This window comes from Peromyscus eremicus, chromosome 2 (assembly GCF_949786415.1).
Source record: "Peromyscus eremicus chromosome 2, PerEre_H2_v1, whole genome shotgun sequence".
Lineage (NCBI taxonomy): Eukaryota > Metazoa > Chordata > Mammalia > Rodentia > Cricetidae > Peromyscus > Peromyscus eremicus.
In genome coordinates this window covers 133,235,657-133,298,369 of record NC_081417.1, presented here as the reverse complement: position 1 = coordinate 133,298,369, position 62,713 = coordinate 133,235,657, and the positions used below count along the sequence as shown (strand labels likewise).

At 53.5% G+C, this 62,713-nt stretch overlaps 1 protein-coding gene across 1 annotated transcript; it reads left to right on the top strand.

Moving 5' to 3' along the window:
* Positions 1-8,388: 8,388 nt before the first annotated feature.
* Positions 8,389-58,848, top strand: Kcnq4 (potassium voltage-gated channel subfamily Q member 4). Its single transcript, XM_059254887.1, has 14 exons — positions 8,389-8,702; positions 36,737-36,827; positions 37,387-37,513; positions 37,712-37,887; positions 38,490-38,615; positions 39,027-39,137; positions 39,307-39,402; positions 41,671-41,759; positions 43,361-43,522; positions 50,255-50,475; positions 52,626-52,725; positions 54,919-55,050; positions 56,409-56,538; positions 56,910-58,848. The coding sequence occupies exons 1-14, from the start codon at positions 8,389-8,391 to the stop codon at positions 57,120-57,122; spliced, it is 2,088 nt and encodes a 695-aa protein (XP_059110870.1). The 3' UTR covers positions 57,123-58,848.
* Positions 58,849-62,713: the final 3,865 nt, after the last annotated feature.

Sequence of the window (62,713 nt, the reverse complement as noted above, 5' to 3'; positions counted from 1 at the left end):
CCTAAAGCTGTGGCTGACAGGAAGAGATGGATTAGCACTACCCCAGATCTAGCCTAGGTGAGGAGTCTACTGTAGCCCCTCATTCTGCTCATGTGTACCAGCTATATGGCTGTCCTCCTTAGAACAAAGAATCCTCTAAGGTACAGCTTCCACTCTTGTTCATAGGAAGGGGATGTCCTCTTACCTTTGCTCTTAAGGAATTCTCAATTTTGCTTTAATGCTTGGATAACTATTGTTAAAAAGAAATACCCCAGGACTCTATCTCTGAGAAGCTCATGCTCTAGGTTGTGTCTTTCTTCCCAACCGCCTTTCTCTTAACCTGTGCGCTGAAAATGTATATTTAAAATGTCTTTTAATACTCCCCTAAATTGATAATCCAAAGCTAGATGTAGTGGCTCCTAACTGTAATCCCAGCCCTTAGGAGGCAGAGGCAGGAGAATTTGTAGCAATTTGGAGGCTAGCCCAAATTATGGTGAATTTCAGACCAGCCATGGATACATAGCAAGGCCCTGTCTAAAATAAATAATAAATAAACAAAAATAAAAATCCAGCATTTGTCTCCCATATCTAATATTTCAAGAAAAGGCTTCTACTAATATCTGATGAGGTTTGAGGCCAGAGACAGGAAGGCTCCAGAAGCCTGAGATAGTTTAAGAGCAAGTCTGACCTGGAAGTACTGTTCTCTGTGCCTCTCAGCATTGCCACTGAGCCTCATGCTTCTTGTAAGACTCCCTGAACTCCCACCTCCCTTACCAAGTACTAACCATCTCCCTTCTGAATCCCTTCCCCTGCCACTCAAGGTCTTCAGTCCCACCTACTCTCAAAATCTACCTCCTAATATAAGTTTATTTTGTCAGGAGAGCTAGCTAGCTAGCCTGCTTGCTTGCTTGCTTGCTTTGCTTGTTTTATTTGTTTGTACTGGGGATTGAACTTAGGTCCTTGTACATGCTAGCAAGCACTCTCCCACTGAATACATCCTCAGTCCTGTTTTGCACTTTATTTGGAGACAAGGTCTCACAAAGTTGCCCAAGCTTGCTGTAGTGGTTTGAAAGAGAATAGCCCCCAAAGTGAGTGGCACTATTAGGAGGTGTGGTATTGTTGAAGTAGGTATGGCCTTGTTGGAGGAAGTGTGTCACTGTGGGGATAGGCTTTGAAGTCCCATATATGCTCAAGCCATACCCAGTGTCTCAGACCACTTCCTGTTGCCTGCATATCAATATGTAAAAATCTCAGCTCCTTCTCCAGCACCATGCCTTGCCTGCACGCCACCATGTTCCACCATGGTGATAACAAACTGAACCTCTAAAACTGTAAATCACCCCATTAAATGTTTTCCTTTATAAGAGTTGCCATGGTCACGGTATCTTTTCACAGCAATAGAAGCCCTAAGTAAGACAAGTTGGTACCAGAGACAGGGGTATTATTGTGATAGGCTAGACCATGTTTTTGTTTGAAGGAATATGGACCTTGGGATTGTGGATTAGAAAAGCAGTTAAAGGCTTTAAGTGCTGCTTAACCGGCCATCCTAGTAGAAACATGGAAGACATTGGGGCTGAGTGTGATTTGAACTGTGGGTACCTGGCTCAAGAAGTTTCAGAGGAGAAGAATGTTGCCTAGAGATCATTCTTGTGATATTTTGGTGAAGAATGTGATATTTTAGTGAAGAAAGACAATTTTGCCCTTGTCTTTGAAGAGTCTGCCTAAGGCTAAAGTGAAGAGTTTTGGATTAATTCTGTTGGCAGAGAAAAATCTCCAAACAGCCTACTATTGACTCTGTCATGTGGTTATTAGTGGTAATTCTAATGATGATGTATAATAAAAAGGAGCAAGCTGAGCAGGGTAAATTACAAAATGTAATAGTTAAGGAGAAAAGGAGCACCAGGAAGTGGAATGGAACTAAGTCCTGTGTTCAAGGAGATAAACAGATTAAGAAATGGAATAAAGGGAGTCATGACTTCAGGGCAAGATTGTACCCAGCTAAATTTCCAGCTTGAGAAAGGAATTAAAGAAAAGCTTAGAGCCAGTTGTGGTGGTGCATGCCTTTATTCCAACACTCCAGAGGCAGAGGCTGGCTGAAATCTAAGTTTGAGGCCACGTTGGTCTACAGGGCAAGTTCCAGAACAGCCAAGCTTAGGCAGTGAAGGAAACCATTGAAAACAGGAAGCTGGTGAAGATGTAATTGAATGAGGGGGTCATGTTCCAGCCCCAGCAAGCAGCAGAACTTGGCAGCTTTGGCCATGTGGTTATGGCTGTAGAGTCAAGGATAGAACAAAGGCATTATGGAACCTTCCTCTGAGACTAAGGAAAGCCACTGAGGCCAGGCATGTGTCAGAGGTGTCCCTGAATGGAGGCCCAAAGAATCCATTCTGTGAAGCTTGGATTGCCTTGGACACCCCAAAATGGTAGAGATGCCAGAGCCGTGGGATACCAGCCGAGGAGAGCTACTAACAGAGTGGAACCAGCCCAAGAGAAAGAAGTGTGTTGCAGTCAACAAAACTGATAGGAGTTGGAGATCTGAAGAGCGTTTTGACACTATACATGGAGATGCAGAGTTTGGAGTTTGCCCAGATGGTTTTCAGTCTTGCTTTGGTCATGTATTTCCTCACTATGCTCCCTTCCCTATGTTTTGGAATGGTAATGTATATTTCGTGCCATTATATGTTGGAACGATGTGATCTGCTTTTTGATTTTGATTTTACAGGGGATTACAATTAAGAAATTGCATGAAGCCGGGCAGCAGTGGCGCACGCCTTTAATTCCTTTTAATCGGGAAGTAGAGCCAAGCAGATCTCTGTGAGTTTGAGGCCAGCTTGGTCTACAGAATGAGATCCAGGATGGGCACCAAAACTACATGGAGAAACCCTGTCTCAAAAAATAACCAAACCAAACCAACCAAACAAACAAACAAAAAAAACAAAACAAAAACAAAACAAAACAAAAAAAAGATTGTATGAATCTCAGAAGAGACTTTGAACTTTAGAGTTTTAAATAAGTTTGAGACTGTTATAGACTATAGGGACTTTTGAAGTTGAACCGAGTGCATTTTTGCATTATGATATAAGTGTTTGGGTGCCAAGGAGTGGAATGTAGTGGTTTAAAAGAAAATGCCCCCCAAAGGGAGTGGCACTATTAGGAGGTGTAGCTTTGTTAGAGTAGTTATGGCCTTGTTGGAGAAAGTGTATTACGTGGAGGCCAGCTTTAGATCTCATATATGCTCAAGCCATACCCAGTGTCTCGGACCACTTCCTGTTGCCTGCATATCAAGATGTAAAATTCTCAGCTCCTTCTCCAGCACCATGTCTGCCTGCATACCACCATGTCCCACCGTGATGATAATGGACTGAACCTCTAAAACTGTAAATCACCCCATTAAATGTTTTTTTCTTTACAGGAGTTGCCATGGGGCAGATGGCTCAGAATTTAAGAGCACTGGCTGCTCTTCCAGAGGTCCTGAGTTCAATTCCCAGCAACTACATGGTAGCTCACAACCATCTGTAATGAGATCTGGTGCCCTCTCCTGGTGTGCAGGCAGACACTGTATACATACATAAATAAATAAATCTTTTTTTTTTTTTAAGAGTTGCTGTGGTCATGTTGTCTCTTCACAGCAACAGAAACCCTAACTAAGATACTTGCCTTGAACTCCAGTGCTTGTGATCTCTCTGCATCAGCCTCCTGAGCGGCTGGGATGACGGATCTGAGCCTTCAAACGACACTTGGTGACTCAACACAGCCCTTCCTCTGTACTCCAACAGTTCTACTGTTTTAGTGACTCTTGCTGAGACCAGGGACCTACCAGGAGACCCCAGGACCACACTCATTTGCATGGCCAGCCCTCCCCCACCTAGGGAAGGAGGAAGAGCCCCAAGGGTAGAGGAGTCGTGCACTGCACGTTAGGAATGAACTTGACTTTGTTTCCACACCCCCTACCCCTTCCTTGTCTTCTGCAGGTAACCCCACCACCCCAGGCCTTAAGATCAGTGGGCATTTACTTTTGCTGAGCTCAGAGATACTCTTCCCTCTCCACTTCTGTGGCTCTTAACTGTCTGGCCAGACAAGCTTGGTCCAGGGAAGGAGCAGGCAAGTGACACACTCAGGTCCAGGGGAATTGGCTCCCTAGCTAGTTCTTCTGACCCCTGGGTGGCTTAATCCTTCTGTCCATGCTTGGCTGTATAGGGAAAAGAGAGAAGGCTTCCACATGCCTCAGTGGCTCCCAAAGGCAATGATGTGACACTATCATCCTGTGAGCACCCTCTGCCACTTCTCACCTGCACAGTAAGATAAATACCTCTTACTTGTACAACCCCAGCTGACCTGTGGCTTCATGAATTATTGTGTCTAGCCCTCCTGAGTCCTCCGCTCTGTGCCTAACTCAGGCCCCCTGTCTGCTATCTGGACTCTTCAGTCTGGTGTTCAAAGCCTCTGCCCTGCTAGCCACACTCCTTCCTCCCCTGTGCCCTAGAACACCTCCCCCATCCCAGACCCTACCTACTCAAACACACTGTAGCCTGATGCTCCCCTGGGCCAGTCTTTGCCCAGCCTGAGGCTGCCTGACAGGTCTGAACCTCGTGAGCTCCCAGAGTGTTTGGGAGATGCCGAAAGAGGAGCCGAGCCGCAGAGGCCTTGCTCAGGCAAAGGTGACGAAGGCTACTTTCAAGCCCCCTCCACTCCTGTCCCCAAAGAAGGCTCCCTGTCATTGCCAGCTGCAGCTTCTCTGTCCTTGGGCCTCCAGCAATCCGGCAACCATAAGAAAACCCAGGGGAAAGCCAGATGAGGTGGCACACACTGATAATCCCAGCACCGGGTGATGGGCAGGTGGATTGCCATAAATTCAAGACAACCTGGACTATGTAGCCAGCTGTGCGGGGAGACCAACCAGAGATCAGGGAGAAATAGGTAGGTGGGCGGAGCCTGGAGCCCCTCACCCCAGTCATTCTTTACCACCTTATGATTCTGTCTGTTAAAAAAGGACTCCTGGTGCTGACAAGGGGCTGGAAACTGCTGAGTGAAGCTAACCCTCCCACTCCAGCAAGGAATCCGAGCTGTGAAATGACCTGAGGTCATGACAGGAGTCAATACCAGCCTTGAACCTAGCCTCAAGAACCAAGGTGCCAGCTACTTGATCCTTTCAGATCTGGGCATCCTACCCCCTGGCAGGAGCCAGTGCTAGAGACCCAGAATCAACTCTTACAATTCCTTCCCCGCCAGCACTCAGGGCCCAGCATGCAAGTGCTGGGAAAACTCAGGGCACTGGCTGTCTGAGGTCACCGCCTGGTTGTATATCCTTAGGTGTGTCTCCCTACCTCTCAGCCCATTTCCCACAAAGCACAGGACTGTACTCTTTGTAAAGGATAGGACCTGGCCCACAGCTAGTGCTCAGCAAATGGGAACACTCACCCTCCCCGCCCTTCCTCTCAATCAATATCTGCTCCATTGATGGATGATGGGGACAGTGATGGATTACAGCAGATCGGAGAGTTGGCCTGTTCTTATACAGCCATGGAAACTCAGAGCCAGGGAGAAACATGGGGCAGGGGATGAGTAAACAGAGCTGAGAAGAGGGGCAGGGCTGCCAAGGAGCTGGGGCGGTGGTGAGAAAGTTGCTGAGGATGGAGTGAAGGGGATAGATGGGGGAGCCAGAGGATGGGGTGTGGGAGACCACAGCATTCGTTACCCCATCTCCCTCAGTCAGGGAGGCCAGACCTGGGATCGAGAGACAGCTGTCTGCTCAGAAAAGTGTCTTAGTCACTAAAGGCTGCTGTGGGGAAAGTCCATTCTCTGTCATGTCCTGGGAATCCGGATGGGCACAGGAAGGCCACTAAGTGACTCTCAGAGTGGCCACCTGTCCTCTCTGGACTCTCTTTTCTGCCTCCTACACACACACACACCCCACACACCACACCAGCTCAACTTTGCCAGGCCCTCCTATTACCACCCCCCACACACACCTCAGGAAAAACTGCCCCCCTCACTCTCAGTGCATTTGACCCTCCATGAGGTGCCTACCTGCAGAGATGGCCTCTGGGATCCTGGAAGTGCTTCTGAAACCTGACTTCCACTCCTCCAGCAGGAACTACAGCCTCTTACCTCTCCGCAGCCATCGATGGGCAATCTACAGCATGAGTTGGAAAAGCTAATGAGACCCTCTCTCTGAAGAGAGCAGTCTACCCAAGGAGGAAAAAGAAGCTCAGCCGTCCCCCACATGCGAAGAGAAGCATGGGTTCATAGACGATGCTGAACTGGAGGATCAGATTTCCCAGAACAGACCCAATTTTAGATATTCCGAGTGCTGATAGGGACAACCTGAATTCAAGTTCCATTTCATCCGGGATCAAAACCTCAAAAGACTCCCAGCGACCACTTTCCATTGTGCAGTTTGAATCCCAGACTCGAGTCCCACCCCTGGGCCCCTGATGGAACACTGCCAGTTACAGTCAGGAGAGGCAATGCCATATATGGGAAGGGGGATATACTGGCTTCAGCTTATAGGGAGAGGATGGCTCCATCTAGCTCTGGCACTGCATCCATAGTGGGGCCCTGAGATCTAGAAACCTCCAGTCGTCAGTAGGTCAGACCATGACCTGCGCAGGAGCGCCAGGCCCCGTGCACTCGCAGCACCAGCAGCAGTGGGAGAGATCCAGGTCAGACCTCAGAATGCACCCCAGCCGGGCAGGAGGGGAAAGGGTCACTAGGGGTTGGGGGTACGGCTGGCTGCCAAGCCTAGCTTGGGGATCTCAGATCCTGCACGCCCTCCCTCCCGCCCTCCCCTACTGACGCTCAGCAGATCAATGCTGCCTTTGCTGACAGTTGAGAATCGAGCTTGCAGCCCGCCCCCTCCCCCGCCCCTCCGGCTAGCTGTGTCCCCCGAGATCCTCCCCGAGGGGGGAAGAGTTTGCTGCGGAAGCGTTTCACCCTGGGGCAGGGCCTGCGGAGAGAGCGGCTGGTTTGGCCACTGCTTTAGGCTGGGGAAGAGGGAAGGAGGGCCAAGCAAACCCGAATCACCACCTAGCACAGAGCGAAGGGAAGGGGCCAGCCAGCCCACACCTGGAGATGGAGGTCAGGCACCGAGAACTTTCTGCCGGAGAGGGTTGCTCCTAGAGAAAGTACGAATAGGATACTATGGGCTTTGGGGAGGGCTCTGTCCAGTCCTCTTAACATTTGCTCAATGCTTACTTCTCTACTTCCTATCTGCCCTAAACAAGGTTCCCTGGATAAATTGTAGAGAAGGGTGGGGGATGGGGGAATTCCCACGGAGGCGGGGACGAGATGGGAAGTTGAGGACAGGTCTGTGATCAGGGAGGGGAGCGCCCCTCTGCTCAGGGTGGTCAGCTGGGGTCTCCTCCTCCATCACCAAGAAGGGAAGCTTCGAGGAGAGACTCATTGGGCCCAGCTGTGAGCTACACCGCCCCACACTTCTCGGTAGCTGTAGAGCACCAGACCCTTCAGGTAGCGGCGGGAGGAGCAGCAGCTGCTGTCCCAACCTCACTCAGCGAACTTTAAACACCCTGCACAAGAAACCAAGGGCACAACCCGATGGGCACACCTCTCGCTTACACCACCCGTCGTGAGGCACTGCCCGGCTCTGCATACCCATCTTCCCATCCATCCATCCATCCATCCATCCATCCATCCATCCATCCATCCATCCACCCACCCACCCACTCACAGTGAACCCACACAGAACCACGGGTAGCCGGCCAGCGTGCACAAGTAGGCACTTCGCTGGATACACACACCTTCACTGTACAGTATGAGTAGTGTCCCTCGTGCAACCGCGGCCACAACTCCACACTCCACGCCCCACTTTCCACAACCACACACGAGGCGTCCCAATCAATCTCCCTCCCGAGGGCCAGCCGGCTACCAGGGACACCACTAGTACACGCCCGGCCTCGAGGGCCCTCTCGCTGCCCGCGCCACGCGCTCGGGGCCAGCACACACCGACTGGCCGGACCGCGCGCCCTGCCCCGCCGCGTCGGGCGCGGGTCCCCTCCCCGCGCTCGCCTCTCTCGCTCCCTCCCGATTTGGGAAGGCGGCCGCGGGGCGGGCGGGGGAGGGGCGGGGCGGGGCGGGGGAGGGTGACATGTGAGCGGCGCGCCGGCGGCAGGTGGAAAGGCGAGCGGCATGGAGCGCGTAATAAGAGAGTTGGAGTCGGAAAGAGCCGCCCCAGTCGCCGGGGAAGCGGGCGGTCAGTACGGGCTCCCGCGGCCCCGAAGCTCCGAGCGACCGCCCCCGGCCCCCGCACGGCCCCGGCCCGGCCCCTAGCCCCCGCCGACCGCGTGCGCGCCCAGGGTCGCCTCGCCGGCCCGGGGTTCGAGCCATGCGCCTCTGAGCCGCCCGAGTGCGCCCCCGCCCCGCAACGCCCCGGCCCCCCGCCCGGCGCCGCCCATGGCCGAGGCCCCCCCGCGCCGCCTCGGCCTGGGCCCCCCGCCCGGGGACGCCCCCCGCGCCGAGCTGGTGGCGCTCACGGCCGTGCAGAGCGAACAGGGCGAGGCGGGCGGGGGCGGCTCTCCGCGCCGTCTCGGCCTCCTGGGCAGCCCCCTGCCGCCGGGCGCGCCCCTCCCTGGGCCGGGCTCGGGCTCGGGCTCCGCCTGTGGCCAGCGCTCCTCCGCCGCGCACAAGCGCTACCGCCGCCTGCAGAACTGGGTCTACAACGTGCTGGAGCGGCCCCGCGGCTGGGCCTTCGTCTATCACGTCTTCATGTAAGTTGGGGACCCCGCGCCCCTTCGCGTGCCCCAGCGCTGACCCCGCGTGAGCCGGGCTCCTTGGGGACCGCCGCCCGGCGCTGGCTCCACCTCCTGCCCCCTGCCCCGCGGCAGTCCCTCAGCCCTCCCTCTAGGACCTGAGCCCCCTTTTCGGTCCCCCAGCTTGACCCTAAACCCTGATCTCCCAGCGCTGACCCCTGCTGCCCTCGCGTCTGACCTCTTCTGCCTCTTCTCCTTACTTCCATCCTGATCGCAGAGCCCCGCCGCTCTGTCCCAGCTACTCTTCTCGGCATTCAGCTTCTTGCCCTTCTCTGCTCTACCAAGTCCGAAGCCACTAAAGTGAGGCTCTCCTTTTCTTCACCTCTCCCGCACTGTGTCCCAGACACAGAAGACCCTGGCCCCCACATCTTCCTGCCATCTCCTCTCAGATTCAGTAGCTGTGTCGTGTGCTCCCACCTCGTCCCCTTGGAGATTTCCCTCTTCAGAAACAGGCTGTCCCCAGCTCAGGGCTGGCCTCTGATTGTAGGTGTCTAGGGTCCCTATGGCCCTGACAGGCCCGTGTGCTGTTTCCAACTTTATCTGTGTCTTCATTAGCCTTGCCCTGCACCCTCAACTTCGAAGCAGCGGAGGCAGCAGGCTGCCCTGGCTGCCCTGCCCCGTCTTGTCCTGCCTTGCCCTGCAGGCTGGGCCCAGCTCTCCTGCCCTGCTGGCCGCTGTACTAGGCCTGGCTCTGGGCATGGGGAAAAAGAAAGAAGAGAGGGGTATGTTTGGAAACAATGACGCTGTGGGGCCCCTCCTTCCCTCAGCAGGCTCCTACAACTTTCAAAACACTGACCCCTCTTGGATGTAAAGAGTGAATTTTGGCAGCTCAGAAGGCGGTCTTGGGGGACGGCCTGGCCCAGCCAGGAACATGAGAGGCCCAGGCCATATCGGTTAATGGGCTGGGCCTGGTGCTGGGATGCTTAGGAGTGCCCCGGAGGGACAGTATGCTGCTCTTAAGCATACTGCCAGTCTTAGGGTCTCCTGGGCGGCCCACTTTGTCCACCTGCTGGTCACTTTACAATCTGTCTGTCTGTCCCTCTGCTAGACTTGAGTTTCCCCGTGTGTGTGTGTGTGTGTGTGTGTGTGTGTGTGTGTGTGTGTGTGTTAGCCTGTCTGTTCATCTCTCCACCTGTCTGTCCCACAGCCTTTCTGTTGGTCTGTTTCCATGCTATGTGGGCCTGTCCAGTTATTTATTTGATGCCTGTGTGTGTGTCTGTCATCTGTCTGTCTACCTGTCCACCTTCCTGTCCACCCTTCTACCTGGCTTTTCTCACCTGTGTTTAGCCTGTCTTTCTGCTTGCTCCGCTGGTGTATGCTCACCTGCCTCTGCCCCACGGGAATAGGGGCCACAGAACCTCAGGGGGCGGGGAAGGTGGCACAAAGAAGAACAGAGAAAGGGAACTTTCTATCGATCATAAGCATGTAGAGGTGTCAACCATGACTTGTGCAGAGACCCCTCAGATTAAGATTCTGCAGGATGTAAGGTCAGGCTTTGGGTCCAGGTCAGTGATCAGGAGCAGCCCACATCTCAGTGCGTCCCAATAAGACCTGGATGAACGTCTGTCGGATGTAGAGGACCAGTGGAGTGGTACAGTTCAGTGCTGGTGGGCTAGGGTTCCGGTGCCCACTGAAAGTGAATGCACCAAACTCAAGGTAGAGCTTACTGATAGAGCCCTGGGTGCCACCATCAAAAGAAGAAGAAAAAAGAAGCACTGTGTGTGTGTGTGTGTGTGTGTGTGTGTGTGTGTGTGTGTGTGTAAAGCAGTTGCATGGCGGGCCCCTCATGTGCCCGTGGAGGCTAAGACACGGGACACAGCTGTGCCTTCCAAAGTTTCCTTCCTGAGGTGACTTTTCCAAGGCAGATCTGGCCTTGGAGACATCAGTTGGCTCCAAGCTGGGTTCCTCAGCCTGCAGGCCTGGCCTCTTAGTCCCCAGGACAGTCACTGGAGATGAGGGCAACCTAACCCAGACCAGCCACTACCATGGCTCCTTTGGAGGGGCCTCCCCTTCCTCCCAGGAGCTAAATCTGACGACACCTTTGCCCCACATCCGGCCCTTTCCGGATGCCAGGAATGCCCTGGCTAGAGGCACCTATGCCCTGAGCACTTGTCTCTAGGAGCTCAGTGAGAAGGCATTCCTTGGAGCTCTAGGGGAAGACACATGGTGTGACAGTGTCTGGATGTTTAGGGATCTCAGAGAACTGGCCATGGACCTTGGAGTTCAGGGAGACTGAGACGCCAGGAGCCTGTTGAGTGCTGTGTGACACTGTTAGCTTTGGACTCTCTCTGAGCTTTAGATATGTAGGTCATCAGAGCGAGTAGAGGACCCCCCCTCCAGTTTGGGCTGTCTTCATGGGTGGGCTAATGGGTGGGAAAGAGCCGGGCGAACAGCTAGGGGCTGTCTGCGTGGGAGGAATGGGTGTTAGTGGCAGGGGTCGGGGAAGGAGCCTACACAGAAGCATCTCCTGTCTCTATGGGTTCCGGACATGGAGTTTCTCAGCCTCTAACTGTAGGGTCTTGTGTGTTCTTGTCAAGAATTGCTTGTAGTTGTACTTCTAGCTTAACTCCCACACTCTCCAAGTTGAGGGGGGTTTGTGTTTCCACGCATAGCCTCAGTTAGGGCCTGTTGTCACAGACCCGGGCCAGCATGGGGGGGTTCCCACAGAAGAGCCTCGGAGAGAGGACTTGGAGAGAGGACTTGGGGAGGAGGGGGCTAAGACACCAGCCAGCTAGCCCACCAGGACCAGCACCGCCCCTAGCATCTAGGAGTGTAGTCGGCTTCTCCTGTCCTCAACTGTGCCCCCAGGGAATGAACATTGCCTGTCCTGTTTTCTCCTTGTAAAGACCAGAATGAAGGGTCACTGGACCCTTCTCAGTTCTTTCTGTCTCAAGGCCCTTCGATCTGCCACTTTGCCCTTTCACCCCGTGCCCTGGCCACTGGTGTGTATCCCCACCCTCCCCAGCCCCTGTCCTCATTGCTGAGTCCCTAGGGGCAGACTCCCTCCCTGTGGTACCCTCTCAGTTCACACTAGCACCTTCCGAGTCCCAGACCTGGAAGAGTCTACGACAGAGCGAGCGCCCCTTCCCCCAACCGCACTGTGCTTCCCCAGCCACGGGGACATTCTCACCACTCAACAATCCTTGCTCCCAGCCCCCAGCAAACTTCTCTAAGTGAAGGTTTAAGACTCTGTAAACATCCTCCCTCAGCCTTGTCCCTGGGGTCAGAAACTGTGGGAATGGGGAGGGCAGGGGGTGGTCACACAGCTTCTGGGGCCTGTTCACTCCTAACCCTGGAGTCCCCCAGCCCAACCTCCTACCCCAAGCCTGTGAGACACAACGTGGCCTAGGCTGGATGTCATCCCCACACAGGACACCCAGGCCAGGTCAGTTCTCACGTTCTGACTGCCCCATTCTGCCTCTGAGAAAACCACGGCTCTGGAGACCAAAATCACGTGACAAATCGGTAGCAGATGCAGAGGGCCAGACTTTTAAGTCCACACTCCCTGTCCAGAACCCATTCCCTCTGCTCTCTGAGGCCACCTGATGGGGCCCTTGGAGTTGGAACTGAGATTTCTGACTTTGTGCAGATGCACACCCTTCCCAGCCTGGTGAGGTGGGCCCTGTTATTCTCCCCAGTTGACAGATGAGGGACGTGAAACCCAGGAAAGGCCATGTCATTCACAAGGAGCAGCCTCAACCCAGAACTGTCACCCCTCAACCTCGGCTGGACCAGGCCCCAGACCCCTCCAGAGCAGCGCTTTGTGTCCCTAGCATCCTGCACACCTGCAGCCAGGGGGCAGTGATAAGATTTTATAGACTCAAGTGGAAAGGTCTCAGCTGCTCCCAGGGCAGTCAAGCTCACCACAGCCCACAGACGGCACAGATGCACATGCAGCCTCATCCAGAAGGAACTAATGCCCCACCTTCACACTGGCTTCAGAGACGGACATCCGGACCGGGACAGACCAGGGGTGACTCCCTTCATGCAGTTTCTGCCTTTCCTTTCCTAGGGCTTCAGATTACCCCCTGGTCAGCCTGGGGACTATGTGACTCAGTGGGGCTGGCTTGGGCTCCTCCCATAGGGCCCCCTTTGCCCAACCCTGCATTGTGTGGCTGTGTATACCCAGGCATAGAATGGGACACACTCCCATCCAAGGTCACACTTAGCCTCCAGACAGCACTGCAGAAACCTGATGCTCCAACACCTTCACGCTGTGACTGGGACTGACTTGGAGTGTGTGATCCGTGGCACACACTGTTTTTCCTTTGTGAGGAGTGGGAGAGTGACCATCTTGAATGGCTTCTCCCTTTCGCTTCCCCTGGCACCTGCTGCTCCCCACGCCTTCTGGAGTTCTTCCTCTGGGTTAGGTCACTGTCTGTCTGTCTCACTCCAGTTCCTAGCACATTTCTTCTTCCCATTGACGAGGCTCTGCAGGATGTGATGGCAAGCCCCGCTGCTGAAGAAGCCCACAGCCACACAATGTTGGAGCCAGGCGTGCTTGAGGAGACAGTTATTCTTTGGCTGGTGGCAGCACTTTGAGTGGGTGATTAATTTAAAGTTCTCTGAGCTATCAGAGTTACTGAAGTGGTCCAGGAGCAGGAGGAGAAGGCTCTGGGGCCTGCCCCAAAGGAGCCCTGTGGGAAACTTTCCCCATTCCGGGTCTTCCCAGTGCTAGACCTGGACAGCCCTGCTGTGGAGATGGAGGGTTGGAGGGGAATGGGGGGCTTTTCATGTCCCCAGAGCTAGCCCCACAGGGACATGAGAGTGTGAGCTCAGTCTGGCAGATGGGCTTTGTTTCTGCGGCTGCCCTTAGCTGTTCTGAAAGTTGCTTAGTCTCTGAGCCTCCTCCGGCTCTCCAGTCTGAACAGTGGGAGTCACAGCCGCCTCCTGGGTGGCCAGAGCTGAAGAGGGACAGCAGCCAGTGCCGCACCAGGCATGAGTTCTCTGTCGTCTTCGTCCTTGTGTATATGATGTTCTTACTGTCATCATTCTGTGCCTCCGATGGGAGGTCTGACCGAGGTCCTGGGCTCAGCAGGAGTGTGTGCACTGAGGAGGTAGTATGGGCGGTATTGCCTACATCACTCGTGTGTCTGCTGGGAACCTGAGACGATGTCTTTGTGGCTTTCTGTGGAGCACCCTCCAGGCCCATTTGAGCCTTGCCCCCCATCCCCAGGACGAATCTCCTTATATAGCCCAGGCTAGCCTCAAAATCCTAGGCTCATGTTCTCTTGCCTCAGGCGGAGTCAGTGCCTCTCCCTCCCAGCTTCTTCCTTGCATCATTCAGGCCTCACAGCCACTGTGTCAGGGGACAGTCATCCTCACTTCACACTGAGTAGGGGACGTCACCCAGCTAGTGACTGGAGCCACTAGCCTGAGTCTCTGGACTGCTTATGGATTTGTTTCTTCCTTTGTGTCACGAATGACATCAGCCAGCCCAGTGCTTTGCCAGGCTTGGGGAACCAGAGCCTTGCCTGCAGGGAAGCTGCTTGTCTTTAAGAACACTGGTCTCTAAGCCTCCTGGGGCCCAGAGTTCTCTCTCTCTCTCTCTCTCTCTCTCTCTCTCTCTCTCTCTCTCTCTCTCTCTCTCTCTCTCTCTCTCTCTGTGTGTGTGTGTGTGTGTGTGTGTGTGTTGTCTCTGCCCCAAAGTGCCAAGATTTGGGTGTCATGGTTCATATCTCTCCCTCCCCACCCCCAGCTAACTGACACAGTCAGAGAGGTGCCCAGTAGCAGTGGTCTCTGGAACAAACCCAGGGACCCATCATGGGATGCCCATCCCCATCCCCCTCTAATCCTCAGCCTCGTGTCCTCTTCTGCCAGATGGGCCTAGCAGGAAAGAGGACCCACTTAGTCAGGATTGCAGACACAGAGCTATGCTCATGGAGAGGTGCTGCTAACTTAAGAGCTGGGATGTGAGAGGGGCATCTCATAATATCTTCTGCTGGGGCCCCTCAGAAGACAGGGGAACATTTAGAGGGGTACCTAGGAGGTTGCCAGTCCCCTGGAGGCTCTGTGGGGATGGGAAGAAGGTGTGAACCCCCCAAGACTCTGGGCAGACTGGGCAACTCTGTCCCCAAGGCAGGATCTGTGTGCCCTGGAGCTTGGCACCTGGGGGGTGAAGAGCAGGGAGGGGGGCAGCCCCATTAGACTCATTGGGCTAAGAATCCGTGGGCTGTGCCTGAGGGAGGCAGGCAAAGAGAGCAGAGAACACAGTTATTCTTCTCTCTTCTTCTGTGGAGAATTGGGAATGGATGGTGGTCTGGGGTCTCTGGCCTGGGGGCTGGAGGGAAATCCTCTGACTCCTCACACCTCTGGTCCAGCTTATGGTACAGGAGCGAGCTTGCTGGAGATGATAGAACTTGGTTCTCACAGAAACCAGAGGGAGAGAAGCCAGATAACAAGGAGGACTGCCAGATGAGAGTCTGTGGGATACACTTTCCAAAATGTGGGAAACCCTGTCTAGCAGCGCCGAACGTGATTTATTCTAATCATCCTCATCGGGCAAAGGGACAGCACCCCTCCACAGCATGGAGGACAGACGGTAGATACCTGCTTCCTGTGAGCCCAATTTCAGAAAGGAAATAAGATCAGGACCGGAAGGCTCTGGAGTAAGGGAGGGGGTCTCTACTGCTCTCTCATCCTCCCTTCCTTGCAGCCCCTCCCTGGAGTGTCCAGGTCTCTCTGCCTTTGGGTTTATTTTTTGCTGGGCTTGGCTGTCTCTGGGAGTTGGGGGGGGGGGGGAGAAGAAGGGTAAGAAAGAATGGCTTTGTCAGCATATCCCAGGTGCTGCTCCTCCGGCCCATCTGGGCCCAACCGCCACCCTCTGCAGGAGGGACAGCCCCCACCCAGGTGCAGTCTGGAGCCCCGGGGAGCATCCTCCTTTGGTGGGGCAGGCAGGGCATGCACAGCTTCTCTCTGTAGTCTATCCTGGCTACAGAGCCTCAGAGCAGAGACCTCAGAGCTCCAGAGGCCCCGAACCTTGGGCAGACACATAGATAGCTTCATTTCACAGATGAGGAAATGGAGTCAGGAGACAGGACCTGATGGCCCAGGACACAGCTCAACAGATATTGTCATGGTGTGTGCCATATATCCCCAGGGAATGGAGCAGCCCCTGAATATACATTCACTCATCTCTTCTGCCAGCCTGTTTGAAGGCCATTTAGTAGGAGAGGTGGGATGGGGAGGAAAGGGGGACCCTTGGTCCAGCAGAAGGAGGAGGGAGGGTGCATAACCTAGGAATGGAGGGAGGCTGAGTGAACACATCAGCAGCTCCTTCAGGCTCTCTTTTATTTTTGGGGTGTGTGTGTGTGTGTGCACGCACACACACGTGCGCAAGTACATACAGGGTCTTTGTAACTGGCCTAGGCTGACCCTACTCTCCAGTTCCTCCTCCATCCTCGTCTCAAGTGCTGGGATCACCACATTTGGCACTTTTTTTTTTTTGTTGTTGTTGTTGTTTTTTGTTTTGTTTTGTTTTTTTTGTTTTTCGAAACAGGGTTTCTCTGTGTAGCTTTGCGCCTTTCCTGGAACTCACTTGGTAGCCCAGGCTGGCCTCGAACTCACAGAGATCCGCCTGGCTCTGCCTCCCGAGTGCTGGGATTAAAGGCGTGTGCCACCACCGCCCGGCAGCACTGTTTTTTTGTAGTGGGGCTAGAATGGCTAAAAAGTGGTAGACAAGCATTTGAACCCAGGACAAGACGCCTGGAACCATGTGCTTAGCTGTCTGTCTGCTGTTCTCTACCTTAGCAAGGGTGTGAGTTTAGGGGCCCCTGTTATCCACTTCCTGTCCACCCAGGATGCAGGATACTGGACTCAGGACCTTGTGCTGTGGGGCAAGCACTCTGCCACTAGTATCCTGTCCCGTCCCCCACCCCCACTCCTTGAGGCGGGGAGGGCAGGGATGGCTCATGCCTCATGCCTCTTCCCTCTGCCCCCTCTTCCTGTCCTTGAACTCTGGACTTTTGTCTTGGGCCCTTTCTTCCCCGTTTCATGGTGGGTTCAGAATCCTGCTACATGTTACCTTTTTGAGGACAGTTTCACCTTCAGGGTTTTAGCCCTTAGCTCCCAGATAGTACCCAGACAGTGAACACCTCAAAAAACGGTCTTCCTTCCTGGATCCAGTGGCTTTCACACCTCCAAACCCCAGGAAGTTCTTCCCAGAGACACCCTTTGTGCCTTCTCTTGGAAATGACCCACGATGCGCTGTTAGGTGCTCCTTGGGCTGGTCACTTACTCCTCTCTCACATCCACTGCTGTGATGCTGACTCCTATTCATCCTTCAAAGCCCAGTTGGAACATCATCTCTTCTTGGAAACACTCTCTGCCCACTCTACTTCAGATCTACTGGAGACCCTACAGTGTCCCCGGAGTTTAACTTCCGGCCCCATGCATTCTTGCTTGGTTCTTCCTCGATGGGCTGTAGGCCTGGGTAGGGAGGGGTGAGCACAGTGTGTGGCTCACATTTGGGAATGAGTTACTGTCCATGAATGAGAGAACAATGGCGGCCAGGTTTTAAAGAGGAGAGGGGTTTTGCCCACTAGAGAGAAGTGGAGAACGGACCTCTTGGTTCTCCAAGGGCTAGAAGCTCGCTCCTGCCGTTATCCTGAGTGCAGGGCTCCGTCAGACAGGAATAGCTAGGATGAAGGTTTTGAGGCAGGCTTTCTGGGTCCCTTTGCCACAGGTTCTGCAGGGCCCTTGGTCACTGAGCTATGAAGGGGCCCCTATCCTTTGGTCCACGGGAGCTGTAGGCAGGGCAGATGGGGGAAGGGCCCCGAGATGCTACCTGCGCCACTGCTCTGCAGACACAAGGCTTCCAGTCCCTGTGGCCAGCACGGCTGTTATCCCCATTCTGCTGCCAGAACGTGGAGGCACACCAAGTCATGCAGTTTGTCTGTGGGCAGAGCCAGAATTCAAACCCAACTACGTGACCCTCAAGCACCAAGCAGTTCTCAGATGTATAGGCAGACCCCAGGGTGGTTTTCAGTGGCCAAGGGAAAAACTGAGCACAATAAGGACAGCGTGGTGATTTTTCCATTAAGCTAAATGCAACCCATTTCAAAGACTGCCGTCTTGCCGGGCGGTGGTGGCGCTCACCTTTAATCCCAGCACTTGGGAGGCAGAGCCAGGCGGATCTCTGTGAGTTCGAGGCCAGCCTGGGCTACCAAGTGAGTCCCAGGAAAGGCACAAAGCTACACAGAGAAACCCTGTCTCAAAAAAACAAAACAAAACAAAACAAAAAAAAGACTGCCGTGGTCTGAGATTGTATGCTTTCTCCTGTGAGGTGATAGGGTGGGGATTTTAAAAATTTGCCCTTACTGGGCAAAATAAAAAGTTGACAGCCTTACATAGTCCCTAAAGTGTTTTTGGAAATTTGACCAAAACATAAAATCCCCAAGAGTTGAGGCCCTGTCCTGGCTCCCAGGCAATGGAGGCCAGAAGAGCTGGAAGAGATTAGGGGACAGAGGAGCCCCAGGTCCTGCCCTCAGGCACTGCCCCGGACTGTTTCCCAAGAGTGGACTGAGGGGTTGGACCTTAAACACTGGACCAGTAGTTCCCAGGCTGCGATTGGCTTCTGCTTCTGCGTCCTGTGTAACAGCAACTAGGTCCAACTTTACTGTGGTACTAGCCTCTTTCCACCCCAGGACTGCAGTCTCCTGCCCACCCATCAGGGCGGTCTGCTGATTGATTGAAGTTTGGTGAATTATTCAAGTGTTCTGAAGAACAGGGCAGTATGATGGTTTTCTTTTTTTCTTTATTTTTACATTTATCTATCTATCTATCTATCTATCTATCTATCTATCTATCTATCTATCTATCTATTTTTGGTTTTTCCAGACAGAGTTTCTCTGTGTAGCCCTAGCTGTCCTGGAACTCACTTTGTAGACCAGGGCTAACCTCAAACTCACAGAGACCCACCTGCCTCTGCCTCCCGAGTGCTGGGATTAAAGGCGTGCGCCACCACCGCCTGGCTGGTTTCCTCTTTTTTGTCTTCCCATCACAGGCTCCCACTTCCCTGGAGCCTTGAAGTCCTCATCCATCTCTTGCTGACTCTAGTTTGAGCCTTGAGAGACTGCCATGGAGGAGCAGATTGACCCTGTAAGAACAGGTTAGCCATGCTGGCAGTTCCTTTCTTGGGGAGCCCTGGATCACAGCTCAGAGATGCACCAGGCCGAGGTCCTCAGGGCCCATATTTAGTAACAAGGTCTTCGCCTGATGTGTAACAGGAATTGTGTTAACTGGTTTCCACATAGTCCTTCATGAGTCCCCACCAAGATCCCTATAAGGTAGCCATGTCACTGTGTCCATTGTTTAGAAAGGGAAGCTGCAGTTTGTGGGTTAAGGAGGAGCCCTTGTCACGACAAGAGAAAGTGGCAGGAAGGGGTGAGTGTCTGGAGGATGAGAATGTCCTAGGTTCACTCCAGACAGAGTGTCCGGAGAGTCTAAGTCTGCAGAAACCCTGTGCTATGTCTGGGTAGGAACCCTGTGCATGGCTGCTGCAGGTCAGGCTTGCAATGGGAAGACAAGAGACCCACGTCTGCTGGGCGGCAACCAGCAGCACCTCCCTTCCTGGGGCTCCTCCCCCTGCCCCAGCTCTCAGTAACAGTAAAGATAATAATAGCGAGTGTTTATTGAGTGTTTACCGAAGGCCAGACAGATGTTGCTCTGAGAACTTGCCTCTCAACCGCCCTGTGATTTGAGCCCTGCCATTGGGCCCATTTTCCAGGTGAGGGCTGAGGCCCAAAGACGTTAGCAGGGCCAGGACCCGAACCCTGAGGTCCAGCTTTGAAGACTGTGGCCTCGTGAACCTTCCTCATCCTCACAGTACCTGTTTCTCCAGGAGACTGTCCTAAATAGTACTTCATCCATCAAGTTCAAGATCCTGCTCCCACCCGCCTCTGCAGGGGACTCATTCCTTCCCCTTTGTTCCCCTGCTTTCATTGAGAAAGAGCCACTGGCAGTTTCTGGGACATGGTCCCTAAGCTGTAAGCTGAGGATAGAGCAGTGAATCGGGACCCACACCCTATTTCCTGAGGGACATGGATGGGCCTCTGCACTGGGTGATAAGTGCCCCTGGGATCCTGTGGGATCCCAGCATAGAGTGGTCCAGGGTAGCCCCAAACCAAGCCTTGGCAGGGGAGCCCTCCTGGAGGAGGCAGCTCACACTGCAACAGAAAAGGCCGATGACGACAGGAGCCAGGCAGAGGGTCTGATACAGGCCGGGGTCCAGAGGTGAGACCAGTGTGGCTTTCGCCTAAGAGAGCAGAACATCACAACACAGGGAACTTAACATGGTGTCCAGAGAAGAGGCTGGGACTTAAACTGTGCCTGGTTTGGTGGGGACAGTCCTGGCTGGGCAGCAGCTCCCTGGGGAAGAAGATGGAAGGGGCTGAGTGTGGGTGTAGGTGTGACAGGCAGAATTCTGTTAGAGATGCCTTTCTGCAACTGACCAGGACCCCAGTGGTGGAAGGACTCCGAAAGGGACCCCAGGAGGCCATCCCAATTGGCCTGTTCTTCCTCTGCTCGCCCCCAAGACCCATATCCCAGAGCACCCTTCCACAGCTGCCAATAACTCTGTCTTGGGCCTGGCTGTCCCAGCCTGGCCTGCAGCCCTGGGAACTTTGCCTGTAGGGAAAGCTCCAGGCATGTATGCAAACCCTGCCCTGGGAGAGGCTGCAGAGCTGGGGGTGTGCTCGAAGCAGGAAGAGTGAGAGCGGGTCCAAAGACTGCTTGGAAAGAGCCAAAGGGTTTAGGATTGAGGTCTGTGGGTATCCCCAGAGGAGTGGTCTAGAACAGTCCCGTGAGCACACGCAAAGACTGACTGAGCCAAGTGTGGCATAGTCTGGAGGAAGAGTCAGGGCCTAGCTCCTCTTCCTCCTCCGGCCCTATAACTTAACAGGGCGGTGTCTACCCCCCTACAGTACCCCACTCTGCCATTCTGCTACTAAAGAAACCAGGGCTCCAAACTGGACAAAGACTAAACGGAAATCAGCAGTTGGGCTCAGACCAGAACTGAGGCCCAACGTGAGTTTCAGTTATCCCTGGCAGTGGTAAGCCAGGACCACAGCCTTCCTCCAAAGCCTCCCCACCCTCTGAGCTTCCCATTGTGTTGGGAAGGAGGTCCCTCTCCCATGTGGACTCACCGAGCGCTTTGTGGTCAGCACCTAGCCTATTGTGGGCTTTAATTATTGTGTGTTCAACTAATCTCCCAGAATCTTGATGACAGAAATTCTCATGGTGGTATCTTCGGGAAGGAATGTTCCTACACCATTTCGTCCTCAGGCTGGGAAAGGAGTTTGTAGGAATGTAACTCAACGGTAGAATATTTGCATAGCATGCACAGGGTCCTGTGTTTAAGACTTCAAAAATGAATGTGTGTGTGTGTGTGTGTGTGTGTGTGTGTGTGTGTGTGTGTGTTAGACTGGGCTGACCTGCTGACTGGAACTCACTCATCAACCCCAGCCCAGGCCTGGTGCAGCTGCTGCCCACGGGGAAAGACCTTCCCGCTTGCCTGCCACATCAATGGTCTTTGCCTTGGTCTGTGTGGCTGCCAGTGCATGATCAAGAGGGCACCTGCCAGCCCTCCCCATGATGGGTTTGGCCATCTAATGCTCTCACATGACAGGCATGGGATGAAGTGTGGGCTAGGGAAAGGGATTTGCACTCTCCTAATCTGGGGGCTGCAGCCCTCCCTGTGCCTTGGCCAGGGCCGTGGGAGAGGTTTGTCTCTGCTCTATACCCAGTGGCCCCAGCTAGATGCTGGCACACACCCAGGTTTCTGCTCAAGGCCCTCCCTGCCCTTCTCATGATCCCCACCCTTTCAATCTTTGAGCAGAGTAGGTCTTGGTGGGGGAAGGCTGGAGCACTTGGAGTGGATAGAGATACAGTCCGCAGCATTTGGGGCTGGAGGAGGCCAGAAATGGCAGGGAGGTTTAGGGCCTATGTCAGGCAGATGATCCATCAGTTGGGGTGTAAAGTTGGAGTGTTTGGGGCTAATCCTGGGCCACCCCTTCCTGGAGAAATTTGGCTACAAGTCAGGGAGGCAAATGTGTGGGTTGCCCCCCCCTCGCTGGGCAGTAAACACAGCCGTCGCCTGGGAGATGGGCCCAAACATCCCGGCCCCCCACTGTTATTTATACCAGGGCTCCCTTCCTTCTCTGGAGCCTGGTCCTGGCTCTTCAATCTATCTCTGAGCTGGGCAACCAGAGTTGAAGTCCGAGTCAAGGTCCCAGGAGCAAGCTCACTCACGCCTCACAGACACTGCTGATGGCGACCTGGCGTTTGGGAGGGTCTCAGGTCTTACCCATCAGAAAAGGCTGGCTGGGAGGCAGGAGTGCTGGGACTGTGTGGTGAGTTTGTGCTTGCCTGTTGTTGCCTTGCTGTGGTCTCCCAGTTCTTATATCCTCCTGCCTTCAACAGGTGAGGGGCTAGAGTAGTGCTTTTCAGCCTGTTTGAAGCAGTAGACCCGGTTCTCTGATAAGATCCTGAATGGTGCACACACACACACACACACACACACACACACACACACACACACATATATATATCAGCTCAGAGTGGGGCTAGTTTGGGTGAACTCCAGGGTAAAGGCCTAGTATCCTGTCCATTCTGCCGATGTAGCCCTGCATGGGGACTTGTAACCTGTATGTGCTTCTCTCCCAGATAATCCAGGGGTGTGGGGGTGGGGTGGGGGGAGACGAGGGTCTGCTGATTCCCAGTGAGTACAGGCAGAGCCTGATGAGATAGATACGCTCAGTGGGGGAAGAGAATGGGGCTACACCATGGGCTGCCCGACCCTGCCGTATTCCAGCACAGGACTCAAAAGAATCCCGGAATTGGAATTCAAACTTGGTCGTCCAGATCATTATGAAGGCAGACATGCCAGGAAGAACAGAACACATTTTATTTAACAGCTTGTTAACTTGATTTAAACTTTCAAATATTTAGACTTGCCATATGTGGGTCTCTCTCCATTTGAACTCTTTCTCCGCCCTGCCAGCGTCAGAGGTATGCTCCCGTCCCGTCGGCTCTCCCTCTACCCAGACCTCTCTGCAGCAACTCCAAGACAACTTTCCCCAGAACCCTCAGGCTCCACAAGGCTGGCAAAGTCCCAAGTCACCAAGGTTGAAGCCCTTGGCATCCCCTTGGACCAGCCTGGTGGACAGGAAAGAACTGGGCTGCTTTAGAAAATCAGTGTCAGTGGGGTGGGACAGAGGAGCAGCTGTTGACACAGCACAGACCAGACAGAGAAGACAGAGGGTGACGGAGGGTCCTGAGGGTGCCCAGCCGAGGCAGGCTTGGAATCCTAAGGGTCTCGAGGGGTCCTTTTTCCCAAAGTTGAACAGGGATGCTTGGGAGTGGAGAGGGGGTTCCAAGGATGGCAGAGAGCGTAGAAGTCGCCAAGGTGGAAGTGTGGGGAGCAGATCAGGGCTGAGGGACTGACATGGGACAGGAACACTCACACTGGGTTCCAAACAGACTGGATGTGGGGCCAGGCCTGACTCCTAGGAGGTTGGGAAGAACCAGCTGGAGGGACCAGACTGAGTCCTAGTGGGTAGTGGGGGGCCAGGAGATAGACAATCTTAGTTCTGCCTCCTGAGAACGCATCTCTCTTCTCTGTCTCCCCATCTGTCTCTCCTCCTGTCATGCCACTTGCCCTGGGTTTCTGGGTGGGAGGGAACTCACCCTCACTCCCGGCTCCCTTGACACAGGGGCTGCGGTTGTACAAGAGGCTTTCCCAGGCTCACTGGGCCTGCTCATTCATTCATTGATTCAATCACTCACTCAATAATTATTCACCGGGAACCTCCATCCCACCAAGCTTGTTCTAGGTGTTGGAGAGAGACAGAGAGCAAGATGAAGTTTTTGCATTCACAGAGCTTGCACTACAGGGAAAAGAGGACCAAAAATTCTCTAGAGTGTTCATTGCCTGTGCCTAGGCGCCAGAGAACAGGAAGTCTCTCTATTACCGCTCATACACTGAGCATCAAGGAGATGCCCATGATGCAGGCCTAGCACCACTCCTCTCTGTAGGAGGAGCCCAGGCCTTCTCATTCAGCCAGTCTTTGAGCCCCTTACCAGGACCTTCCTGGTTTCGGGTTCTCCAAGGAGGCCCTGAGACCTTGGTCAGCACCCTTAGTCACGGTGAGAAGAAGAGGGTACCTAGGACTTAGTACTACCGCATCATTCATTGTCAACACAGGTAATAGTTGCTACCTAGAGGTTTCTCTGTGAGCCAGCCTCCTTTATCTGTTCCGCACGCGCTGCTTCTTTTCTCTCCATTTTCCAGATGAGGAAATCCAGTCTTGGCAAGGTGAAATGACTTGCTTGAGGTCACACGTGAAACTCCCTGACACTAGGAGCCTTTAAGGACGGTGCTATGAGGTGCTGCCTGGCACCTGCTGCTCGGGCTGGGCACTCAGCCTGTGAGTGGAAACCTAGCCCTAGCGCGCTCTCCCCTTTCCCCTCTTCGTCCTCACAGGGGCTGGCATTGTCCCGAGTCTGAGCACTGGGTGCTGCGACCCTGGCCAGAGCCGCCCCGGGAGGGCTGCATCAGGCCAAGACTCCGCTGGGTCGCTGCCCTCTGGCCTTCATCGGTGGGCATTTGGTGGCGGGTCGGGGTGTCGAATGCTCTCTCACCGCCCCCTGGCCTCGGTGACGCGGCAGCACCTTCACACTTTCCGCTTGGCCCGCTGCTCGCCTTTCAGGCCGCCGCGTTTTCAATTGTTAATTTGGAAACGGAAAATAAGCCGGCCGGGCGGGGAGGCGGCGGGGAGGTAACCGGAGCCGCAGCGTGCCTGGAGCTTGCAGTGCCAAAGCCCCGCCCCCACAAGCCCCGCCCACCAAAGACCCCGCCCCTTCCACAATGTCTCGCCCCGGGCCAAGATCTGGGGTCCGGTGGCTCGCACCCTAGAGCAGGTGGAGTTCCCTGTGGCAGAAAGCTCTCCTGGGCCAAAGGCTGAGTCGGGGAGGGGTCCCCAGGAGCTCCCCCCAAGCACATCTTCCTCTCCCGAGGAGCCCCGCCTAGTGTCAGCCTCCTGTGTCCCCAGGTGAACCTGAGCCTTGCTCAGGCTTCATCCCAGGAGACCCCTACCTCCAGGCTGCAGCATCTGGGATCATTGATCCCGTTGGACACAGAGAGAAACTGAGTCCTAAAGAGGGACAGATCACGTGCTTTAGGCCCATCAGCCAACACAGAGCTGAATTCAAGCTTGTTCTGGCGGTGATCCTGGCAGGGTCTATCTATCAGCAGAGGACAGGGCATCGGCACCAGAGACCAACAGTTGTCCTTTCCTTCTTAATTTGCACAGCCTTGTGACTAATGAAGTTCAGATTTGGTACTCCTTGATGGAATTCTTCAGTAATGGGAGAGTTCTGAAGGTCCCATCTAGCTTCTGCAAGCAAATAAAATGTAAAAGACCCTCTTCTAGGTGACCCCGGAGTGCTCACTGACTTCCTAGAGAACAAGAAACAGGCAGCTTCAGAGCCTCGCTTCCTGTCCCGGAAGCCAGAGTAGCCAGCTGGACCAGCCACAAATAAGGCCCTTGATACATTTCCTCCTGCAGAGGAGTACGCAAGTACGCCGACACTTGGCCGATGGGTTAGCCGAGTTACCTAGGTTCCCGGCGCTGCTTATGCCCTCTGGTGCCCTCAGTCCTGACACTTCTCAGAGCAGTGAGAGTCTTGCCTTTTAGAGGACTCTGGTCTGCTGGAATAGTAGGCTGGGTAGCCCTCCGTTACCAAGAAGCTGAAGAAACCGAGACAGTGTCTGCAGATACCCTCTACCTTAAGACTCTCCCAACCCTCCTTCCACCTCAGCTATGGAACAGCCCCCCCCCCAACCCCCACACCCTGCTCTCAGCCTGAGCTCACAGGGCTTATTAGCTTCCTTCAGGCTAGTTCTGGCCTTGGGGTTCCTAGGAGGGCACTCAGCTGCCCCGGGTGTGGCCTGTGAGTTTGCATGCTGCTTTGCTTATTCATACCCACAAACTTCGGTCTGGGTGGGGTCCTCAATGGCTGAGTCTGCAGAACTCCCAGGCTGGGCTCTGTCTTGGCACCTGAGCTCCCCAGGGGGCCCTGCCCTCCCCAAAGCTCCTGTTCCACCCTGTCAGCTCTTGCCAGTGCACTCTCAGCTTTGGGAGTACTGAGAACTAAGTGGCTGGGACTAAAATCCCCCCTCCCCGTCAGCACAGACCTGCTGACTCGGAGAATAGAAGCTTCCTTAGAGGTGACCCTGACCCCTGTTAGACTCAAGTAGCTAGGGAACTGGGAAACCCTCACACAGAGTGTCACCTGGGTCACGTGCTGCAGGAAGGGCCAGGACGGGTTCTGTCCTCGACCCTTGGTTTTGGGAAGGGTGGGTGGGGGTAGGGCAACGGCTGAGTCTTACCTCTGCTGACACACAAAAAAAGTTACCCTCAGGGCTGGGAAATTCAGGGCTAGGCCCAGTACTGTGTCTGATCTGTAGGAGCTCAGGTAGGCAGACCTCCTTCTGGGACTCAGTTTCCCCAACTAGAAATGAGAGGATTGGTAGCTTTCTAAGGGATCTTCAGTGCCAAAATTTAGCCCAGATCCAATCACATCTTACCATCTCAACTTCTCCTTGAGCAAATCACAGGAGGCTCCCGTTGGGATTGTACCATTAGCCTCCCAGCCCAGGTGGGGCCAGTGCTCGCTGCTTCTCTCAGTGTGTCCCCAGTTCCCTGGTTCATGTTGCTCCTGCTCACACTTCTGTGTTTCCTGGGAGTGAGGAACCATATCTTCAGCTACCCAGAGACTGGTATCTGCTTCCACCTCCCACCCTCCCTTGCTTCTCCCTCTCCTTCCCTGATGGCCTGGAACACATCCTGCAGGCTCAGGCCTTTTGCCTTGGCTTTACCCTCTGCTCAGATGCCTGCATGGCTCCCTACTTCCTCCACTGTGCTCACACACCACCTTCCCAAGGCTGCTTTCCCGGCCCACTCTCTGTACAATAGCTTCCTCATTCCCACACTGGGGCTCTGTGTCCCTTAATTTTTTCTCCACCATCATCTGATGACTTGAACCTTTAGATGTTTATTATCTCCTACCAAGAACGTAAGCTTGCTAAAGGCAGGGCTTGTGTGACTGTGCTTGGCTCGTGAAGAGTCTTCAGTAAATGATTTCTGAATGAATAGTAAATGGTTACTGAATGAATGAATGAATAAATGAATGAGAGTGAATGAATGAATAAATACTTTGTGGTTCTGGGCTGTGTCATTTCCCCACAATTCCTCCAGCTTCAGGGGGTGTTGAGGTGTGGAGTCAGGAGGGGCCAGTGTGCTGGAGAGGAGGGGCATGCCTTTCTTTTCTCGGGGAACTCACCCAGCATCTATTTGAGTCAGACACGGTATGTGCATGATAAAGAGGATGGACCTCTGGGGCTGTGGGGACGGCTATTTCAACAGAGGTTTTCACTCCACCATGGAAGGCCACGAAGAGATGGGAGTGGGGGAATCTCGGGAGTATGAGGTGTCGTCCACCCAGCCAGCCAGGTTAGAGGCACACACATGCGAAGATGGTGAGGAGCGTGAGCAAAGCCCTGTGTGCTATGGTGGGGGAGCAGAGCCCGCTAACGGAATGGCTTGAGTCAGGCTGCCAGCCGGGGTCTGGAATAAGGTGGCTTGGTGACAGGACCTTCCTTGCTAAGGCACTTGAGCCTGAGTCAAAGGTCAATGGATTCACCTTAAAAAAAAAAAACAAAACAGCAGAGATCTTCGTGCAAGTAAAACCTTGTGTCAAACACAGCTTGTGTCAAAGCAAACTGGGCCACGGAATACACACGCACACACACACACACACACACACACACACACACACACACACACACGGAACTATTTGATGGTGCCAACGGGGAGTTTCTACTGGCCACCTTGCATACCTTCCTCAGATTTAGGCAGCTTGTGTTCCAGCCCTTAGTTCCTCTTCACCTAAAAGGCCTTAGCAGCTAGCTGTTAGAGAAGCGGGGGCCGCCTTGCTAGCCTCAGATAGACCCCGTTTCCTCCTTGTTCCATGTTGTGCGGCTCCTTCACCTGCTGCAGAAGGTGGTCTGGCTGGTACGGCAGACGGAAGCAGAGAGGACAAGCGGAGGTTTGGTGGCTGGTCCAGCTGAGAAAAGAGGAGGCGATTCGTTAAATTATGAGCCCATTTTGCGTTACTATAACAAAACACTCAAAGCTAGGTGCTTCACGTAGGAACGAGCTGTTTTTAGCTCGTAATGCTGGAAGTTCAAGGGAGTGCCAGGAGCATTGATTGGCTCAGGTCTAGCGAAGGCCTCCTGGATGCTAATATCACAGTCTTGGGAGTGAAGGAGATTGGGTGATCCCATGGTAGGACAGGAAGCCTGGAGTTCAAGGAGAACTAATGCCTCTGAGGTCACACTCTCAAGGGTCCAACAACCTCCCACCAGGCTCCTGCCTCACTATTGCCACACTGAGAACCAAGCTCAAGACCCGCAAATCCCTAGGACATAACCACATTCCAAGCATGGCACTCAAGCGCCTTGTCCAGAGACCACCATTCCCCATGCCCTGTGCTCCTGAGGAGCTAGCTCAAGAAAGACTGGCCTAGGAGGTGGAGGGCAGCAAGAAAAGGGGATGTTACAGAGTCCCTGTAGCCAGAAGCACATCTGGGATTCGTGGCCTAGAGCGTGGGAGGTGCGGCCACTCCTGCTCTCTGTGCATCTGGGCTCCTTCCCTCCTTGGCTCATGGCTCCCTCTGGAGAGAGAAGCTGATGGAAGGGTGGATGAGATGGTTCAGTGAGTAGGAGAGTGCTTGCTGCACAGACATGACGACCTGAGTTTGGATCCCCAGTACCCACGGAAAAAAAAAATGGTCAAGGCCCTATGTGCCGGTGACTCAAATGCTGGGCATGGGGGCAGAGGCAGGAGGGTCTCTAGGGGCCTGCTCGCAGCCAACCTAGCTGAAAAATGGTGAGCTCTAGGTTCAGTGAGAGACCCCGTTTCAAGGGATTAAGGTGGAGAGGGACCGAGTAGGACGTTTGAATGTCCTTTGATCTATGCACATGTGGACCTGTGTGGGCACATGTAACATGCACATACCCTCCCACACAAGCACACTAAAAAAAAAAAAAAATCCTGTTGGCTCAGACCAACCTCTGTTGTAAGTACACACACACACACACACACACACACACACACACACACACACCACCCCAGTTTTATTTTTTGGAGACAAGGTCTGACGTACTTCAAACTGGCTTGGGACCAGCTATATAGCTGACACTGGCCTTGAGCTCCCGATGCTCTTTCTCAACCTCCTAAGTGTTGGAATTACAAGTGTGTGCCACCATGTCCAGCTGGTGGACTCTTCTTGGTTCAAATTCCAGCCAGGAGGGGCTGTGGAGTCACCCCCGGGCTTTCCATGAGGTGCCCAGCCGGGCTGAGAGGACTCCAGTAGCTCAGGGGTGGGTCAGCCCACAGCAAGCAATTCCAGTTTCTAATGGAGCCAGCTCAAGGGGTCAAGTTTTTGCAACTTGTCCAGCTAAAGGGAATGCATCTTCTAATTGGTCCTCCAAGAGGAGGCATTTTTTTCATAGTTTGCACTGTGTGCTGGCAGCTGCTGTCCCTCCAGGGACATCCTTAGAGAAAGTGAACTGAGCTGAGGGCTGCCTCTCCCCCCCCCACTGCCCTGCTGGAAAGTCATTAAGGGGAAGGACCCTTAGCCACTATTGGACTGCCTCTCCCTTTTGTGTTAGAGACAGGGAAACTAAGGCTCCTTTAAGACCTCATCCCATCCCTGAGCCCCATTATGGACCTCTGGCCCAGAGATGTAGCCCTGCCAGCAGCAGCCTTGTGTGGGGCCCTGGGTCACGTGTTCTTACTCCCTCAGCCGTATTTAGAATCGCTGGATCAGGGGAAACTCTCCTCCCAGCCCTTGAGGATTCTTGGAAAGAATCACTCTGAGGCCTGCTTAACGCCCCTCCCATCAATACCCCAACCCACAAGATAAAGCAAGTGTTCACCCTCCTTAGAGGACTGTGGGACCCTTTGGGCTTTTCTGCAACCCCCTTGTCAGGATGTGGGTGTCAAGTCTATTGGAGTCCCTTCTCAACATCAGTTCTGGTTTGGGGCTCAAGAAATACCTTTCTGTAGGCAGGTGGAACGGGAGTCATGGCCTCTGCCCTCCAGGAATCTTGGCTGAGTGGTGACACACTGGCACCAGGTTGCCCCCGCCCCTGCCCGCTGAGGGGAACAGAGCAGCCATGCTCAGGGGGCCCTAGTCTGGAGAGCAAAGGAGTCACATACTTCCCAGGCCAGAGGCGAGTATCAGGGATCTGGCTGCTAGGCAGGTCCCAGGCACTGACTGGCAAGGCTCAGGCTGGGGGCGGGACCTTGGAGGGAGGGAAAGAAGGAAGGAGGTTCTGGAGGAAAGAAGGCAGAGGGCCTGCGTCTGGTTTGGTGAGGGAAACATCCCCTAATTCCATCCACATAGGCTGCTTCCTCACTGGATAATCAAACGTGAAGAAACAGAAAAACCAGACCTGGATGGTACAGGTTTTGATACCCATCAGCCATCTCAGGCTCTACTCCTGCAGCTCCTTTCTTAGTTCCTGGGCACCCACACTCATTTCCCTCCTCTGACCCAGCCTGGTCTCCCACTGAACTGTCCCCTGCCTCCCTTCCCCTCACCCTGCCAACCTGGAATCCACCTTGGGCTTACCCCACTCTCTCCAGGTCTTCAGCTTCCTGTTCTCCTGGCTCCTCCCACTCCTCTCTCTTGTGAAAAAGATTCCTGTGTCCATCTTTCTCCAGCTCCTTGACCTTTCTCCTTTGCAGTCCTGGCTCACCCCCACTTATGTGCTCTTACTCCGACTGGGCCTGCTCAGGTCCTTCTCTGCCTGTGAGGCTGTCCAGACCCAGGGACCCAGGGACCCAGGGACCCAGGGACCAACATGTCACCAAGTCCAATAGACATTTTTCAGGATGAACACTGTGGTCCCCCCCCACTTCCTTCTTGCTTCTCTCGGCTTCTGTGCCTCTCTTCCGGCTTCCTTCCCTGGGTCTACTCTTTTGGTCTGGACAGAGGGCTCCTCCCTTCACACTGCTAGATGTCACTGGGTTCTCCTCTAAATTCACATGCTCATTGGATTGTCACAGCTGTCCCCATGTCCAATATCTCCACAACTGTTCTTCTACCCAGCTCTGTCTTCTTACCCAACATGCCTTCTTACCCAACCTGCATCTCCTCTGGGGTCTCCCATTTCCCAGGTGTTACTCAGCACTTTCACCAGCCCAATGCCCTTGCCAAAAACAGAGGGGTCATTCTTCCTCATTGTCCCTGAGTTCCCTTTCCTACAATGCCGCCAGTCCATCCAGTTCCCTCTATTCTCTGTTGCCACTTTGCCAGTCCAGACCTCCGTCATTTTCCTGGAGCCTTCTAGTGAGTGTTTCTCGTCTGCGTCTCCATCCTGCTCCATGGTCTATACTACCCAGCCGGTGGCCCTGAAACACAAGAGGGACATTGTCATTTCCTTTCCCTGAACTCGCCAGTGGCTCCCCGTTGCCTTTAGGATCTCATTCCAGTACCAGAGGATGCTCTCATGGATCTCACCTCTGTTCCCTATGGGGTCAAGAACTGCTAGCCTTCTAGGCTGGCTTCCACAGATGCCCACATGCTGCTGGCATACCATACTTCCTCTGTCTGAGTCACCCCCGTCCCTGTCTGGTTACATCTCTACTTCAGCTGAACCGATGTCTTCTTGGAGCAGCCTCAATCTCGTTAGGACAGTCACCAGCTCTCCCAGTGTGTCCCCACTGTTACCCTTGCCAGTGTCTTGGGATCTGGATTATTTATTCCTGACTTTACCATAAACCCACCTGAGTGTAGATGAGATTAGTGTTTCTGAAGTGAGTGTGGTTCAGATGACTCAGGGGGCAACCTCTTTCCTCTCTGCTGTGAGATTCCCGTGTCATCCTCCTTCCCATCTGCCATATGTACATCTCTCTAGTCTCTGAACATCTGTCCTTCCAGGGATGTCTCCGGGGAATCTGGAACTGAGTTGATGGCTATCTTCTCCCTCCCCACCCCACTACTGAAGAGTCACCAGGGCGATGAGAACCTACTTATCGTTTAGTGTCCTCTACCTTTGTGTGGCGGGCTGGGAACTTGAAGCTCGGAGAAATAGTTTGACCTTGTGGTTCAGGTGGCCTTGGGCTCCGGTCTTGCATTATGACATGGGGAAAGTTAACACCTCTCTCTCTCTCTCTCTCTCTCTCTCTCTCTCTCTCTCTCAGCTTTGTTGAGAAGCAAGTCCTATTATATAGCATAACTCCCATTAAAGTGCATATTTCAGGACTCTGTGCGCACTCACAGACTGGCATAACCATCCCTGGATACTTATATCTTATATCCCGTTACCTCACGTACGTGCTTGAGGAATCACGGTAGGGACTGGGGAGGATTTGATGGAGAACATGTGTGTGGAGGGGTTGATATTGTGCTGGGCCAGTGGGATTGCACATCAGACCAGTGGTGATGCTGAGGTTGGCATGACACCTGCCTCCCTGACGGCCCCAGTCCTGGCCACTTCTGGTGGTGATTTGAGGAGGTGTGAAAGGGGAGACAGTAAGAGCTGTCATTGTTGTAAAGGTGCTGACTTGGTGCCAAATGTGGAGGCTCATGCCTGTAGTCCCAGCATTTAGGAGGTTGAGGGAGGGGGATCTTGAGTTCTAGGTTAGCCTGGATACATAGTGAGGCCCTGTCAAAAGAAAAACAAATAAAACGCCGAGTTGGTTAGTAACCGAGCCCCATTTCCACCTTGAACTTTCTGAATCAGACATTGCCAAGGAAGTGCCCAGAAATCAGCATTTTTCTTTTCAAGACAAGGTCTCAGCGTAGTCAAGGATGACCTTGAGTTTCTGAACCTCTTGCTTATACCTTGTGAGTGCTGGGATTACAGGCATGTGCCACTATTAACAAGCCTTTGGGGAGTTCTGGTGTCTTCTGTAGTTTGAGAACCATGGATCTAAGCAAATATCTACCTTTCTCTCCCTAATCTTCCTGAATGGGTAGGAGGAATAGTTGCAGAATGGGGTATAGGGAACAGGAAAGACCGTGATAGGCCTCCTGACAAGCCTACAGGCTGCCCCCATCTGCTACAACTCTAACTCCAGGTTGGCTAAGAGGATAGATACATGGGCCCACTTGCCCACAGATGGGATACATAGAGATGTAGCAGAAAGGAGCCTCCAGTCTGACGCTCTGCTAGGGAAGTAGCAAAGGCCCTGGCCAGCCAGGACCTGTATACCATCTCTACTCTTGTAGCTGGAGAAACTGAGCCCCAGAGGGGCCGAAAACAATCCTCAGGTAATCCTATTTGTCATATGATGAAGTCATACACCAGCGTGGCCAGACTTCCTCCATCTGCTAAGCTCTAAACATTGAGCTTGTGTTTCTCCAAGAGCATCTGGCATCTCTTATGTCATGGCTAAGGCCAAGGCAGCATTGAGACCAGAAGCTGAAGAGGGTCTAGCCTCAGCCCTGCCACTGAGTCACTGTGGGATCTTAAACAAATCTGTCAGTCTTGGGTCTCATGTCTTCACCTTGAAGATAGGAATAATTATTCAGGTAACAGGACAGGGTGTTGTTCGTCATTAGTTTGAACACATCCTTTCAAATGAATTGAGGGCCTAGGGTAAAAAAGTTCCTATTCCTGTCAGTGATAAAGGGAAGAGAAGATAAAATTCAGGGTTTTGTTGTTGCTATAGACAGAGTCTTGACTCATACCCAGCTGGTATGGAACTTACGATATAGATCAGGCTGGCCCTTAAATTGTGCTGATCTTCCTGCTTTTAAGAGTGCTGGGAGCCGGGCGGTGGTGGCGCACGCCTTTAATCACAGCACTCGGGAGGCAGAGCCAGGCGGATCTCTGTGAGTTCAAGGCCAGCCTGGGCTACCAAGTGAGTTCCAGGAAAGGCGCAAAGCTACACAGAGAAACCCTGTCTCGAAAAACCAAAAAAAAAAAAAAAAAAAAAAAGGAAGAGTGCTGGGATTAAAGGTGTACACTGCCACTCTCAGCCAGTTCAAGGGAGCTGGGGTGTTGCAGTGAGTGAGTAAGAGAGCAGAGAGGATTAGGTGCAGAGGTGGGCGGGCAGGCTTGGGGTGAGGGTAGGCCTCTGAGGGCCTTGCTGGCAATGCTGAAGAGTTTGACCTTCGCTTTCCAAGCGACACCTCCTAGTCCTTCCCAACAGTCCACCAACTGAGAACCAAGAATTCAAATATATGAACCTATGGGAGCCTGTTTCATTCAAATCACCATGAGACCATAGGATCTGAGAATGGAGCTGGACAACTGAGCCCTTAATGGAGGGTACAAATAAATGGACGTATGTTAGTTTGTTATTATCTAAGCAGTCCATATTCATTCTTTAAAAAAAAAACAAAAAAACAAAAAAAACAATCTTAGGTAGCACAGATAGGCAACAAAAGCAAAAACCCAATCACTTCATTTTTGCTCGACCAGAGATGAGCCTGCCACTATTGGTGCATATGTAAAAGGTATCTTTTTAATCACCATGATCACATGACCCTTCAGGTTCTGTAACCTGCTTTTCTGGCTTAGTCTACTGTGGATAGTTGATGCCCGTGTAACTATTGGAATAGCAAGAAAAAAAGGAATTCTGGAAGTGCTCCACAGAGAACTACAGATGCCCACGGCAGCCCGAGGGCTCACTGACAGCTGAGAAAGGCAGTGGAGGAACTGGGCTAGAGCAAAGGCCCGTAATGTTCCCACCACAGCCCTGCACACCCCTCCTCTGTGTCAGCTGCAGCTCCCATTCCAGGTAGCCTGGCTGCTGCTGGTCCTGCGGTTGGTACTGGAGCTGAGGGGTGGAGGGGGTGCGTCCCTCCCCACTGGCCTTGTGTCTTTGCTGACTCAGCTCTGGGCTGGGACTGACCGCAGAGGCCTCCATCTTTTTTCATCTCAAGTCCCTACCGACAGCTGCTTCTTGCCTCCTTGATCCAGGGGCATTTCCTGTGATGCAGCACCAGATCCTGCCCTTCAAGGAGTTGTAAGTGGGCCAGGGCCCAGCCAGACCCTACTCTCAATTGCCCATCAGCCCATGTAACAGAGAAGGAGGCTGAGTAAAGAGGTCGGTGGTTTTCCTAGGTTACACATAACTCTCTCTCTCTCTCTCTCTCTCTCTCTCTCTCTCTCACACACACACACACACACACACACACACACACACAAGTGTGCATGCATGCTTGAACAGAAATAAAAATAAGTGGAAAGAGATTTGGGCTGGGCATGGTGTTGCACACTTGTAATCCTAGTACTAGGAAGGCAGAGACAGGAGAGGAAGATAAGAGTTCGAGGCTAGCCTGGGCTACATAGCAAGACCCTGTCTCAAAAATTAACAAAAGAAAGAGCAAGCCGGGGCGGTGGTGGCGCACGCCTTTAATCCCAGCACTCGGGAGGCAGATGCAGTCGGATCTTTGTGAGTTCAAGGCCAGCCTGGTCTACAGAGCAAGATCTAGGAAAGGTGCAAAGCTACACAGAGAAACCCTGTCTCGAAAAACCAAAAAGAAAAAAAAAAGGAAAGAAAGAAAGAAAGAAAGAAAGAAAGAAAGAAAGAAAGAAAGAGCAGCCCCTGGGGCACATACAGGAAGGCAGGCTCTGGAAGGGGACTCTGAAGAGGAAGCCGTGAGTAGGAGTCAGGTTCTGGGACAGGTAGAGTGTGTTAGGGCTGAAGGTGTGCAGGGGCTCTGGCGGTGAGGCAGCAATAGAGCTCTGAGGACATGTGGGAAGGCTGGCGGGTCAGTGCGTTGCGATGCGTTTCCAGGGAACAAGCTCATTCCTTCTGGTGTTTTCTGGGGCAAGTGCCTGCTTAACACGCCTCGTTCCAAAGAGCCCACACTCCCCTCGCTATACCTGCAGCCTGCCCGTGTGTATACATGCCTCAAGGCATCTGCTTATGGACTCTCCCTCACTTCCTCTCAGCTGGGGACTCCTGGCTCCAATCTCAGGTCATCCCTGGAAATACTCAACAACCTCGGGTGAAGCCCTTTCCTGCTGTAGACTGTTGTTTCTTCATGTGCAGCTGACGAGGGAAATGTGGCATGAGTTACATTCTAGAGTTCCCGTCTAACAGGGCCGCTTGGTAGCTTCATGCTGCCCACAGAGTCGTCCCAGGCCTTCGTCCCCAGCCCCTCACTACCTGATCCCCTTTTCCTTCATCCCTGTGTTGCTGTGTGTGTGTGTGTGTGTGTGTGTGTGTGTGTGTGTGTGTGTGGTGATGGGTGTGAGTGTCTACTTGTGGAGACCAAAGGAAGACATCGTATGCCCTATGATATCATTCTCTGCCTCATTCCCTTGGGACGGGGTCCTTCGGTGATCCAGAAGCTCACTGTTTTAACTGAACTGACTGGCCCGTGAGCTGTTGGGATCTGCCTGTCTGATCCCAAAACTAGGGTTGTGGACACATGTGGTCACGCCCAGCCTTTTTACGTGCGTCTTCGGGATTCAAACAGGGGCCCTTAAGCCCGTACAGTGAGCGCTGTCACGGGGCCACCTCCCCAGCCCCTCTCTTCTCTAGCGGACTCATTACGAATTCCATAAGAACACGGAGGTAGAGCAGCTGTTCCTATTCTTCAGTTGAGGCTCCAGCTTCTGAGCGCTGTTGACCTTTGGAACACTTTTCTTGGGCCATAAAATGGAGCCCGGAGCCAAGGCTGGTGGGTGGCTAAGCCCAGGGAAACACAGCCTCTGTTTTCTTGCTAGCCCGGACAAAACCGGGAGGCTTCCTCCCCAAGTCTCAGTCACATTAGTGTTGTCCAGAGAGGGCTTGGGAGGTGTCTGTGCTCAGCAGCCTGCAGCTTGCCTGTCCGTGACTCTGTTTTCCAAAGAATTCCACCCAAATCTTGAGTCTCCTAACTCTGCGACCCTGCCAGGGGACCCTCAGTTATTCTGTACCCCCAACCATCTAACCTTTCCTATCATGCTCTAATTGCAGATTTTTGCTAGTCTTCAGCTGCCTGGTGCTGTCCGTGCTGTCCACTATCCAGGAGCACCAGGAACTTGCCAACGAGTGTCTTCTCATCTTGGTGAGTGCTGGGAGTCCCCTTTAGAGTCTCCTCCAAGCCCGAGCAGCATATGACATAGCACCTCCCACCTGAGGAGAGAGGCCTCCTAGACTGCGGTCAGGGAGCAGACTGCTGCTCCTCTCTGGCTATCATTCCCGGCTTTGTAGCTGGTGCAGGGGGATCTCCTGTTCTAAGTGAGGCCTGAGGATGGGCCCAGGATGGACTAGGTGAGCAGGCTCCATTCTGTACCAGAGCAGAAACAAACCTCACCCTGTTAAACAAAAACACCCATAGAAGGCCTTCTGCCAAAGGAGAGCCGCCCTTAATGTCACTCAATCAGGGCTAAGAGTGTAGAATGGTTGGAAGGCTGAGGGCAGGGAGAAGAAATGCAGGCATCTTATGGAGCTAGACATTTGTGTATGGGGGCAGACTTGGGCTTCTCTTCTCCCTGGAGGACAAAGAGGAGGTCACCTCCCTTCTAGAATCCTCTCAAATCTTTCCAGGTATAAGAGGGACCTAACCAGGTGCCGGTGTTCCTAACATAGGGTTGGGCTCTGATCTGGGTCCTGGTCCCCCGCAGGAATTCGTCATGATTGTGGTCTTTGGCTTGGAGTATATAATCCGCGTCTGGTCGGCTGGCTGCTGTTGCCGCTACAGAGGATGGCAGGGTCGCTTCCGCTTCGCCAGGAAACCTTTCTGTGTCATCGGTATAAGCCTTCCCTACCCTGCCCCACCCCAAGCCTCAGGGAGGCATTTTAATCTCATCCTTGACCCCGATCCTGGCTTCTCATGAATTTAGTGGACCCTCCAAATCTGCACCCCCTCCCCCATTACGGTCCCAGGAGTCCCAGACCCCAGGTCTTGACACGAGGTGGGCTGGTCACTTCGACACCTCTGCCCTGCAGACTTCATCGTGTTCGTGGCCTCGGTGGCGGTGATCGCCGCGGGCACACAGGGCAACATCTTTGCCACGTCCGCGTTGCGCAGTATGCGCTTCCTGCAGATCCTGCGCATGGTGCGTATGGACCGCCGTGGCGGCACCTGGAAGCTGCTGGGCTCGGTGGTCTACGCGCACAGTAAGGTGAGGCTGGGGAAAGGGGCGGGGGAACGAAGCTCCTGGAAACTACCCGAGGTGCAAGCAAGAGGCGGAGCTGGGGCGGGGCCAACGCTGGGGCAAGCGGGGCCTGGAGCCAGGCCGAGGCGGCCTAGTCAAGGACTGATGCGGGATAGGCCTACTTTGAGCCAAGAACAATCAGGGCTTGGCAGGGGCGTGGCCTATCTGAGGAAAGGGGCTGGAGCTGAGCAGGGGTGGGGCCTAATAATGAGAGCCCTGAGGAGGGGGCGGGGCCTACGCGGGGCGGGGGGTGGGTGTCGAGGCGGCTGGAGCCAGCAGGGGCGGGGCTTAGGCAGGGCCTGAGAGGTAGAGCTTAAGGATCACATCTGCAAGCACCTTGGTTTGGACAGGACTGCTCCCAATGAAGTGGGGAAACTGGGTAGGTCCTAAGGGTGAGTCTGGGAAGGGATCAGACGGGTTGAAGCCCGAAAAGATTAAGGACAGGCCTGGGGTCTGGCTCTGGGGGTTTCTGAGAAGGCCGGGCAGGGGCTCCTTCCTTGAAGAAGGGGGAGACTGGAGAAGTGTGTGCAGCTTTATCCCCTGACAGGTACCTCTCCTTTTTCCCTCAGGAGCTGATCACCGCCTGGTACATCGGGTTCCTGGTGCTCATCTTTGCCTCTTTCCTCGTCTACCTGGCTGAGAAGGATGCCAACTCTGACTTCTCCTCCTATGCTGACTCGCTCTGGTGGGGGACGGTGCGTGAGGGTCTGTGCAGGTCCGCCCTTCCCCCTAAGAGCTTCCCTGGACACTTCCCAGGTTCTGTTCCCTTACTGCGGTGCCCCAGCTCAGGCTTAGGTTGGCACTTCTGAGACTAGTCCCTATGCTAGCCCCTAGCTACTCTGTTGGGCCTGTTTGTGCCCCACATCCAGCCCTTCACTCAGCCCTTGTGACCTGTATACTGCTTTTCCTTAACTAGCGTGAGAACCCATCTGTACCCCTCCAGTCTCTCTGAGAAGTCCTTGAGATCAGTCCCTATGGCCGCTGTGGGAGTTTGTCGGGGAAACCCTTCTCTGGTCCTCAGTTTTCTACTTGCGTTTGCTGTACCTTCAAGTCCTTGTGGCTGGCCGCTATGCCCAGTCCTATGGGTAACCTGTTTGTATCTCCAGATTACACTGACGACCATTGGCTATGGTGACAAGACACCACACACATGGCTGGGCAGGGTTCTGGCTGCCGGCTTCGCCTTACTGGGCATCTCCTTCTTTGCCCTGCCTGCCGTGAGTTCTCTGCTGGTTGGAGAGGGGGGCTGGGGCCAAGACCTAACCAGCCTATCCTAAATTTGCCTTAGGCAACCTGGGGTACCTCAGATGGGCAGGTATGGGAACGTTTTAGTAGGCCTCTTGTCCTCCTTTCTACATTACCTGTAGCCATGCCCTATCCCCATAGGGTATCCTGGGCTCTGGCTTCGCCCTGAAGGTCCAGGAGCAGCATAGGCAGAAGCACTTTGAGAAGCGGAGGATGCCAGCAGCCAACCTCATCCAGGTACGTGGTGCCTAGGAGGCCCTGTGCTTGTCAGCCCTGTGTGCTGACCCATGTGTCCCAACTTAAGAACTACAAGTCAACTTCAAAGCTCAGAGAGGGACGGGACTTTGGGGGAGGCGGTGTCTTAGTAAGGGTTTTTGTTGCTGTGACGAGACACATGACCACTGTAACTCTTATAAAGGAAAAACATTTAATTAGGGTGGCTCATTTACAGTTTCAGAGGTTCAGTCCATTATCATTATGATAGGAGCATGGCATTATGAAGGCAGATTGTAGCTGAGAATCCTACATCTTACAGGCAACAGGAAGTTGACTGACTCACTGGGCAGGATCCTGAGCATAGGAAACCTCAAAGCCAGCCCCACAGCGACACACTTCCTCCAACAAGACTATAGCCACTCCAACAAAGCCACACCTCCTAATAGTGCCACTCCCTATGAGATTATGGGAGCCAATTACATTCATACCTCCATGAGAGGGTCACATGCCACATTACAGAGCTGGGATGCTGGCTGAGTTATCAGTAATGTTCCCCTGCAGCAAATAGCTGGTTTTTTTCAGGGTGACTCCCTAGAGCCACCCTGTTGCCACCTGTGGCCATGACCTGGAATGGGGAGAGCCTGTACAAGAGTCCCCCATCTCCTAATGGAGACCTAACTCTGCCATCTTGAAACTGGGTAGTTGTCAGCCTGCTCCACTCCTGGTGCCTTGATATACTCACTGTGTCCTTAGGAAGTCGTATAATAAGAAGATGGTCCAAAGTTGGACTTTTAGAATTGCCAGCATTTAATGGGCAGGTGAGAAGGGAGCCAGCCAAGGAAATAGAGGGGGAGTGGCCAGGGATGGGAGCAGGTGTAGGAACCCAGGGCCATATGACCTCAACTTCCCTCAGTGTGATGGACGCGGTTTGAGTGGGCTCTGATCTGTGATCCTGTCGCTGCCTTGGCTTCTCTCCAGCGTAGGGACGTGCAGGAGAACTCCCTGTAGGAAATAGCTGAGGAATCCTGACACAGCACACTTTGGCCTGCTCCCCAGCAACCTCTGACCCCCAGACCCAAGCCTGACTCGGCCCCTCCTTATCTCTCCTTCCCAGGGTACAACCCCTTCTCCCCCCCCTGCTATCTCCGACTACCAGCCCGGCCTTTTCTTCTTAGCATCCCTTGGGGCACAATGGCCACGGTCCTCTGGGAGCTGGCCTCCCTAGAGGCATTGTAGGGGCAAGCAGCTGGCACTGTCCCTGCTGAGAGACAGCTGGTATTGTGGTACCCATAATTAATGAGAGCTCTGGCAGCTGCTCCCCGGCCCATGCCAGGGACCCAGGCAAGCAGGAAGTAAAAATATTTCTGTCTTAGGAAGGCGCCAGGCTGGTGAGGTCACTCGTGGCAACCCCTTAAGGACAAGAGGCACCCAAAGGAGGGGAGGCATCTGGGGCTACCCCAATTCTGCTTTGTCCTGCCTAACGGTCTCCATATCTCCCTGCCCTGGTGGATCAGTCCACTCACAGTCCTTCCCAGACTCTTTTTACCTGGATGGAGAGAGGCAGTTTTTTCTCTCTCATCTAACTGTAGTTCCTTCTGCTGTAGAGTCCGTGACTGTTGAAGAGTTTGTGGTCAGTAATCTTCCCTGCTCTCCCTCAGGCCTTAGTAGTCCCGTGGTAGCAGTAGGAAACTGATGGAAATACAGGGGACTCGCTGTTTGTAAAGCCAATCACTCAGTCAACATTTCCTCCCCAAACATTTGCAGAACCACCTGCGTGTGCCAGATACTGTACTTGGCACTGGGGATGCAGTGATGCCCAAGACGCAGCTTATGAAGAAAGACACTAACCAGACACTGTGAATGTATACTTAGCTAAGGGAGCTAACGGGACGGCTTAAAGGAGCCTGGCCATAAGTGTGCCAGGCAATGAGTTTGGCGTTGGATAGACATCTGTCCATTTCATATTCATAATAGTTTGTTAGGTCAACAATGGTCAGTCTAGCCTGCACGGAAAAATGGGTTAGAAACCCATGCCTGCCTGACCACAGACCCCAGCTCTTACCCAGGGCTTGTAAGCCCCTGGCTCTGGTGCCAATTTACTGGGTCACCTTGAGGAAGTCACTTCTGGGTCTTGGCTTCTTGGCTGGCCCTGCTGGTGGCTATGGAATTAGACTTGGCCTCTGGTCCTGACATTAATCTCAGCTGGCCTGGGACTGGGTTCGCTCAGGGGTGGAGGGCTGATGGGTGGCTAAGGACTTCTATGGCACCCCATTCTCCCCACGCCTCCAGGCTGCATGGCGCCTGTACTCCACTGACACAAGCCGGGCCTACTTGACAGCCACCTGGTACTACTATGACAGTATTCTCCCGTCTTTCAGGTAGGTGCTGCTGGAGTGGGAGCGGGTAGGGACTGGCACTGATTCCCCTTGAGAAGATGCCCTCAGGGTTAAGAAAGGAGATTGCTCCCAACAGAGCATTTGGGGCTGGCGCTTCAGGTCCTGCATAATTTGGAGTCTGGTTGGTCCTCTCCCCAACTCTTCTGTGCCCACTGGGCTCAGGGTATCGGTGCAGCTTTGCCCCTGAAGCTGAGCCCCACACATGGAGTGCTGCCAGACTCACCAATAGGTGATGCCACCTAGGGAAGCGACAGCCAGCTCACCCCCCCCTCAGTCCTGAGTGGGGGTACATTAGCCTTGTACCAACCAATGTATCGCTGGTTAGAGAGGATGCTATGGCAGAAACGTGTGCCTGCCCCAGAGCCCCTGTGTGTGACTGTGTGGCCCCTGTTACTGTTCTGGGCAGCAACCTCTGAGGCCAGCAGTGAGTCTGTTCTGCTGGCCCAGGCTGGGCTCAGGCTGAATGGGGGCGGCTCTGTGCCGGAGGTTATTAATAGCATCATCAAGGTGCGTGGAGCCAGGTGCCTGGCCAGGCCCTGGGGCAGGAGTGAAGACTGCAGAGCCGGCTTGGCTGGCTCAGTCCCACGGGCAGGATGGCATGGAGTGCGTGCTAGTCCGGGCTGCTGTGCTCAGCGCTTCTCTCCACCGTCTTTGCCTCATTAGTTATCCTCGAGCAGCTGTTGCGTGATCCCACTTGCCCGCACCCGCACCTGGCCCCCTCTTGCTCCCTCCCTGTCCCACAGGCTTCCCAGGGGAGGAGCAGGAGGTAGAGGCTGGAAAGGGGGCTCCCCACATCACTCCTCCCTCTCCCCATCTCCACACCCGGCGGCGGAGGCTAGCTCCTACCTCAGAGGCAGAGCTGGAGGCTGGATTTGAAGCAGCCCCTTTGGGAAGGAGGGGGATGTTCGAAGGGATCAAGGCCAAGCAAGAGAGGGAACAGGGACTGGATCCTTAGAAATTGTCGTGGAAGTATGGGAACTCTGGATGGGGTAGCCTGGGTTTCCTGGTAAGAGGAACAGAGCCTGGTCTGGAGATTTGGGCTCCGTTGGAAAGGCAGGTGAGGGGTGAGGGGTGGCTACCTTCCTTCCTGGTTATGGCAATAGGAAATGACCCAGAGATAGCCAACCCAATCCCATTTCCAGGAACTCCATGGTAGGAGGGACACCACAGGGCAGGGAAGCTGGACTGGCCACCCTATTAAATCTGTCCTCAGCTCCGGTTTCTCCTAAAATCCCAGTCAGGCTGGGAGACTAAGGATTTCAGAGCTGCTGCTGGCCACACATCTCCACGAAGAGGAGCAGCGTCAGCTAGATTCGAGCTCCCTCTAAGTGTGGGTGCTTTGGAGTTGTGCCCAACCTGCATAACCATACCTAGATTCCTTCCGATTTCCCAGAAACTCCTGCAAAGGGGGGAGAAAGCTAGCGTCTCCACCCTGCCTGTTCTGACCTGGGGTTATTTGTGAGTGCCCTGAGGGGGTGGCTCAAGACTTGGCAGGATCTGAGCTCAGTAGCTCTGGGCCCACTGGGTGAGGTGGGTGGTGTCCCGAAAGCCCTGCCTGTAGCTGATGGCGCCCTCTCCTGCAGAGAGCTGGCCCTCTTGTTTGAGCACGTACAACGGGCCCGCAATGGGGGCCTACGGCCCCTGGAGGTGAGGCGGGCGCCAGTACCTGATGGAGCGCCCTCTCGCTACCCGCCCGTTGCCACCTGCCACCGGCCGGGCAGCGCCTCCTTCTGCCCTGGGGAAAGGTAGGGGCCCCTGGAGGCCACCACCTCCTCTTGCTTCTCCTCTTCCTTTTCCATTTTCTGTCTCACCCTCTCTCAGACCTCCTGCAGCCACCACACGGGTGTATGGACCTGTTTGGGGGAAATCTCTGGCATTGTTGTGAGGCCTGGTAGTTGTCGTCAGATGGCCAGACAGGTACAGACTGAGGGTCCTCTCTAGAGAGGCCACACTGGACTTACCTTTCTGTTCTCTGGGTCTCCCAGGGTCTGAGAGGGAGAGCTGTCCACACCATTCTCTCCTGTCATCTCCACCGTTCATACCATTGTCCTCTTTCTTTCTCTGTTTCCACGTCCGTCCGTCCCCCCCCCTTCCATCCCTGCACCCCCATCCCTCCCGGGAAGCTGGAGAGAGGAGGAGGCCGCTGGCCCCAGGTGCTTACGGCTCAGGTAATGGAGGGTGCTTTTCTGTTGTGGGGTGTGAGGGCAGGGACCCCCTCCCCCGGCATGCTGCTGTTCGCGGGAAGCAGATGCCTGCTGGAAGAGAGCTCTGTGACTAAGATGGCTCCAGGACCTGTGTAAAACTCCACCAGTGTCTAACACGCTTATCTCTGCAGCTCTTCTCTGCAGCTTTGCTGGGGTGGGGAGGTCACCCTGGGGCTCTCTCCTTCTGGACTGAGACACTCTTTGCTGTCCCCAACCCTCTCTCCCAACTTGACCTGGAGCTTTGGCCTGTTGAAAGAATCAAGACAAAACAACTCTTGCTTCCTCTACATGTTCCGAACTGGAGGAATCCCGGGCACATTAGGATAATGGAAGCCCCTCCTCACGTCTTAGGAAAAAGCAGTTGCTTCTGTGAGGGTTTAGCTTTGAGGTCAAGGGTCAGTTTAGTCCCCTCATGCTCTCCCCAGCTTTGCCCATCTTTTTTCCTCTGCCTCATCCCACACATCATCCTCGAACTAGCCAGGTGGACACCTGCTCCCTGAATCTGGGGTATCATTGAGCCCAGGTTCAACATTCGCAGCCAGGAAAGAGGCAAGTCCCTCTACACTCAGAGATGCTCACCTCGGCTGTGTGCCTGGAGAAAGTCAAGTAACTCTGCGCTTGGCAAAACACTGACGCTGGTCAGTGGTCAGGGTCGTGCCCAACATGCATATGGTTATGCAGGCTGCCCAGGGGCTCTGGGTTCTCTGTTTGGGGCTGAAGGGGCTTGGAGAATGGATTGATGGGGATGGTTGCTCTCAGTGAGGGCTCTTACTGGCCAGGGGCTAGACAGGTCTGGAACTTCAGGGAGAGGAATGATTGGGCAAGGTAGACTGGGAGCTCCCTCTAAGAGAAGCCCATGGTGTAACCAGACTTGGGTTCTCCATCAGTGCCTGCAGGTACCGTGCCTGCCAAACCACAACTTACAGCCAGAAACTCACAACGTTTGGCATTCTGGCAACCCTGGGCAGGGCCAAATATGTGCTCTGAGCTTCCAGTTCATTCTTGTCTTCCTTCCCCTGAATCAGAAGACACTAGAGATGGATGAGAGCTTGGGCCTTGTGCCCCTTAATGGTTCTGGGTCCCTGAGTCCTCAGAGGCCCGGGAACAGACAAACGCTGAACGCCTGGCATTATTAACACTGTGTCTATCTGCTCTGGAGTGTCTGTGTCTGTGTGTCTGATGGCGGAAGGACTCAGGAACCTGGGGTGGGGCATTGAGCTGTGGCTTTTGGATCTGTCACCAGGCTCAAACCAAGGGGCCATGTCCTTTATCTTGGCTATCTTGACCCTAGGAAATGGGGTGTAACTCCTGCTAGGATATCACACACGTGTGTACATATATATGTATATACATGCATGTGTACTCTGCTACCTCCCACCACCCACCCTGGTTTGGACACATGGAGCTTGGGGATGGCCCACACTGAGCATGTTTTCAGGAAGTGGGGCTCCAAGGAGCAGGACTTCCTGGGAATGGCATTCCCAGGACCAGGGTTTCCCTTTGAGGGTTATGGGATGCGTTCTAAAAGCCTGGCTTCCTGACCACCACATCCCATGGAGCATGGATTCAAAATGCAAAGGACAGGACTTCTCCATCCCACAGACTCAGTCACTGGAGAAGGGGCCCTGAGTTCTGCAGGCTCAACATACACCCAAGGGATCGTCTGCAGAGCCCAAGCACCTCTGCATCCTGGGATTGGGACTGGAGGGAGGCTTGAGTGGGAACCCTTCTCTCCCTCCAGCCACAGGAGACCAGCCCCATCCTGGCAGCACTCCATGCTCTAACCACCTGTCTTCTTTGTCACTAACCTCTGTTCGTGTCTTGTTCTCAACTTTCCAGCCAGATGTTTAGTAATAAGCGGAGTTTCTTTCGGATCCACGCCAGCTGGAGACCGAGGTACCCCCTCATCTGCTCCTCCTGTCCCCTTTCCTCCGTGCTCCCCCCACTTTAGGGGCTGGAGAGGGGGACAGGATGGGCCAAGGACAAGGTGCATGTGCCTGCCGCCTGCAATCTGCCTTGGGGCCCCAAGCCCCCTTGCCTCCCTGGGGTTGCCTCTGCCAGGTTTAGGGCATGTGCCTAGTGTCAGAAGGGACACTCTCGGGAGCTTTGAGGGTATGCTGGCTATGCTTCTGACCCCTGTTATCTTGGCTAAATTACTTCTCTTCTTCAGACCTGTTTCCCTTCTGTGGGATGGACAGGTTGAACTAGAGGCTCTCTGAGGGTCCTTCCCACTCTGACCTGTGCCAACCTTGGGATTGGTTCCCTGGCTCTCCACCAGCCACTTGGGAAGCCCACAGGTACCTGAAGGGGCTGTGCCCAGCACCTGCGTCACCAATTTCAGAGCCCCGGCTCTTTCAGCTGCACCACAACTACGTTTGTGGTACCTGCCCCATGCCAGGCCCCGCGCTGTGCACTGGGGAAATGGTGATGAATAAAACATGGTCCGCGGAGAGTTGCAAAGAGTAATTGTGGTTCAGGGCATTGAGCACAACACAAGAGGGAAGCAGAGGGGCTGTGGAGCTGAGGTCAGACTTTTAGCCCAGAAGCAGTCCTGGAAGAGGTGGCTGTAGGCGGAGGGTACTCTGGCCAGGGAGCTGCACAGATCGAGCTGGGAAGTGCAAGAGAAGGCGCAGCTGTGGGAGATGAGCCTGCAGCCCAGTAGGGCCTGATCTGAGAGTGGTCCCTGGAGCCTCTCTGGGACAGGATGGGATCAGGAAGATCCCAACAACCAGTATGAGCCTCATTCTGTTGGCATTTAGGTGGCCTAGGTTTGGGGAGCCTTGTGGTTGGAGATAGGGCCAGGGCCCCTACTAGGCTTCTGTTGAGAGGCAGCCCTTCTCGGAATTGTTGTTTCAGGCCACCCTCTAGCTCCAGTTTGCTAGCTATGTGTCCTTGCACACACCACCTAGCTTTCTAGGCCTCAGTTTCCTTCCATGCAAAATATAGGTGCTAATGGGGTTTGCTTCTGCTAAAACTGACTGGCTTCTGTAAATGTAAGTTGGCCTCATTCAATCTAGGATGTTTGTCAGTTAAGAAGGCCTTTGGGGCGTGGCTCAGCTGGTAGAATGCTTGCCTAGCATGCATGAGTTTGCTTCCAAGTGCTGCATAAACTGGATGTGGTGGTGCATGCCTACTGTCATAGCACATGGGAGGTAGAGGCAGGAGGATCAGAAGTTCAAGGTTATCCTTGGCTATATATCAAGTTTCAGGCCAGACGGGACTACATGAGATCCTATCTTCTAAATAAATAAAATAAAATAAAATAAAATAAAAGCCATACTTTTGAAAAGTAGTTTGGAAGCCGAGAAGGATATAGCTTTATGGCAGACCTCTCGAGTTCTATTCCCAGTCTTGAAAAAAGAAAAATCAAAAGCTTGTGAACATGTCTGTAGGAAATAGGGGCTCCCCAAAGGTGGCGCTGAGGAGGCTGGGTTAGACCTGCCCAGTGTAGGTTGGAGGTCAAGAATGTCCCAAGGTAGAAAGGCCAGTGGTAAGGGTGTTTCCCCGTAGTCCTTGAAGAGGTGCTGTGTGGAGCAGTACAGGGTTGGGTGTCTGCCTTTCTCAGCCTGGACTGTGGTGGGCAGAGTTCCCTATGGCTGGGTTTTCAGGGCACTTGGAGAGCAGCCAATGAAGGGTTTACTCCCCTCCTTCCCCTTCCCCCACATCTTTCCACCCCCATGCACCAGTGCAGCCACTCCCCATCTGTCCAGGCACCAACAGCCCCCCTTTTTTCTATCTCAACACTGTTGACATTTTGAATCTGATGATTCTTTTGCTGTGGCCTACGGCATGCATCTTGGGATGATGGACAGAATTTCTGGCTTCCACCCAGGAGGTACCAGGAGAGCACCTTTACAGAGTGATAACCTACAGTATCCATTGTCAGGTGCCTCTTGGTGGGCAAGATCGCCCCCAGCTGAGGACCACTGCCATAGTTCCCACACTAAACCCTGGTCCTGGGAAAAGGCAGTCTCTAAAGACAGAGAAAACGGATCCTGATCTTGTTCTTATTTTAGGTGAATCGTTTCTTTCTTTCTGCATCTATAAACTTAGGGGTGGCAGATTCAAGGACCCTACCAGGGGAGGCTTAGAGACCTAAAGGCACCAAACCCTGCAGATGGACCCTGTGTGCTCCTAGGGGCCTAGAAAGAAAAGAGCTGTTTGGTGCCTACCGTGTGCCAGGTTTCTTTCCATTTTCTTTGAGCTTTCAGGCTCCAGAGAGGCTGACGTGAGCCTTTTTCTGGTCCCTGCCCAAGGAATTGGAATCCAGGGCTGCTCCAGGGGAAAACAGTGTCTTCTTGCATTCAAGAGGAGCCAAGACCTTTGACTGGCTGGAAAGTTACAGAATCCCTAAATCAGGCCAGAAGCTCCCTCCACCACCAGGGAATTAGAGCCAGAAAGGGACTTTGTAAGCCCCAGTGCAAGCCTCGGTCTCCTTCCTCTGAGAGCTCTGGCAGGTGCACGCACACCCTTGTACACTCCAGTAACGGAGGCCATGCTTCCCCAGAACTTCAAGAAGCAATCTGGAGTTCCAGTCCTTGGACCGAAGCGCAAGGACTCCCCAGCCTCCTCTCTCTCGACACTGGAGGAGCAGAGGACAGGGTGGTCCTGCATGGCCTGGGTGGGTGTGGGTGCTTGCCAGCATGAGGAGAGCCCACAGGAATGGGGCTGCAGAGGCAAGTTTGGGAAAGCCATACTCAAACTTCTCTTAGAATCCTTGGGGTGTGTCAAAGAGATCCCAGGATTTCAAAGAACATGATGGATTCCTTCTACTAGCCCCAAGCTCCCAACTTGTGACCTATAACCTCTACCCCTAGGCAGGGACCCACCCCTCAGGTTGGCCCCACATCTGCTCCACCTTTCCCAAGGTGGCCCTGGTTTGGTCCACTCCCCCACCTCATCACGCTGGCTCTGCTCTCTGCTCCATGCCCTAGGCATGGAGGCCCTGCTTCCCACCTAATATGGAAACCAGATTCTGTTATCTGCTCAGCCCTTGATCTGAAAGACCTCAGGCAGGGGCTAGGACCCCCTCTTCACCTCTGCCTCTTCTCAAGCCTTGTCTGAACCTGGCTGGTGTTTTCCTGCACTACGGCTCTAGACACTTGGTGTGGGAACCTCTGGAGCTGTCAGCCGGGGTTCTCCAGCAGGGGAAATGCTGCAGGGTGTGGGGGGGAGGATGCTTGCTGAGGTCTTACCAACAGCATAGCATGGTTCTTGAACCTCTTGGACACAGAGCTGCTCTACCAGGTATTGGTTAACTGGGGCCTGTCTGAGGGAAATGGAGGCCTCCTTCTGTTTGTCCTCCAAGGTTTGGGAGAAGTGACGGGGAGCAGGGTGCAGGAAGAGAAGGGAGCACAAGCTTTCTTGCACACACGTGTGTTCACAAGCACACAGGTGAGTAGGCAGAAAGATGAGCCTTCCAGGTGCTCCAAGACCATGTGGGTGGGATGTCAATCTTAGCAGAACTCGGGCAGGGAAAACCACAGGAGAACAGGCTACCACACACAAATCCTCACGGAGGGGACCAGCACCTGCTGTGTCCTGGACATTCAGAGCCTCAGCAGGCCATCACATCACACAGCCCCCCCAGCTAACAACACATGGAAATCTGGGATAGAGACCTAAGTTTGCAGCGTCCTATTTATGCAGTGGCTCCAGGTCCTGAAGCCGTGACCTGACCAGTGTGGGATAAGATGGCTCCAGCAGTGGGGGAGGGGGAAGTGTATATGGCCACATGTATACACACTGTGTATACACAAGGGTGGCTGTGTACCCGGGTGCACGTGTACACACACTTTCGCTTCCACAAAGCCAACCCCTGGGTACAATGAGGCCCAGAGCCTGGCTCTGTGTGCCTGACCAGTGAGCTCCTCCTACAGAGTGTCTGTGCCCACAGGGTTTGCTACCTCCACTCTCCACCCACCTACCTGGGCTGGTCCGGGATCCTCTGTCCTCCTGTCTCTCACTTCCTTCCGGTTTCTCTCACTGCTTTCACTCTGACATCTGTCTCCTGTGTGACCCTTATGTGTCTGGGGATGGTGATGGGAAAGAGTGGGAGGTGGGGCTGGGGAAGGGATATGTCCCCATTGACCTACCTAGCTTCCTGTAGGCATCAGGGCCCCCCTCACCACACCCGAGGAAATAACTGGTGGGAAATCCAGACCCGATAGCTAACCCCTAGATCAGCTAGGTCGGCTTTGTCCCCACCTGCCTGCTGACCTGCTTCAGCACCAGCTAACTTGACCCTTTCCCTGGCCCGCCATGCCCCGCCAGCAGCCGGATGGGCATCAAAGACCGCATCCGAATGAGCAGCTCCCAGAAGCGGACAGGTCCCTCCAAACAGCACCTGGCACCTCCACCAATACCCACCTCTCCAAGCAGTGAGCAGGTGGGTGAGGCGTCCAGCCCTAGCAAGGTGCAGAAGAGTTGGAGCTTCAATGACCGCACCCGCTTCCGGGCCTCTCTAAGACTTAAGCCCCGCAGCTCTGCTGAGGGTAAGCCCCAGAGGTCAAGTGCATCTGCTGGAGGTGGCAGGGAGGGGGGGGGGGAGGCTGGCTCAGGTCATCTGCTCTAGAAAACCGGCATCAGAACTTCCTCTTCGCTATAACCCAGTCTCCAGACTGTAGGATAATCAAATGAGAATCTAGAGGGGGCTTTTGGCAGAGCACAGGATTGGAACCAGGCTTCCAAGAATTGATTACTGGCTCTGTTAATTTTTTTAAAATTAAATTATATTTTACTTATTTATGGTGTGTATGTGTCCATGTCTGTGTGAGTGGAAGTCAGGGTACAACCTGTGGGAGTCGGCTCCCTCCTACATGGATCCTCGGGATCAAACTTGGTCATCAGCCTGCATGCCAATCACTCTTCTCCACTGAGCCATCTCACTGGCCCTCCGTCACTTGTTTTAGATAAGTGACCACATCACTCTGGGTCCCATCTGTAAAATGGGGGCAATAGCAGTATCTGTTTCAGAGAAAGATTCTGAGGCGTAAGTGAGGTGATCCTCGGAAGTCGAACAGGAGAGTGAATTCATAGTAAGTGCCCAGCAGCAGCCAGCTCTCGAGGCACTTTGGAAGGAGTCATAACCCTGTGTACAATGCCCACTGGACAGTGTCCATTGCTTCTCTTAGCTACTTCCGTTTTGCCTCCACCCTGTAGACATGGAAACTGAGACTCTCAGCATGTGAGTGGGAGAGCTCTTACCCTGAAGCAAGGCTGGCCAAAAGTGCTGTCTGCTGTCACCTGCACCAGCCCGGCCTGATGCCACTGTGGCTAGGGGTCTGGCAGGGGCCATTTCTCCACTGTTAGAGGAAGATGGTCCCTTTGGGTTCTAGCTTTCACTGGGACTTAGGCAAGAGGCTGCTCTGTTCTATGCCTCAGTGTCCTCTTCTGGAAAATGGGAAGGATGTATGGGGTCTCCTGACAGACTCCTTGCCCCTGCTGAATATACTGTAGGCTCTTGGTACAGAAAGAAAGGGTAAATAGATCCAATGGCAGATGAAGACAGGAAGCTATGGAGGATGAGCACAGGAAGTTATGAAGCATGAGGACAGGAAGTTATGGAGGATGAGCACAGGAAGCTATGGAGGATGAGGACAGGAAGTTATGGAGCATGAGGACAGGAAGTTATGGAGGATGAGCACAGGAAGTTATGGAGGATGAGCACAGGAAGTTATGGAGGATGAGCACAGGAAGTTATGGAGGATGAGCACAGGAAGTTATGGAGCATGAGGACAGGAAGTTATGGAGGATGAGCACAGGAAGTTATGGAGCATGAGGACAGGAAGTTATGGAGGATGAGCACAGGAAGCTATGGAGGATGAGGACAGGAAGCTATGGAGGATGAGGACAGGAAGCTATGGGGGATGAGGACAGGAAGTTATGGAGGATGAGGACAGGATGCTCCTGTTGTTCTTGGAAGGAGAGATCAGCTCAAAGCCTCTGCCTGTGCTGTGCCAAGATGCTGAGGACTGAGGACTCAGCCTTTTCCTGGAAAGTTACTTAACACCACAAACCAGTGGTTCTTTGGGAGGCCCTGACCCATGGAAGCCTGCCTGCACAAGAAGATGCCTGGGGTCACCTTCCTCCTGTGTGGTGAGGAAAGTACACCCTCCTGAAGCACTGGGTACCAGCCTCTGAGAAGCTGTTTTCCCATCTTCGCTTTAAGGGCCTTTCTTGTAGCAGATATTGGCAGGGGCACTAGCTGGAGTTCCTACCCTTCCAACCCCCCTCACGCCCAACTGGAAGAGAAGACCATACAAGACTCTATAAAGAGTATCAAATAAATGCCTTTTCCTTGGGGCTTCCAGCCCTGCAAGAAGTAACACATAGCATGTCCTCCAAGGCTGTGTGCATCACCTTTGTCCCAGGCTAGACCATATGTCCTCTAAAGCAGCCACCTGTCACCAGGCAGATGTCTGCCCTGCCCAGCACTAGAAGAGGCAAAAGGACATGTAACACAGTTAGAGCGATGAGAGCCACCAGCCAGGAAGGCAGGAACCTGGTCTGCCTCGAGCCTCAGGAAGGTTCTGGACCCTTTCTACATCTCTGTCCTCTTACAAGCACTGCTAATGGAAATGGGGACTGGGAGAGCCTTCTTCTACTACCCCTTGGCCCTCATGTTCCATTCCTGTCTTTCCAGAGGGCCCCTCGGAGGAAGTAGCTGAGGAGAAGAGCTACCAGTGTGAGCTCACGGTGGATGACGTCATGCCTGCTGTGAAGACGGTCATCCGTTCTGTCAGGTGAGGCTGAAGCCCAAGGTGAGCAGCTCTCCCACCTGCTACCCGTCACTGCTCCCCATCTGGGCCTGTCCTCATGGCCAGGCCTGGCACAGCTCCCAGGGTGCCAGCTGCTACCTGCCTGGAGTGCAGGAGGTGTGGGCAGGGAGCATATGGCTTCCAGCACCGTTTGCTCCTACACAACACACAACGTGTCCAGAGGGCCTGGCTCTGGTGGCCAGTGGCACAGCTGCCCATCACAGTCTCTGTCCTTACACATACCATGTCCTCCCCGTCTTCCCAGCTCAGCCTCGCTGCTTCTCTTTCCCCGTTCTCCTTCTCCAACCATATGGCAGCCTCTTTCCTTCTATCCCCAGAGCGGTGACAGAGACCTCGGACAGGCTCTACCTATTCTACACGTGTTTTTCTTCCCCAGCTCCTTTTGTCTCTATTTCACAAACTTTCTCCCTGGGTGTCTTGGCCTCTCTGTTGCTCCTAGGACGTCCTCAAGAGCAGTACTCTTCATACCACAGGTCGAGAACTCAGTGATACTGCCAGTGTGTCATGGCAGCATTTAAAAACAAAAAAACCCTGAAGCTGGGCATGGTGGCACAGTTCTGTGTTCCTAACACTTGGGAGGTAGAAGAAGGAGGCTTGGGAATTCAAGGTCATCCTTGGCTACATCGACAGTTTGAGGCTATCCTGGACTGCAGGAGCTCCTGCTTCAAACATCAAATAAAAAGAAAAAAATATGAGACTGAATGTCTCATACTCAGGGTGATAATGCTTATGGAATTTGTATTTCAATCTGTGTGTGTATGCGTACTAGTTTGCAGGGTAAGATGTGTTCTTTACATAAGTCTTGGTCAAACACTTTGAAAGCCATGATATATTGGCTGCTGTGATAATTCAGTAGGGACTGGTCTCCTGTGTCCTGTAGCCATTGCCCAGTGTGGATCTGGCCCCAGCTTCCTGGCGAGGAGTCCTGGCTAGGTCTCATTCCTAGCCTGCAGCTGGGCTCCGGAGGCCACTGAAGCTCAGCTCCCTTGGCCTGTGCCCTGGCTCATGTACCAGCCTACCCACAGCCTCTTCTTGTATTCCTTTTCAGATCAGCCAGCTGGGTCCCCCTCTCCACTCAGAGTCAGGCCTTTTCTCACCTCTTTCCATACATCCTGTTTCTCCCTTTCTGTGACCACCATCTTGGACACGGTATCTGAGCTATGAGGGCCAGGCTGGCTCTCCTTGGCAGCCTCACAGCACCCCCCCCCCCACACACACACCCAGAATGCCCCCAAACTGTTCCTCTGCCCACCTCCCTGAGTCAGGCAGTTGATGATACCACTGCCTACCCTGTCTCCAGCCATAGGAGTCAACTTAGATTTGCACTCAGAAGTCTCTTGTCCGACTTCTGGGTTGCTCAAATCTGTCTCCTCCCAGCTCAGGCTCATCCTGAGAACTGGTCTTCATGCCTAGACCACGGAGCACCCCGACACATTCTCTCCAGAAGTTAGCAGAGCAAGCGTGTTGAGGCAAACTGATGACTCCTCCCCAGCCCAGTGCCTTCTCCACCCAGCCCCCGCCCCTTCCTTACAGCTAGTGCTGTGCCAGGCTCCCCTGCCTGTTTCTGGGAAGCTCCTTTCTTCAGAGCAGGAGCAGCTTTCTTGCCCCTGGCTGGAAAACACCACCCAAGGCTCTGCCTGCTGAGGCCCTCCCTTCCCATGGCTCCGAGCTCTCCTTTCCTATTCTTTGAACCTGGCTCTAGTCTCCCCCAACTGCCTGCCCCCTCCCAGCTTCCCACCCTAGACCTGGGCTTTCTGTAACCAGGGATCGAATCTCCCTTTGGGTGTCCAAAACCCTGCACACAATTGCCAAGTATGTGTAGAGTGAATGCAATGTTTCTTTCCTAAGCCAACAGCAGCAGTTGGTGTTCTAGAAGCTCCATGTCCCACTGAGCTGAGAGACAACGGGTCCATTCCCCGCCTCCTCTGTTAATGAGGCTGTAGGGGCAGGGCATATGAGAAAACACCAAGCCAGCCTGTGGGTGTGCAGGGCAAAGGGGAGCCTGATGGTTAGGTAAGGAGCCTGGGGACCCAGCAGAGGTTGTTTGGAGTGGTCCAAGCAGATGACCTGGATCTGGACAAAGGGGCAGAGAAGGGATTGGAAAAGAGTCCCCTTCTGGAACAAGAGCAGCTGCCAGACATCCCCCTCCTCTAACAGGATTCTGAAGTTCCTGGTAGCCAAAAGGAAATTCAAGGAGACACTGCGGCCATATGATGTGAAGGATGTTATCGAGCAATACTCTGCAGGGCATCTGGACATGCTGGGGCGGATCAAGAGCCTGCAAGCTCGGTGGGTATGCAGACTTTGAGAAGGAAGTGGGAGGGAGTTGAGGGTCCCAGCCCAGGTGAGCTGTCTGTGCTCTCTAAGGGTACTGCCCAGGTGGGCAAGGGCCTCTAGGAGGCTTTCTGTCCTACATCTGTAATCTCAGCACTGGGGAGACACAGGCGGGAAGACCACGAGTTTTAGGCTAGCCTGGGCTATAAGATGGCTGCTTCAAAAGAACAAAGAAATCAGAAATCAAATCCAAACCAAAAGATCCCTGGCTCGCAGTTTCCAGGCTGCTTGGAAGCTGAAAAACAAAACAACCTCAGTTATAGTTCTCTGGATGAGTCCAGTCCATATTCATGCCTTGACAGCTTCCTTAGGAGGCCTGTCTCCAGGTCTGGAAGTAACTGACCCACAGTAACCACTGACTTCCCATCTCCCAAGTAGCAAGGTGAAGCAAGTTACCTTTCGATTCTTGCCTCTAGAATCCTGCATGTCCCCTAGGTCCAGGATCAAGGAAGAACTTTTATATCAAGTCCCAAACTGCCTAGAGCTTTCTTTTCTCATGTGCCCTATTTTCTCACTGTATGCTCATTCATTAACTCAAAAAATAACATTTGAGGTGGGGCATGGTGGTGCGTATCTTTAATCCCAGCACTGGAGAGGCAGAAGCAGGTGGATCTCTGTAAGGCTGAGGCCCGCCTGGTCTACAGAGAGAGTTCCAGGTCAGCCAGGGCAACATAGGGGGGCCCCAGTCTCAACAACAACCGCAGTATTGGGGGGAGGGGTGCTAGAGGCAGGAGGATCAGTGGTCCAGCCTTGGCTATTTAGAGAGTTCAAGCCAGCCTGGGTCACAAGAGACCCTGTCTAAAAGGGGTGGGGGGGGAGAACAAATAAAGGATTGTGGGAAGAAAGAGTGATCAGATGTGACCTCTGCTGCTGTTGGGTCAAGTAAATAAGGACTGAGTTGATCACTGGATTTAGCAACATGGAGTTCACTTGGGGGAGGGGAAGTCTGACTAGAGAGGCTTCAGAGGGAAAGGAAGCAGGGCTGTGGGCAGAGGGTTAAGATAACACTTGCATTGCTGTGAACTAGCGAGCGAGCGCAGAAGAGGGTGGGATCCGCTCCGGCCTTGTCCACCTTCCAGCATTCCCTTTCCCAGCCCGTCATTTCTCACCTCGGAGGAGGCTCCGCTTGTTATTTGGAGAATTCTCAAAGCAGGGACTGGTGTCTCCCAGGCTCAGCCTCCCTTGGGCAGGGAAGTGGCCTCTTCCCACCATAACTTCGGTCTGTCTTCCCGGTCAGCGTCAACCAAGGGTTCTCCTGGAAGGGAGGCGCAGTGCGACTCAGTCTCTTGGACAGTCTATTTTTCCCTCCACAGGGTGGACCAAATTGTGGGTCGAGGGCCTGGGGACCGCAAGACTAGGGAGAAGGGCGATAAGGGGCCTTCGGACACGGAGGCAGTGGATGAAATCAGCATGATGGGGCGCGTAGTCAAGGTGGAGAAGCAGGTGAGTGTAGGAAGGACTTCCACCCGATGGCTGAAATAGCTGTACAGCACGGCTGCAGTGCCGAGCCTTGGCCCCTGGGGGCCCTAGCAGGGCCCACATGCTGAGTTCTGATCCGCCAAGCTCCATCCCACAAACAAGCCCGGCTCCAAGAAAGCCCACTCACCCCCATTCCTGAAGGATCCCCAAGGCGTAAGCCGGTCCTAACCACGCCTCCTACCTGGCGTCCTAATCATCTCCAAGCCACGCCCCCTATATACGCCCCGCCCCCGAGCTCCGTCCCCGCCCCGTCCAGGCCCATCCCTTCCCCAGCGGCGCCCCGCCCTCGGGTCCAACACCCCCTCTAGCCTCGCCCCTCCCCGCGCCGCCCCCAGGTGCAGTCCATCGAGCACAAGCTGGATCTGCTGCTGGGCTTCTACTCGCGCTGCCTGCGCTCTGGCACCTCGGCCAGCCTGGGTACCGTGCAAGTGCCGCTCTTTGACCCGGACATCACCTCGGACTACCACAGCCCTGTAGACCACGAGGACATCTCCGTCTCGGCACAGACCCTCAGCATCTCTCGCTCAGTCAGCACCAACATGGACTGAAGGGCTTCTCAGGGGCTGGGCAGCAGCCTTCGGTCTGCCCCTCGGACTCACCCCGAGGCCTCACCCCTCTTACTTGAACTCGCTCCCTGGCAGGGAGAGAGGCCATAACACAGTATTGAGCTGTCTGGGTGGGCGAGCTACCCGATGCCAGGTACCAGCGCCCCAGGAGCACGAAATGCCAGGCCACGTGGTGGGCCGCAGCAGTGGCTGCCCGGAGGCCTCTGGACACTCCCGGACCCTGCCGGCTCCACTAAGGTTCAATATGACCCTCCTGGCAGGGGCTCTGTCCCGGGAATGGGAGCAGGGCGCTGGGGCCCTGGTCCCTGAACCAGCTTCTAGCTATGCAAGGTGAGGTCTCCAGGCCCGCCCTTCCAGGCAGAGCAGGGAAGCCCTCCTGCCAAGCCCTGCCCCACTCGGGGATGGGCCCAAGGTGCCCCCACAGGTGCCCACAAAGCACAGGACTCTGCCATAAGGTAGATGGGCACCATATATGCAAACTATGTTAAATATGCAACTTTGGGGACCCCCATGGGGTTCCTCTGCCTCTCCCCCACTGGGAGATGGGCCCCAGCAGTAGCTGGTCTCAGGCTGCTTGGCCATACCCAACCTCCGTTCTTTGGCTTATCATCCACCCCCGCCCAGCATGGGGCCTAAACTTCCCTGTCCTCTCCCAAGGACGGTGCCTGGGCCTTTCTGCTCTTTTGCAGGTGTCACCCAGGGGCTCCCTCTTGCTGCTGGATGTCCTACTGGTCCTCCAGACAGTTTTGACAGCACAAATTCTTGTATTTTCCCCAAACCTACCAGTCAGTGGCCCACCACCAGGAACACAAGCATGGCCCTTTTATTTCTCCATCAGAACGCCTCACACAGTGACGCACATGACCACACACACACCTGGAGGCATGAGCACAAAGCCACTTGGTCTCCTGGGCAGGAAAGGGAGCATCCACAGGTCTCCCCAGGCCCAGCCTCAGAGTTTTACTTGCTCCCGCAGGAGTCCTCTGGCTGCCCTGAGGACTGCGTTGGCGTCCCCACAGCATAACCCAGGCCTAGGCCTCCAGATCTTGCACACCACTGGAGAGGACCCAGGCACGCACGCCCTCTTCCTAGTCCCAGAGAGAACATACTATCCAGTGCTATACCAAGTGCAACTGGCTCTCGCCTGCACCGCCTCTGCCCCACCATCTCACTCCAACCGGCAGCGCTGCATATCGGCACAAACGCCCAAACACGGCAGGCCTCTGCACCAGCTTTGGATCCCCGCCCTTTTGTTCCTCCTCTGCGAGGCCCGTGCAGGTGGCAAGGGAGTTAGGCGCGGTGGACCAATGATGACACTCTGGGGGGGTGCTTGGGAACAAGGGGCTGAGGCCCGACTGTCTGCATCTCATACTGGGACCTGCATGTACCAGTGCCAGGGCTTGGGTTGAGTCTTGCTCAGCCCAGTCTCTGCCCTACCATCTGCATGTACCATCATGCCCTGGATGGAGCCCACCCTGGCTCGTCTCACTTGCGTTGCACCGTCCCCAGAGAGCCACTCCACCCCCTCAGAGACAGCTGCCCAGAGGGGCTGGAGAATAAGATTACCCTGTGACCAAAGGAGACATGGGAAGAAGCCCTCCCTCCTTCCACGATCGAGGTTCCCCCACCAACCCAGTTCTCAGATGTGCAAGTACCTCACTTTGTTAACTTATTAACTTATTGGTTTCATTAAAGTTTTCAGTAGGAAGTGATTGGTCCTGGTTGCGCTCGGTGGCTGAGGGCTGAGGCTCCTGATTTGATGGTAGAAATGAGATTTGGAATTATTGTAAACCATACAGGCCCAACTCCATACGGCCCAAGGAAAAAGAAAAGACACATTGTCCCGGATAACTGAAGTGTCTAGGGGAATAGATTTGACTTCACAGACAGGTAAATCTAGGTGCTGGAATGCTTGCTAATCCCTCTGCTTGGCCCTCCTCACAGCCCAGTGGGCCTCTTGTGAGGACCAGTGAGAAGTGGATACTACTTTCCTGGTGGTTTGTCCTGTCAGGAAACCAGAAACAATGGTAGGGGACTTTTTGTTTGTGGGGGGTTGTTTATTTGTTTGTTTGTTTGTTTTTGAGACAGAGTCTCAGCATATCTCAGCCTTATGGCAGATAGTAGATTTTTCTCTTTGACTTCCAATAATTTACATAATTCATTTTGTTCATTTACACACAGAAGCACTGGTAATGAGGAAAAAATAATGTGACCATTTGTACATTTAGAATCAGGACACAGCCAGTGCACCCCGCCCTTTGTTTTTTCAGACAGGGTATTTAGGTATTTATTCAGACAGGGTATGTAGCCCAGGCTGGCCTCAAACATGCTTTCGACACTACTCCCAGCACACACAGCCTTTTGTTCGGTTGGCTCTGGGAAGAGAAAGGAACCATTCATTGGAAGCGTTCTCTTCTAGCATCACTTCAACTTCTAGGAAAGTTTAGGCTGGACACCTAGGGCTCCTTAGCCATGGGATTCCCCTGGGGCATGATAAGCAGTTAACATTTCAAGTTATTGTCAATATTTCATAATGATTCTCCAAAAAGGCTCAGTGGTAGGAAAGTCATGTCCTTCCCCTTCTTCACAGAAGCAAAGGTCTCAATAAACTTAAGCCACCAGGGAAGCACCACCCTGGCATTTATGGATCTTACCAAATGATACTAACCACCCAGAAGGCTTCCTCTGGTCTATACCCACTAATCTCTAATTGTCAGAGTGACCCAGGTGACATTCCAAATTCACGTCAGACCCAGAATGGTACTTATTCCACAAGGAGGATTTACAATGGAGAGCTGTGCTGCAGGCAGAGCAAAGAACAGAAAATCCAGGGTTACCTAGAGAAAGTTGTGGGACACAGCAACCCTTCCTGGAACAGCAAAAATGTAGGAAGCCATTGGGACCATTGAAACTCACAAGCTTGGTACTGGCGATGTGGCCCAATGGTTGAGCGCTTGCTTGGCATGTTCTAAGTCCTGGTTCAGTCCCTAGCACTAACACACACACACACACACACACACACACACACACACACACACACACAGAGAGAGAGAGAGAGAGAGAGAGAGAGAGAGAGAGAGAGAGAGAGAGAGAGAGAGAGAGAGAGGACAAGTTTTGGAGTTTGGAGATATGTAAAGGAAGTTCTGGTAGGGATACAGGGAGGCCTGCCTAGGCATGCACGTCGACCACAGAGCCTTGTGGGAAAGAAAGTAAAAACATCCCTACATCTGCCTTCTGATCTTTCCCTGCTGTTCCTTTTTTTAAAGTCATAGTGTCACAGAAGCTCTTGGAATCTAAGGATGACAACAGACCCCCCTGAACAGTCAATAATGGTACACATCAACCCACACGTATCAGACAGCCATATGACAGTGTCTACCACCAAATAAGACAAAACTATGCTTCACACAAACAAGATCCTTCTAACTCTCCCTGCAAAAGAAGACACAAAGTCCCACAGCCTTTTAAAAACTATTTTATTTATTTGTTTTATTTTATTTATTATTTTTACCTACGTGTATGTGCCTGTCTCTGTGTGGGTGTGTGCATGCGAATGCCCCTTGGAGGGTAGAAACTCCAGATCCCCCTGGAGCTGGCACCGAACTTGGGTCCTTTGGAAGAGCAGTGTACACTGGTAACGACTGAGCCATCTCTCCAGCTCCCAAACCTCAGTCTAACAAAATCGTCCATCTCCAGGAACTAGCCAGCCAACCTTATTGGGATGGTGTTAGCTGTTCTGACTCAGTGGCAACCCTAGTGCAACCAAACACAGACCTCACACTACGATCTTTTAGAAGACTGTTCACAAAGGGACCACCTTTGCTCCAAAGGGAGAAAGAACGTATTCTGAGCCAAGTATGAGTGACCCTGGTTCAGGGATACAAATTCAGGTTGCCCTGAGTGACATCTTTATTGTGGAAGCGGTTACATGAACTTTTATAGTCATAGACCAAAAGACAGTCATAAATCAGTGTGTTTGCCAGATCCATTGCTAGGGACAGCAGGTGGATGGGATAACAGCGAAGCAGCAGGGACGTCTTTGCTGAGGTGTCAGATCTGATCTGATGTCATTCTTAACTTTTGAGTTGGTGGAAGCTACTTAGAGGTGATAGTTTCCAAAATTTTTACCTAACAGCCACAACTTTCTTTTTCTTTCTTCTTCTTCTTCCTCTCTCAATCTCCCTCTTCCCACTCCTTCTCCACTCTCCTCTGCCTCTCCTCCTCCCTCTTCCTGTCCCCTCCCTCTCCCTCTCCCCTTCTTTCTTCCTCAAGCCCTCCCCTCCCCACTTCTATCCCCAGGGTGTCATGTATCCCAGGCTGGTCTCAAACTCATAGCTAAGAATGACCTTGACTTTTCTGATCCTCGTACCACTACTTCCCAGGATGCACCACTACACTCAGTTTATAAGGTACCTAAGGTTTTCATGTATTCTCGATAAGTACTCTGCCAATGGAATTAGTCCCCAGCCCAGAGGGCAGCAACTGTATTAGTTATTTTTCTCATCCTTTTTTTTTTTTTTTTTTTTTTTTTTTTGGTTTTTTGAGACAGGGTTTCTCTGTGTAGCTTTGCGCCTTACCTGGAACTCACTTGGTAGCCCAGGCTGGCCTCGAACTCACAGAGATCCGCCTGGCTCTGCCTCCCGAGTGCTGGGACTAAAGGCGTGTGCCACCACCGCCCGGCTTTCTCATCCTTTTAGCTGCAGCTGCCAGAACAACTTAATAGAGGAGAAAAATTTAAAAAGAAGAATGGCGTATGGTTTCACACAGTGTAGTCTGTCCTGGTAGGGAAGACTTGGCTGAGTTCACGGCTTCCGGAGCATGTTTTTTTTTTTTTTTTTTTTTTTTTTTTTTTTTTTTTTTTTTTTTTTTTTTTTAATATCTTGTCAGAACAGTAACCAAAGACCTCAGGCTGGAAGCTGAGTTCTTATGACTTATAGCTTCTAACTCTCAAGCCCTGGTTCTGTGGCCGTGTGCATCTGCAGCTAGGCTCCATGTCCAAAAGGTTCCACAACCCCGCCCTCAAACAGCGTCACCCTCTGGACCAAGTATTCAGACATACAAGCCTGTGCAGGGCATTTACATTCAAAGCGGAACAGTGATAAATGGCGATTAGATTAAGCGGACTAAAGATAGTACGAGATAATTGTGGCTCTTGGTCTGCAGCATTCCAAACTCCACAATCAGGGTTCTAGTCAGTCAGTCTGCAGAGTCTTCAACACAGATGTGGCTTTTAAAGGGAACTTTAGTTCATGGAATAGGGAAGGGGGGCAGGAATAAATTAATGCTATTGAAAAATGAAACAAAAAAATTAATGCCACAGCATCCCAAGCAAAGAAGAAAACATGAATAACTGTTATAGACTTTTTTCTTTTTTTGGTGGTAACTGGTCTTTCATAGAGACATGTTTCTTTATGCAAACTATGCCATAGCTGGTATATAATTCATTAATCTTTACCCCCCCCCCCAATCCTTTTTTTTTGTCCTCTGCCAATCTCTCCATTGGTTAGGGGTTGATGACTTTTTTTAAAGTTTATTTTTATTTCCTGTATTGCCTCTGTGTGCACCTATGTACC

Bases quoted from the DNA above. Each gene is read 5' to 3' on its own strand.
- Kcnq4 (XM_059254887.1), top strand. From the start codon at position 8,389: ATGGCCGAGGCCCCCCCGCGCCGCCTCGGCCTGGGCCCCCCGCCCGGG. The intron at 41,760-43,360 runs GTAGGTGCTGCT...CCTCTCCTGCAG, and splicing joins AGTATTCTCCCGTCTTTCAG to AGAGCTGGCCCTCTTGTTTG. The intron at 56,539-56,909 runs GTGAGTGTAGGA...CGCCGCCCCCAG, and splicing joins TAGTCAAGGTGGAGAAGCAG to GTGCAGTCCATCGAGCACAA.